The sequence below is a fragment of the Lycorma delicatula genome, chromosome 1 (genome assembly GCF_047948215.1).
Source record: "Lycorma delicatula isolate Av1 chromosome 1, ASM4794821v1, whole genome shotgun sequence".
Classification (NCBI taxonomy): Eukaryota; Metazoa; Arthropoda; class Insecta; order Hemiptera; family Fulgoridae; genus Lycorma; species Lycorma delicatula.
In genome coordinates, this window is record NC_134455.1 from 66977411 (window position 1) to 67049499 (window position 72089).

Consider the following 72089-nt stretch of genomic DNA (forward strand, 5'->3'; position numbering starts at 1 on the left):
ATAAAATCACAGTGACGTGTGACATCAATTATTCTACAGAATAAAGAAATTACATTGATAGCTAAAACCTATTATTTACGTTAATTTGAACATTAAAATTAAACTTATACTTTTATCGACTGAAATAGAAAAATTGATTTTCAATCCGTGTATATTCTTATATGTACATTCTAGAATTACACCCGTAATTAAATAAATCCATTTCAATATTTTTTTCTGAGTCTCACAGAATTTTTTTTCCAGAAAACAACAGTTTAATAATTTTTAAACGAAAATTGAATCACAAAAGAATGAAAGATGAAAAAAATTAAATGTTACTTTTTTATCTTACCACAACTTATATTATTACATTATTAAAACATATTGGAAAACAGCTTGAAGTCGTTCTATTACTTCAAAGAATTTTCACATAGAACTTTAAGAAAATTAGTTGAATTTCATATTCTTCATTTCAGGCAGCCGTAAATCATGCTTGGTAATACCGGGTGAGCAACTTAAGATCGTACGTAAAACTAAACCGTAGATGCAACATGTAACATTGATACGTAATTTATGTATCCTTTATTTTCACGCAATGAAAAGAAAGAATACATAAATTAAATTCTCTGTTTACTTCAGCAAATAAAAGTTTACATATTTTTACAAAAGACGTTCAAAATGAGTGAACTGCGCAGCGATGTTTTTTACTCGAGTTATCATATTTAGAATCATCTGACGCATAACATGTTAAAAATGTCGTCAATTTCTTGCTAAATGTTTACTTTCAGTTGCGAGGGATCTGATTAATAAAGCAATCCTTCTAATAATCCCAAAGGAAAAACATTAAACAAGACAAATCTGGAGAAAGGCCACCCCGCCATCTGTTGACTGTTTGTTCTTCTGTAAAAGCCACATGAACACATGCTAGTGAACGGTATGATGTGTCGCGTTACTCCGTGAAAAAGGGCGTTACTCGGTTTCACTATAATTAACTGAGCGCAGAATTCTTCGACAATTATACTGTATAATTCTATATACAATATACTTTGTATATAATATTATACTTCTGTTTCGATAATCCATTCCAAGCATATCAGTCCCCGTTCTACGATAACTAGGAACAGCACATTATACATTCATTGTAAGGTGGACGCTCAATATCTTGTGAAGATTTTTAGTCATCTAATACCTGATGAAATTAACATGCTCACATAAATAAAATTATCTCTCTCTGTACATGAAATACAGCATCAGGTCTATCTGCCCATCTACATTAAATAATTAAGATGTTTCAGGTATGTCTGTTATCTTAAGTTGTTACACGATACGGTTATAAATTTAAATGTAAAGAATCCTTTCGAGAAGATGTGTATTTTACATTATCCTACTGTGATAACTTACTTTTTTTTTCGGGTTGGCAGATATTTTTCATTGGATATCGATTATGCTCTCTTGAGTCGTAAAGTTAAGTCGCTTACTTCGTTTTGGGTTTAAAACGGACCCCATTTTAAACCATTTTTTAACAGAATTACGCATATGCTTCACTTTGTGGGGATGCTGCATTTGGAAATTTTTCAGTAAATGTTTGACTCGTTTCTTGAAAAGATCCAGATGTAGATAAACTTCCGCTATGGCAACCCTCTCATCGATCGAATGAGGAATTTAAAAAAACATAGCTGCCAAGAACGAAACTAAACTGCACTAAAGCATGAGCAGTTTTCAAGTGATAATAGACGAGAGTAGTAATATACACAACCAACAGTGGCGCTAGTAATAGCAGAGACGATAGCAGCGTTAAAGTTGACTCACTCAAATAATTGGAGCTCGAGCTAATTCTCTTCAGTTTAGGTTGTTCGCCTGGTAGTTACGTAACATTGTTTTTCTAAATTCCTTATTTTTATTAACATGCCGTTTGTATTTCTTGAAAACAGTTTTTTTCTAAATAGGGAATGATTATTTTGTAGGTCTAGCCATATTTAAATTATAAAAAATAAAACCATCTTCAAATAATGCAATAAAAAGAAAAAGACTGTTCAATTATTTTTTTTTAATTTGGACCTTTTGAATTCGGTCCCAAATTATATGTTTAATTACTAGTCTTGAGAATGTTGCGTAAAAATGTCAAAAATAATAAAAGGAGTTTTGAATAAGTAACTAATATTTTTTAAACTGATTAAATTAATTTAATTAATACAACTAGCTTTATTTGAAAGGAAAATACATATTTACACAAAATGAAATATTTATCTAGTACAATTTTTTTAATTCACGAGTTAATAAATTTTATAAATTAATTTTCCTCTAATTCAATTAAAACTGATCTTGAAACTTTTCTGCATCGAATTGTAGCCTATTGCTATTATTTTTTTTTTTTTTTTTAATATTATTTAATAATAATAAATTTATTAAAAACCAGTTAAAAATTTATGTTACTTTCAAATTTAAGTGTTTTATTGTATATAAATATAATGGTATACCATACCATACATCCTAGTACTGATTAATCAACATCAAAATAGTGTTGTGTTTATTGCAGTTAAAAATCATTTACTCGTATCTCCATTTATTAGTCACAAAAGTAGTGTAAAATCTAATAGAATAATAATTTACTAATTTTAAACATGTACAAAAAAAAATAATAATAATAAGTTCAAATATTTAGGCGAAAGGAAAAAATGTAATCTTTGTCTCAGAAAAGTGACGGAATCTATTTAATTAAACATTGATATCAAAATTTAATAAACTAATACGCTAATTAAAAGGGAAATCGTAAAAATATGAAATGAAAGGCAATAATATTTTTAAAAATTTCGCAAATACACTAGTAATTTTTTGTTGACACATATAAGTTTTATTGTGTTACTAATGCAACTTTTCACGCTTAATTCAAAAATGAAATCAGAACTTTTCCAAAATTCACACCTTTTGGGTGATAACATTTTTTAAGTATTACTTTTGCTGATTTTTTTCTCTAACAGAGGTTGGGGTATAAATGTAACATAATGAACGTATTATGAAACATAACATTACGTATTATTATGAGTTATACTCGTATAAGCATGAAGATTATTAATTTACTGTACGTTCTGAAATGTCAGCACAAAGCAGTTTTCTGAGTCATACAATTAATATAGTAGTATTATTTAAACGTTCGCTATCTATGATAGCAAACGTTTCCACGGGCGCTTCCACGGTTTCGGTCAGTTAGTTTGAAGGAATCATGTTAGGTTGGATGTAAAGATGTCCATTTGAGACCTACGTGAAGGCAAAATTTGATTTGTATTTTACTGATGCAAATGTTTGCCGAGGCATTTACATCGGTGTCATTCCGACCGAGACCTGATGACTGTGAGATGTAATCAGTTAGAGGGTCTAAAGACAACCTCCGGTAAAGCCCTTAAGGGCTTGGAACGGAAGGGATGGTGTGGCGACTGGTAACGTCACAAGGTGGGTGTCTTTCCCGCTACGGAGTTGGGAGTACCCGAATTTATCATCTGCTGTAAGACCAGTGGTTCACGGTGAACACTTATGTATTCCACATCCTCCAAAACGTCTAATTTAAGAAGAATGAATCGGAATATGAGATAGCTACCGAAGTTCGACATGAGAAGAAAGACGTTGTTTCTTTTGAAGCAGAATCCTTTTTCTCAAGGTGAATTAAACGACCTTAATTTGGATCTGAATTTGTTGAGAAACAAGTCGAGCTTGCGGGATCTAGACTGAAAGATTGGAATCTTCTCCAAACTGAAACTAAATCGGTTCTTTCGTAATCGTCAATAAGTGTTTAAAGACTTATATTCTGAAGAAAATATTTTTATGTATTGCAATATTATTTATGCTATGATGGATGCACTTCATTATGAACATTACTCTCCATAATGGAAACTGTTCATTGATTTTTTTTTTCAAATTAGTTTAATGGCTTTTCTGTTCCGTGATGGCAACAAATCTCCTTCTCTGGCATAGTTTATATAACTAATATGAAGAAACAAATGTCAACATGAAAATCCTGTTAGAAAAATTCAGTAAAACAAGTATATGTTGCAATTTAAAAGTTACCGCATTATTAATAGGTTTCCAGTTGGAATACACTAAATTTTGTTGCTTAGGATAGCAGAGACAAAACAAATAATTATATCGCGAAGGAATGACCAAAACGTGAAGCACTTACGCTGGGACAGAAAAAAACTTTGTACATCCTCAATTAATTTTAACTCGAAAATGATTCTTCTACTTCCACAATGAAACAGCCTTAAATTAGGGCTTTTCAAAAATTTTTTTTTAGGCAATGGTTAAAAATGATGCTTCATTTTATTATCTGAAAGAAAATTCTCTTCGTTTTGGTGACGCTAACATCAAGAAAGGAATTCTTTTGCGTCCGCAAATAAAAATATTGATTAGAGCCCGATAATTCGAGAACTGTTAAGCTGAGTCGAAGAGCTCATTTAAAAGTTTTATGCAAAACGGGTGAATTATTATAGCCGTGCAAACATGTAAGGAATTTTATGTCCCTTAAAATTCATTTCTTAGATTCACATCTGGATTTCTTTCTTTTGGTGAATACCGGAATTATATTCAAATCCGTATAAAAGCAAACTGCCTTTACTAGTATTTGAACCTTGGAACTCTCGACTTCAAAATCAGCTGATTTGCGATGACGAGTTAACCATTAAACCAGTTCGGGGGGGGGGGGTCTCCAATTTTTCTAGAGTACTCATGTCTTCTTTCACACACAAAGCTCAAGGAAAAAATATATTCACTTTACCATTTCTATAAAAAAAAAAGAAATAAATATAAAAACAAAACTTACTAATATTAAATGACCATACATTTTTATAAATCATAAAAATAACGTTTTCGTATTTATTCCTGCTAACGTCCTAGCTTAAAAAAAATTTATTTATTTATTTAATAAACATGGATACATCAGTAATAATAATGTACGAGTAATATAATAAAATTTGATATCGTAAACTACCAACGCTGTAGTAATTATGGTATAATTTTACAGTTAATAAGAAATACCAGACTACTTCCCAATTAGAGACCGATTTAAACTGCTACTGTAGTTCACGAAATGATTGTGAATCCTAATAATACCATGAAACTTCACGCGCAACGATGTACCGTGTAGAATTACGTCGATTGATGAGTTAGCTAGAATTACTCCTGTTAATCCTGCTACTGTAAATAGAATTAGAAATCTTGTTCTGGTATACTGACCGTAATGTTACAGTGGTTGGAAGGATTTATAACAAAAAATAATCGGCAGAATACGTCACCGTATCACTTTGAAGTAAATTTGTGAAAACACCCTTAAATATAAATAAATACATTTATATATTTTAGTTTTCTCTTCGAAGGTTTTGTTTTATCCCTATTACCATATTATTGATGGTAAGAAAACTTAAATAATTTACAACTATTCTAAAAAGAACAAATCCTATAATAAAGATCCAACAACAGTTAATATTACAATAACGTTAATAACTGATATTTATAGAGTAATTATAATTGATCTTTTCGATTACAAACTTGAATAACTCATGTTTAATAACGACTCGGACACATGAATGGAAAGGGAAACTCAAAAGTTTTGTATTACATTTGATTCGCAACGTCATCTTAAATGTGCTCAATGCCAGCTTCCAGTGTCACGCGACGCACATTGTGCCTGCAGTCCAATTTCTGCCATACACGTCGTAACACTGGACTATCCACTACTTCAATGGCCTCTGTGATTCGAACACAAAGATCCTGGATGATAGATGGTAAGAGTGGTCGACACAGGTGTTTTTTGACACAAACCCAGAGAAAAAAGTCACAGGATGTATGGTCGGGTGAACGTGGAGTCCAACGCAAAATTCATTATCGTCACAGCTAGACGCTCAATCGATCTCTTTGGTAGTTGCCTATTCACTTCATGTCCGACATTAAAGTGGAAATGGTGTTCCATCCTATTGAAAAATTAAACCTTGGATATCCTGTTCCAGTTATGGATTTCTATGGACTTAATACGAAACTCTCTCTCACATGCTCCATAGTTGTCCCGCTTACTTGTGGACAGCCGGTTGACTTTCGCTTACAGATGTAAACCCTTGCTTTAAAGTCAAAATACCACTTATATAAACTGGGCCCACTGGGTGCATCACCGCCAAACTTCCTTCTAAAATTTCGTTGCACAGTGATAAAAGACTGGAAAACGTGAAAATCTAGCACAAAAAATGCCTTCTGTCGTCGTTGGTAACCATTTTCTCTTTTATCGCTCAAGCGACAAAATCAATAAATACACGACAGTTGTACCAACTATTAATTTTTTGACTTTTTCTTTCCATTGATACTACTTACATGTATCTGATTGTTTTTAAACGTGAATTATTCAAGTTTGTAATCGGAAAGGTCATGTGTAATATCTGTCCGTACTAAAAAATGAATAGTAAATTAACTGCTAATCATTCAGTCTTCATTCATCACAGAAACGATTATTAACCTACTTTTCAATCGTTTCCAATCAAATGCATTTTTTTTAATAGTTAATAGAATGATTAACAGATAATTTGATTATTTTTTAATACTTAATACCTGGAGAATACTAAAGAGTAATTTTAGATGCTTATATGTATATACAAATACAGTATTTAAACAATTATAATTACACTAGTACGAGCGGAAAGAGATGAAATGAAATTTTATAATTTTCTTTTTGTAAATTATAAAAAAAGAACGATAATTTATTAAATTATTATTTGTAATAATTTTTTCATATTTATCATTAATAATTTTAAGATAGATAAATTTAATGTGTATATATATATTTTTTTTAAATGAAAAAATGATTGAAACATATGCCAACATCGTTTATTGTAATAAGAAAACATTTCGTAAAACATTATTGAAAAAATATTAAAATTTTAGACAGGGTCAATAAAAAACGTACTAAAGAAATCATAGAAACTATTTAGGTATATCTAGCTGTTTGATATGTATTAACCATGAGTGACCGTCTGATGATTTTGTCACTGTCGAATTCGTGGAAAACATAGCACCAATCAAAAATTATTCGCATTGAATTTAGGAAGCGTAAACATGACGCAGACACTATGAAATTTGCATTGCCGCGACATAGGAGGGGATTCGTTCCTTCAGCTCGTCTATAAATTTAGCGGAATCGAAATGAAGGTATCATTCACACAACTCTTCGACGTCTTGTTCAAATGTAAGTACAAACATTATTTACTATGATATTGTTAAAATATTTCTGTATAAAATTCATGCAAAAAGTATTTTTATTTTTATTTTTTATTTTTTTAATTTAACAGCTAACTCAATTTTAGTTACAATATTATAACAAATACGTAAGATTTCTGTACTCTAATTCATTTAATTCAATGTTCGATGAAATAGATGTGTATTTTTAAAATAGATATTCTCAGATTAACTTTTTATTATTAACTTCATTCGTTTGACTTGTTTATTATTTTTTTTTATCATTATTGTAATAAATAAAATAATTTTATATTATTATAATTGCAAGGTAGAGCTTTTGGGTAAAATAATTCTTTCACTCCCCTCCTTGTTAGTACAATTTCCCCCACCCTTAGATCTACAACACACTCACGCATGCGGCCAACAATCACACATACGCAATCACCTACCGCCACACTACTACAACTTAGTGTTAATAGTCTGTTGTCTCGATTCGAAAACTTCATTGTCAGACACGTTAATGCCGCTGTGTGTGGATCAACCGGTAACTTAACTGTCGATGATAAATATAAATTTTATTTGATTAATACTTACACTTATCTATTTTATCTAAAATACGTAACTATTTGATTAAATATTAGGTATATATCTTTTTTAATACGTTTATATATAAAGAAAAAATTATATTTTATTAAAATTTAATTTATAACTAACTTTAAAACTTAAAGTTCAGAAATTATAAATCTATAATTTGTTAGTAACAGGACCATGAACTCATTAATATAACCATTTTATCAGTAATCATAAATAAAATAAAATAATAATAATAATAATACCATTATACCTGGATAGTATAAAATAATTTATAATTATTTTTCTATTCTTTTACGTATTCAGGTCTATTTATATGATAATGCCACTTGACGCACGTTTATTGATAATTCTGGTAATGGCCATTTCATTGCCAAACGGTGTTATACCGCGGCCACAATATGATTCTGATGAAGATGTGGATATTTCAAAAGTACATCAACCAAAATATTCATTAGAAGAATTACGACCGATAGATGCAGCACGAGTATATCTTAACAATAAACAACTACACAGTGCTGTGATGAGTGTATTATATCAATTGTCAGAAGAAGATTTAAGAGCATTAGAAGAATTAGTGCCACCTGAAGAATTACTTCAAGGAGATATGCCGCCTGAGGATGCACCAGTTCCTCTTGAAGATCTTAATGTTACTCTGGCATCACTTAACTCATCCGAAACAGAATTACCTTTTCCTGAATTGCAAAAAGCCAACAGAGAAAGGTATGTGTAGTCATTTTTTTTATTATAATAATAATATTAGTGATTTAAAAATAATTAACTGTTAAATTAAAATATCTAACGATAGAAAATGTAAATATAAAAATAATAGTAAAACAAAACTTTTCTATCGTGTAAATGAAAATAACTTTGTAAAACAAAAATTAATGAAAATTTTTATTTTTTATGCAGACGATTTTAAGTTATATTTATTATTATAAAACCATAATCTTATATATAATTTTTGTTGTTAAACGTTAACATAAAAGCTAAAAGCTAAATTAATAACAAATCAGAATACAATGTATAATATAAATCTTGGAAAAATAATATTTGTGTGTGTGTGAGACAGAGAGTGTGTGTGTGAGAGAGAGAGAGAGTGTGTGAGAGAGAGAGAGAGAGGGAGTGTGTGTGTTTTATATATCTAATTAATAAGGGAAGAAGATAAAAATAAATATGACTTGGTATTTTCTCTCACGCTCTCTTTCTCTCTCTCTCTCTGATATTCATTATTTAAATTTTTACAAATTCTGGTTAAACAAAAATATTCTGAAAAATATATATGTGTGTGTGTGTGTGTGCGTGCGCGCGCGCGTGTGTAAAACCTATCTGTTTCTTTCTTTATGTAAACAAACTGGATTAAAATAAAATTGTCTAATTTTACAATTTAGTTGAGTGTGTTTAAATGAATTAACTTCTTAAAGGTCTATTTTGATGTATTTATACACTGAAAAAATATCTCGTATTAAAAACATTTAATAAAATAAGAAATTTTATAGATATAAATCTAATTTTTATATATATACTTAATGTAATAATTAAAATAATGATTAATATTAATTGTAAAGTTACTAAAATACTGTAAATTTGTTTATTATTTAAATATATGTTTAAATATTCTTTTTATTAGTTACACTACGATAGATGTAGCCTATTAAATTAAAACAAAAATTATAAATTAAGATAAAAACAAAACAGGTTTTTTTAATTTATTTTTTTAAATATCGTAATCAATAATTTTATGTAAACTCCTGTTTGAAATATAAAGTGTCTATTTCAAGAAAAAAAAATTATAACAAAAATATTAACTGAAAGATTGTTTGTTAATACTAATATATTCGATTTATATCCGTTATATTTTTAATAAATTAAAAATTATAATATTTTTTATAAAAAACTAGATAACAGAAGAACTGCTTACCGCATTACACAATATAATACTTAAGTCTAAAAAATATTACCATATTATATTTCTGTTTATATTTAAAATTAATTATCAAATAATCTAAATGAATCTAAGTGCAATTTATTTAAAACTTAAATGTTTCAGATAGAACGAGATTACTTCGTTGACAGATTTTTAAATAGTTGCACTAATTAGATAAATCTGTATCTTCTGTATACCTATCATGTGTTTTGTTAAATATATACACAAAAATATTTATCAATTAACATTTTCAAAATATTTATTTTATTTTTAACATCCATAATATAGGTTGTAACAAGATATTTTTTTCATTCATTAATTTTATAATAATGAATGATACTAATGATTTCCTCCTATTTTTACTAACACATAGTGGTGTAGTTCATTTTTAATATCCATTGATTAACATACCTAATAAATACATAACGTATTATGTATTATTTATATTCTGTCCTGAATAAAGCATTTATTTGTATAATATTAATTAGATAATTAATTTTTTAACGCGATCAGATCTTAAAGATGAAAATATTTATTCAAACCTTAGTTTTTCAAATTTATTTAAAAATATAAAATATATTATTATTTAGTTATTTCTGTTTATAATTTAATTAATTAACTTTATTATTAAAAGTTTAACTATTATTTTATTGATTACTTAAAAGTTATAGGAATTATCTCTGTACTTATAATTTTAATAAAGAAGAATAAAATAATCTAACATAGAATATTCAGTGGTAGACTATTAGCACTTTTATCTGAAAGGTTCTGAGTTCATATCCCTGTCAAGCTTTGGCAATTTTTTTTATCTACTATAAAATTTATTTCTCATCCCCTTCCCGTCTTAAAAAATATAAGGGTTGATATAACCGGGAGTTAATCTCTATTTACTGTCGTAAATAAGTAATAATTAAAATAATTCTTTATATATTATATTTAATTAAACAAATATTAAAAATTAATTTAGATTTTATTTTCATAATTTTCTGTTGATACATTTATATATACCCTTGGCGATTCCAGAGACGTAATTTTTGCCATTTCATTTTTCCTGACAGGTTTTAGTGGTAGTTTTACATTGCCTTCCCAATTGAAACCCTACCAGCAAAGCACCCTGGTATCCACAGTCTAGCATTCAAATCCATGTAAAAGCCTTTACGAAGATTGGAACCTTAAAACTCTTGACTTCGAAAATCGGCTGATTTTGCGATGACGAGTTTAATCTATGATTATAGAAACTTATAATTCTGTGTAGAAGAATATTTTAAACAACTTTGTCTTTAAATTATTAGTAATGTAATCTAAATTCATAAGCATTTAGCCGTATAATATTTTTTTTTTTTTTATTTGTATAGATACTAATATACTACATACTAGATATTAATTGTTTTTGATTAATAATAATTTAATAAATATATTTCTAAATTGAATATTATAATATTTAAATTAGCCAATATATATTAATTTAAAAGAATGTACTCTTATAACAATTATAGTTTTCCCATAATTATTTTTATTTGTTATAATTAAATACTGAATTTCAGTTTAATATGTATGTAGCCCACCGGTCTGGTCTAGTGGTTAACTCGTCGCAAATCAGTTGTTTAACAGCTGATTTTCGAAGGTGAAGGTTCTAAGGTTTAATTCCTAATAAAAGTTGTTGATTTTATACGGATTTGAATACTAGATAGTAGATAACAGTATACTTTGGTGGTTGGGGTTCAATTAAGTACACATCTCTGGAATGGTCGGCCAGAGTCTGTACAAGAATATAAGTCATTCATCCTCATTTTAATGGGCCATGGGAAAAGTTGATATTATTTACTTTACTTTTTCCTGTTTTGTTTAGCCTCCGGTAACTACCGTTTGATAATTCTTCAGAGGATGATATGTATGAGTGTAAATGAAGTGTAAGTCTTGTACATTCTCAGTTCGTCCATTCCTGAGATGTGTGGTTAATTGAAACCCAACCACCAAAGAACACCAGTATCCACGATCTAGTATTCTAATCCATGTAAAAATATCTGGCTTTACTAGGACTTGAACGCTGTAACTCTCGACTTCTAAATCAGCTGATTTGGGAAGACGCGTTAACCACTAGACCAACCCGGTGGGTTGATATTATTTACTAGTTCAACAGATTGCAACGTACACACTAGGGATAGTAATAAAAAATGTGTAAAATAGAAAAGAAATAATATCTTTCCGTTTTTTTTGTTTTTTTTTTTTTTAATTGTTAACAAAATAAATAAAAATATTAACTGTTAAAAGTAATAAATGATTTATAATTTTCTATTTAATTAAATACTGTTAGACAATTATATTTTATTTACAACAAAATTAAATAATTTAAAATTATTTAAACGTTAAAATCTTTCCTAATGCTAATTAATTTAAAATGTACACATTAATTTCAAAATTAAGCATATTATTAAAAGGAAATTATTACTTTTTAATCAATAAAAACGTAGTAGGTTCTTAATTGATTTATATTTACGTATATATATTTATATTTATATATATATATTTTTTTTAATGCAAACCTTACTCTTTTTTTCTCGATAATATCACCAGATAAGCTTAAAGATTGTGAGTGGGATATGGAAATGGAATTTTTCTGCGTATGAAAAATGCCAAGCCTGACCGGGATTCGAACCCGGGTCCTTTGGATGAAAGGCCGAGACCTACACTCGCGTCACGAAGATCGGCTGCCTTGCTCTTCACTGAATAACTAATTTTCACTAAATTTTGATGATTTTATATTTTTATTTTATAGAGGCGTTCTTCTGGTAATATTTTCCGGGATAATCCAAGAGGAAGATTTTTTTAATGAAGATTAACATTATTCCATAAACGAAAATTAATTAAACGTAAATTATACTTTTTTTTTTATGTAGATATTATTGATTAAGCAAAAAGTCAGAAGGATACTTGTTTTTTCTGATGTTAATCTCAATTTTTTCCTATGTAAACTCTAAAACATTAGTCGCAAAAACTTAGGGAAAAAATACAATATTTTTAGCATTTCAGAATTGTCATTCTGGGTGGTAGTTTCTTTATTTTATTTATCTGTATTATTCATTTTATTACTTTTATCACATGTTGACATTAATTTTTTTTTTATAAGGAGGTCTGAATTTTTTTATTTACAGCTCTACCAATTTTATAATTAAAAATACATTATAATGTGAAATAAATACAAAAAAATAAACAAATCACGTAAAAAATACTTTAAAGAACTATATAAAAAGTAAAATAATATATACTTTATCAATTTTTGTATAAACTAAAAAAAATTGAAGTCGGAAACTAAAAAAAATTGAAGTCGGTGGTAAATTAAGGATTATTAAGTAATTAACAGTCATTTTGAAATTTATCCTGACTTCAAGAAGCTGAGATTTTAAAAAGTATATTTTGTAACATTTTTTAAATCGACGTTTTCAGTTTATGTTTTTATTACAAATAAAAAAAAGAATGAAAATGATACTGAACATTATTAATACATGAAATAAAATAATTCGATATATTATTTTATTAATAAGAAATAGCATTATATATTAATATTAACAGTAATATGAACACTATTAAATTGGATGAGATAGGAGGAAATTTTAGAATTCTAGCGTACTAATCATTGGTTGTTTTTTTATTTTCTATATTTGTCTTTTAATAATTTTGCAATGTACTAAAAAAAATAAAATTCATGAGTCAGTTATTCTTTAACCGGAAATGATGTAAAAATTACAACTTCTTTATTACATTTCATCAAACTACACTATATAAAACAGTTTGATTTTTTTATTCAATGACTATAGGAATAAAAATAAATATTTTCAAAAAGTTATAAATTTTTTTATTTACTTTTAAGAAAAAAGAATAGAGTGTCAACATACTAATAAATTTATCGCTAATGAATCTTACTTTTGTTAAACAGCATCACGAATAGTATTTTATATATGTTGAAAATTGTTAAATATAAAATTTAACAATTATTTGCAAATTAATGCAATTTTTTTTTATGAAATATCTTTCAAAGTTAATTCTCACTCCTTTATTGGAATACAACAATACTTGATAACCAAATTTTTCTATTAATTACGATAACAAATGATGCTGTCATAACGATTTTAACGAATACAAAGAAATGTAACGGATTATGCAACAAAAAATTAACTTTTACAACAAAACATGATAAATGAATTAAAATCAAATTTTACAGTATATTTTAAATTAATGGAACTTCACTTGTAACGGAACGTTATCAATGTACAACCCATGAAACTGTGTGACTCTGCGTATTTGATATTCGGTAACATCGGACCTCGTGATAAAAGTACTATAATAAATATTAAATTAAAATAAAGAAAGTATACATTTTTGTAGAAATTGTAATAATAATAAAAAATTTCCGGAAACAAGAAATGTTTGCAAAAATAAACAAAAAAATGTTCAACCAAATTATAAATTTACTAATGGAGTCTAATGGGAGGTTAATTTCGTTATAATTTTATTTTTTTTTTAGGTGCGGGTCAAGACTTATGTACCTTAGTAAAAAAAAAAAAAAACATTTCATCGTTATAATCCTGATTCCTTTAACCCAGTTGTATTTATTTAATAAGGCATAGAATACGGACGACTAAATTAGATCTTATAATCAAAAAAGATGAAACTACACAAATTAGTTTTTTGGAAGTATTTCACATTATAAATTAAAAATGTACCCTCTCATTGGACTTTGAAAATATTTACATATTAGTTCTTTAATTAAGGGGATCTATAATTTTTAAATAATTTCTGAAAATGTGTTCAATAAATTTATGATAAAATCAAAAAAAAGATCTAGTAAGAACTGTTCTGAATTCTTCAATAAATAAAATCTATTTGAGACCTAGATTTATCTTCATTCAATTATTTTCATAAAGATTTATTACGTATTTAATTATATTTTTAGCTATTATCTATCATACTAACTTCACAGGCTATTTTTAGCCTTATAAATTTTATCTTAACACTCTGCTAGAAAATGAGTTTTCAAGAAGCTTTCAAATTTTATTATTTATCCAGTCTTCCTTTTCGTATACTCAACGTAACTTGTAGCGTTAAGTCTAGAGATTGATTACTAAGTCGTCGTCTTTCGTTTAGATTATAAATTTAAAATTACTTATTTTACTGATATAAAACATTCATTATTGTGTAATTAGCTATTTTTGTTTTTTAATAAATTTGTATTATTTTTTTATCGTTTTGGTTAGTCATCTCTGACGGGAAACCAGACCAGTAAATAAAGCAATCTTAATACTGGAAAGGAAATCTCTTTTATTCTTTTTATTTATAAATTTTAAATATGCTGATTATTAGAATTATTAAACGCCAATAGATTTAAATAGAATGCATTGAAATTTTTATATCCAATACTATTTATTATAGTAATCTACGGGAACCAATTTATTAATTACCGATTTTGACCGTTGCTATTTACCTTAATTCATATTTACCTTAAAGATGCTGTTCTTTAAGATCTCAGTTACTGCGAAACCATCAGTTTCTGATGGGAGGCGGATGATTCGTCTTGCGTAGATAAAAAATTGTCTGTGCAATCTAATAATGTTCAGACTAATATTATGATCTAAGGATTTTTGTTTGATATCCTTTTCGAATCTCTTTGTTAAGAAAAAATAGTTCAGTTACTTTTACCCTGGAGTCAATATTTTTTAAATCTTCGAAAAAACTTTTTTTTTTATATAAAAGTGTATATAAAAAAATCATTACTACTTTACGTGGTAAGAATTAACTCATGTTTTTTTTATTTATAATTCAGGATATTTACCTATGATAGAAAAGCATACAGAAATAAATAAAATTGTTAATTATTACCACAATTTTAACACCACAAAATTACTTGCAACAAGAAAACTATAACATTTTTTTATTAGGAAATTAATGTAATAAATATATATTTTAATTAATATTCATTTTTAAATAATGAAAAAATAAATAAAAGATTAATCGTACACCTTGCTTCTGTTTTTCTTCATTAAGAGAAAATTTACTCGAGTAAAAACCATTTTCTAGTCACAGTATGTTTTTTCAGATAGTAGTTAAAAAACAAGTATGATCTTACGTAAAATCAAAAAGATACAAATTATTAAACTGAAATAATTGTAATTTTATTAATTAAAATAAATTTGAACATTACTGAAAGATTTTATTTCATTTTACTGATGTGAACGTTAAAATCTTTTCAAGTAGTGAACAATAAGCAACACCTCACGATCCAGTGATTATGTATATAACTTGTAAGTGAAGGTGTATTCTTGTACAGACCCAGGTCGACGGTTCTTGAGACGTATGATTAATCGAACCCCAACCACCGAAGTTCACCGATATCCATGTCTACTGTTCAGATCCGCATAAAAGCAACTAACTTTAACTAAGATTTGAACCTTAGATTCTTCTACTTCAAAAATCAGCTGTTAAACAACTGATTTGCAACAATTTAACCACTTGACCAGCCCGGTGAACTTTAAAAATATAACGGTAAAACTCGTCCTTGATATATGAAATAACTTAATAGATCGATTAAAAAGTAGTGTTTTACATATATAAAACGGTTTTAAACAGCAATTAAAATCTAAACGGGTTTTTAAGATGAACGTTTAAACTTTTCTTTATTGTAATAACATGTCAATTATTTATAAATGGGTCGTTTATTGTTTACGAATCCGAAATATTTCGCTCTGTCACGGTTTTAAGTAAAAGTAAAGTAAAAGATTAATATAGGGAAACAGGTGCATAATTTTGACAGCACGAAGTATTAGTGGTTAAAATAGTTTTGTTACATTAGTTTTTTATACCCCAGCTCTTCTGAACTAGGCTTCAAGATTAACTCACCGGCTTGGTCTAGTGCTAAACCCGTCATCGCAAATCAGCTGATTTCGAAGTTGAGAATTCTAAAGTTCAAATCCTAGTAAAGGCAGTTACTTTTATACGGATTTGAATACTAGATCGTGAATATCGGTATTATTTTGTGGTTGGGGTTCAATTAACCACACATCTCAGAAATGGTTGACCTCAGACTGTACAACAATTCATTTACATTCATATAAATCACCCTCATTCATCCTTCATCCATCATCATTCATCCATTACGGTGGTTCTGGAGGCTTAACAGGAAAAGAAAAGACATCAATATTAGTAAATTTGAAAAAATTTCGAAATATTATTCAGTATGGTTAAAACCCCAATTACATTATAGAAAAAATTACCTACTACATTATTGGGGTAACCTTTATATAATAAATTGTGGTTTATAGAATATTGCCATTAGAAATCATATAATTTTAACTTGTTACTTGTTTCTTTTTCATTATAATAATTTTACTTATTCTTTCTACCATGATAATAATTACGATAGCTGAGTTGACCTATATATACTTTCTGTCTTTAGTAGAATATTAATTACTACAATAATTTATAGAAAGCCCTTTTAGATAAAAACAAAAAAAAAATATTATTACAGATAAAATATCATTTTCTTTTTTTTAATTTTCTCTAAAATTATATCCAATTAAAAAAAAAGAAAAAAGTTGCAGCTCAAAAATAAAAATATAATCCCCGGCATATATTTGAAATGTTGTAAAGCCTAATTTTGGAATAAGATTAAGATCAAATCCAACTATAGAGTTTCTTTAAAACTGTTCAAAATGATGTTCCAACTAACAAATAAACTTTCTTTAATATGTATTATAGATTTGTCCAATTTGGGAATATGCGGTTTTGACCGGATCTTTACGTTTTGACATCTAAGAAACCCCAAAAAAACCCAAAAACTGGATGGAAATTTTCTGGATATTCGTATGTGCGTATGCATGTTCGGTGTTATTTTACATCCTTATATCCTCTAAATTACCTTATATCTCCGGAATTACTCCACCGATTTTGACCAAACTTGGTCAGATTATTTCTATATACTGATGGCATAAAATTTTCAACTTAAAAGATCAAGGGGATGAGTCTGTAGGGCAAGGTCACCGTCAGAATCTTGAGATTTTGTCTAATTTAGGTCTTATTTTTCTTAGGCACGTTTGTTAACAATTAAAAAATAATAATATTTGAAAAGAAATGTTTTACAAAATCGCACCCCACACCAAACATTGCTTTAAATAAACTAGTGGTTAAGTGGGTATACGCGTAAATAGTACCCCCTCTTACTATAAGGATCGTTAGTGTAGTGCTGACTTATAACTGCTGTAGTTGCTTTCTAATCTACATCTTACATACATCAGACAGCGACATCAGAGGGCAGCGGTCGAATTAAATAAATGTATAATATTTAAAGGGTAAAAAAGTATTTAAAGTGGCCGTTAGTACCGTCACATCCGTGCGAAGGTAACACGGTATGCGCGCGCTCGCTTTAATTAGAATCATTGAATTAAATAAACAAAAAATATTATATTTAAATAAAATTATAAATATTTAAAATTAAGTTGTGTTTGTATGTGTGTGTAAATCGCGCATCAGAAAATAGCCGCGTGACGGGAAAGTCCTATTACTGTGCTGTCAGATTTTTGTTTTTTTTAATAAAAAAATTGGCCATTACTGATACAAGTAAATATTTAAATTTAAATTCGATTTAGATGTTTGCTTTGTGTTTTGTGTCACTAAATACACAACTTTAGAAATTAATAGTTGCTGATGCAGATTTTTGAGTAACATAGAAAATTCTAGCCTAGTAATAAATTAAGTCATTTAAAAATATATTAATATAAAAATATCTATTTGTTGAAACAAATTATTATTTTAAGTTTCCTGCATTTTTAATATAAAAAAATCATTACGCTCTACCGAGAATTTACACGGATGAATTAGCTTCATTAAAATGAAGGTTGAGTTTTACTCCATATTTAATACAATTTTCTTTTAAAAGAGAATAACGGTTTTGAATTTTATTAATCTAAAATAAGAATTAACCATTTTTTTCACCTTATTTATGGAAAACGTCCTTTAAATGTATTTGATTGAATTTTATTACATCTAATTAAACGATGTTTTCTGAAATTAATTGAGTCTAAATAAGAATTAAATGTAATTAAGTTGTTATAACTAAAAATAATCTTTTGTTCAGTTTTAGTGTAATAGTTGTTCAATAAAATATAATTGTACTTCTTCATTTCATAGGATGGAAAAAAACAACCATCACTAATCAAATGAAATTAAACTCAAAAAAATTAACAATTTTTTTTTTACCGACTTTTCAAAGAAAATACAATATTACTTTCGGTCGCACGGTGGGATTGGAAAGTAAAATTGAATTTTCTTTACAATTTGAGGTATGAGGATTACGAAAATACTATTTTCTTAAAATTCAATTTCCTTATATATGTTTTTATAAGCCTACCAATAAAATGTGTGGCTCAAAAATATCCAAAACTGCCCCATCAATTTCTTTTAAATTTAGATGTGGTGTAGTAATATATCTGAAGTTGTGCATGTAAAACTTTTATGAAGATTGATTGAGTCGTTCTTGAGTTACGCTCAATTATTAAAAAAAAGATTTTAATTTTATCGCTCAAAAATCTCCAAACTACTAAATAAATTTCATTGAGATTTGGATATGCTGTATTAGTATATATGACGTACATCTGAAAATTTGATGAAGATTTGTTGAGTCGTACGCTCAATTCAAGGTCGATAACAGACAAATTAACCTCAATTTGAGGTTATGTTGACTTTATATTGGTATATTTTTCATTGGAGTTACAGTGATGAGTGAGTTTAAATTTGATAGTCGTGTGCAGAGTTTATTCGTTAGTTTTAATTATTTCAACCAATTATGGTTATAATAATTCAATTTTCTTATAAACAAAAAATATATTTTAATGCTAAATTAAAAGAAATATATATACTAATTTCAGTTTTCTCGTTTAATTCATGCCTTGTGTATTTCTTGGGAAAAACTTATACAAAATAATTATATAAAAAAATATTACACAAAATAAAACACCGAAAAGTCGGTCTTCTTTCCCAGAACTGTTCAAGAATTATGTAATTTTAAAAAGTCAATCGATTATAACATATTATAATTTTGTAAATTTGTCTGTATTTTTAATTTAATGAATGTTATATATATTTCACATCAGTTAGAATTTAATGCACTGATAAAGTTTGTTATGAATGTATTTAAAATATTACATAAGTAAATTAAGAGACTTTAATTATCAATAAACAGTATTCGTGAATATCCAAGTACATAAGAAAAAAATTTAAAATATACTTACTGAATAAATATAAAAATATCGCGTTAATTGTAAAAGAAAAAATCCCAGGTTTTAATTAAAGGAAGAAGGTACATGTTTTCAATAACGATATTAAAATAGTTAACAGATAAATAACTTGACTAGACCACGTATATTATATACAAAATCAGTCATGTAATTAAAAATTTTGAAATTTGAGATGATTTTTATTCAGGGATTTTTTTTGCAATTGAAAACCTTTAAAACATAATTACAATTCATATTTCTATGTTAATACGTCATGTAAAACAAACTTTAACTTATACTTTATTATTTTTTTTAATGTTCATTTTTTCGAAATCAGAAAAAGTATTATTAGTAGAAAAATAGCATTAAAATCATTTTATTAGCGATTTAATGTTTTTTAAACTATAATTTTTGTTACTGAAATTTCTTTAGTTGTAAATAACCTGTAAAGAGTGTGAAATTTTGAACTTTGAAGTTAACTTATAACAATTTATTTAGGCTCTTACCAGGAATCGAACTCAGTACCTTTGATATAGCAGGAAATCACGCTTTAATCTGTGTCACTATTGCGATCAAAAGACTTACATATTCTATTTTATAAATTTCAGAATTTATAACAATTATAAAAACATTTTCCAGATTTTTAGTTGAAAAGAAAAATATAATATCAAAAATATCGGGGAAAATAATCATAACTTATGCTATTTATAGTTACAATGTACATGTATCTGTGAGATGTAAAACCTATAGACAAAAGACTACAACTACAACAAAAGACTAAAAATTAGTGGGAGTGCTGCTCCAGAAATTTTTTTGGACCTTTTCAAGGCCATAATTAAATTTTTCTGTAAAATAAAAGAACCGGAAAAAATGAATCAAATAGAATAGCTGGAAGCAGGATAATAATCTAATTGTACACCTTATCACATTCAAGAATATGGTACACGGTTTTTAAGACATTCTGCTTAAAACCCGTATTCGGTTTAACCGAATAAATAATAAAATGTCAATACAGATAATATTTTTTAGTATTATTAGATAATAACTGTACGCTTAAAAACACTATAGTTCAATGGTGCTTAATTTAAATTTCTATGTACACAGAAAGAAAGAAAAAATTAGTTTTTACTAATTACCCTCTACTTCGGCCTTCCGATGTGTTTTTGAACAGATTTGGCAATCAAAGAGCCCTTGCTTTTCACCATCTTCTGATCACCACTGAAAAAACAACTAAACCACTTTCATATTCTTTCCACCGACTAAATTAGAAAAGGGAACGAACAAGGAACGTTCCATACACACGCGGAGTAAAAAAAAACTAACTTCCACCAGCACGCCAGGGTCGGCACTGAGGGAGCGACAGTGCTCTCTCTCCCTCGCATGCAGCTTTCCATGCGCGCATACGCACAACAGCTAAAAACCACGCCGGAACTGTGAATCGCACAGTTCCATACAAAAGTTTTTGTATATTTTTCATAAACTGGGGGATGTCTACTGACATTAAGCTATCATGTATTGAATAAGTTTAAAGAAAAAAGAACTCATTATATTAAATGTTATCGATAATATCACGTGGAAATAGAGGGTACTGCAATTCTACAGTCCCTATACGCAAGCCGCCAGTGATACGAAGGAAAAATAGAAATGGTAGGCCTACGGTTAAGGCTTAGCCTATCAACTTTTCGTACGGGAATACAACCGTTTAACATCCTAAAAAACCAGCGTGTTTAATAAATATACATTCACATAATTAAGCTTTATTAAAAAAATAAATTGAATTATACAGGTAGATCGAAAGTTTTACTTGACTTAATTTTTAAAAATTCCATAAAAAAAAGTACAACTATATGTATAGCCAATTTATAACTACAGAATCTTTGAAAAGGTGTTTTATCATTGTTGTTCGCTGAACGCATTTCAAATATTCCAAGAATATTTAAAACTTTACTGACAAAGATCCTCTATCCTTGTTTTATAAAATAAAACATTTTTAAATTGTATTTTTAGATAATACCTCCTTTCAACGTACTGTAAAATCCAAATAATTAATTAGATACATTAAGTCATAAAATCTCAGATCAAAATTGCTGATATACTGTCGTTAATTAAAACTCAACTACTAAAATAGACATATAAATGCAATCTTAAAATAACTTATACGTTTAAGTTGATTTGAATTTCCTCTTATTGTATTACAAGCAGAAACCTTTTATCCAACGTATTGATGCCAGTTCTGTCTTATCTTAACGAATCAGAATAATTTTATTTAATTTTTCATAATTTAAAAAAATATTACTTTTTGTGTTTTATTTAAACGAAATTCTACATTCTAAACCGGTTAAGTAAATGTAGTCTTTATTGTTTATCAAAAGCCTCTTCTCTGATTTTATTATGGAAAGATAAAACTAATGATTATTTTAATACAATAATTTATAAATGTTCATGTGTAAATACGTATTATTATTAATTAAAATTTATAATTCATTGCGGGGAAAAAATAGTTCATTCATTGAGCTTTTGTGAATGTAGTAGAAGAAAATGTATTGATTGAATGAGTGAGTCATAAACAGTAAAGCATGTGCATTCAAAACACTGTACATAGTACGACTGTCTATCCCCTCCCACAACCAGTCATCAGTCTAGCTTTTATATCACGAGCCCCCCTTCCACCAACGCTTCTAGATCAAACTGTCTGGAAGTATGGGAAAGGACGAGTACACATATTGTTATACTCAGGCGCGTGACTTCTGTTGATTTATCATACAGATGGGAACATCTGTACAATATAAATTCTGCATGGCAAATAAAAAAGATCATTTAAAAGATAAAAATAATTTATCCATTATTAACCTATTACTAAAGCTTATTATTAAAAATAATATAAAAATAAATTCCATCGGTTTAATTTATATGTTTTGTTAGTAAATATTTTTCGGAATTTTTATTTTAAAATCATATATTTATTACTGTTTTTTAAAGTAAGTTCGGTTAACCGTTTAATCTTCCGGTTATTAAAATCCGTAACACAAAGGAAAAATTACATCCGGTTAAAATAAAATCCGCTGAATAATTTTTAATATATACATATATTAACATTCACATTATGTGTTTGAGTTTATACACTGTAAACATGTTTTCAAGATTATCAGGGTGTTAAATACGAAATTAATTTCCAATGTTACATAATTACAAAGATAAATTTATTCCTCTGCAAATCTAAGTTATTTGTATGCGTTACCTGCTGGCAAAGTCATGGTAACTAATTTTTTTAATATAAAGTAAGATATTTTGAAAGTGCGTTCACGAAATGTGTACTAGTTAATTCATTTTTATCTATTGCACTTTTAGAGAACAACAAGAATAAACACCAAGCCCGTCTCTGGTCATTAACCCGTTACTACCTGAAAAATATTTATATTTTACCTGAACAATTTTTTTTTTTTGTAATGGAAATCCCCGGTTGCCGGAAATCCTTTCCTTGTATGTCAATACTTATAATTTCAATATTTTTCATCAGTTTGTTGTACTTAAAGATGTTTGTATGACAAAACGATTGACATGGAGCCAATTTTTGAACAAAATCAAAGAAATTGATACTGGACAATAGGAAATTTACTTTTGGGAAAGTGATGAAAAGTAGTGAATCATTTTGGAAATGCCCGACTGATCAGCTGCGAAAACACCCCAATATATCTTTCAACTATTAAAAAATAATTGTTTAAATTTAAATCTTGAGTTAAGTTCTAAATATATAGATTTCGAATCCACTATCCAGAACTCATTATTGTCAATTTGGACTGAGGAGCAATTAATTGCTTATGTTTATTTTGAACATAATTAGTATAGAAAAATTCGGGACCTAAAATAACAAAATATAAAACTGTTGAAATTGAAACGAGGAAGTAGTTGAACTGTATATTTGGTTTACAATTTTTTGGAACCTTTTGAAGTATCTGATTGTTTTATTTCCGATTTAATAAGTAAAACAAGAAGACGAAAGATTAAAATAATATTCAGATTATTTGATGGATAATCCTCCAATTAAATCCCCCCCCCCCCTAATAAAATCGAAAAATGACAGTGTATCCACCAAACATATGGGCCGTTTTCGCAGCTAGTTTAGAAAGAACGGACTGCTGTGATTCGTTTTACTTACGACTTATGAAAGTCGTAAGTAAAACGACTTTATGTCGTTACGACTTATGTTTGGAGTGTCGCTTCATATGGAAGTGAAACTTGGACGATCGTAGTATCTGAGAAGAAAAGATTAGAAGCTTTTGAAATGTGGTGCTATAGGAGAATGTTAAAAATCAGATGGGTGTTTAAAGTGACAAATGAAGAGGTATTGCGGCAAATAGATGAAGAAAGAAGCATTTGGAAAAATATAGTTAAAAGAAGAGACAGACTTATAGGCCACATACTAAGGCATCCTGGAATAGTCGCTTTAATATTGGAAGGACAGGTAGAAGGAAAAAATTGTGTAGGCAGGCCACGTTTGGAATATATAAAACAAATTGTTAGGGATGTAGGATGTAGAGGGTATACTGAAATGAAACGACTAGCACTAGATAGGAAATCTTGGAGAGCTGCATCAAACCAGTCAAATGACTGAAGACAAAAAAAAAAACGACTTATGAAGGATTTTACAAATTCAACCAATGTTTAGATAATTTAAATATTATTTTTTAGCATTTTAAACAAATATTTATATGAACTGAAAAAAAGAATTCGTTAAAATTAAATATCCCGTAACCAGAAGTTTAAATGACTTCTTAAAAAAAAACAAAATAAGTAAATATCATAAAACTGGAAGTATTGTGATCGGGAGAAAATTTCGCTTTTAGATTTTAACGGAAATATCCATTTTGACCATCCCTGAATCTATTTTGAACAGTTTCGGCGTGATGTCTGTACGTACAACTAAAAAACGATTAGCCGTAGAATGTTGAAATTTTAGATTTAGAACTGTTGTAACATCTAGTTGTGCACCTCCTCTTTTGATTTCAATCGACTGGACTAAAAGTATCCAAAAAAGCCCAAAATCCAAAAAAGTTGGATATCGGACTTCTTCCTAACTACAGTAATAAGCCATCATTGAAAGCTTTTCAACGATATATCATAAGTGGTACTTATTTTCATTGGTTCCAGAGTTATAGCCCAATAAAGTTTTAATTAATGAGATATTTGGATTTTACAAGAGGAAGGCACATCGGTTCGAATGCGACTTTATTTCTTTTTTTTTTTAACTTTTTGTCTTTTTAATTTAAATATATTGATTTATTAATTTATTAACCTCTGATTGCAAAAAAATTACAATAAACAATAATTCAATAATAAAAAAATATTTACGGAAAAGTCGGTCTTCTTGCCCAGAACTGCCCAAAATTTTTTTAAGTATGTATATTTTTCCCGTAACCTATATAGAAAATGTTATTTTCATGTTTAAAAAATTGGATGCTTATGTTTTCTTGAACAAACCTATTACAGGGACCATCAGTTTTTACAATATTAATCTTTTTGAAATAAAAGATCAGTACATTTGATAAAAAATAAGGCTTGGACGGTCTTTAATATATATACGAAGTGCTTCCCAAGAGTACGGGGAATTTGAATTTCGCGCACGAACCTTAGCTGGTACGACCTCCTGCCGCTAGATGTGGCTCACAGTACTCTTTGTGAATCAGTGTTCCAACAGCTGTGACGGTGAAAGGCTGCATTGTTGACTTTGGTGCCGGTTGTGTAACGTTGTGTTTTGCTGCTTCGGCGAAGTTATAAATGGCAGATTTTAAAGAGCAAAGAACCTGCATCAAATTTTGCTTCATGCTTAAAAAAACTGGTGCAGTAACCCATCGCATGCTTGTGGAAGAATTTGGTGGCACTGCTACGAGTAAAAGTAAAATTTTTTTGTGGTACAAACGATTCAAAGATGGACGAACGACAGTCCATGACAATGAGCGTTCAGGAAGACCAACAAGCGCAACACCGGAAAAATCGCGAGAGGCTATTGTTGCAGATCGTAGACAAACAATCCATGATGTTTGTGCAATCGTACAAATGTCATATGGGTCCGTGCAACGCATCTTGTCGGACAATTTGAACATGAGACGCATTGCTGCAAAATTCGTACCGAGACTCTTGAACAGCGACCAGAAACAAAATCGCTTAGCTGTCTGTAGTGAATTGAAAAATTCAGCAAGAGATGACCCTAACTTCATCTCCAACATCATAACCGGTGATGAGATATGGGTTTACAAGTATGTTCCTGAAACTAAGCAGCAGTCGTCGCAGTGGAAGTCGCCAAGTTCACCGCGGCCAAAAAAAGCACGCCAAGTTCGCAGCAACGTGAAGTCCATGATGATTGTTTTTTTCGACATCAAAGGCATTATCCATAAGGAATTTATTCCTCTTAGTCAAACTGTCAATGGGATGTTCTATTGTGAAGTTTTGAAACGGTTACGTGAAAGCATTAGGCGCAAACGTTCAGATCTGTTGGGTAACAACAGCTGGGTTCTGCACCATAACAACAACGCACCCACGCACATATCACTAGCCGTTCCGAATTTCTTGGCTTCCAAAAAGACGGTAGTGATTCCCCACCCACCCTTTTCGCCTGACCTTGCCCCGTGCGTCTTTTTTCTCTTTCCGAATATAACATTTCAATTGAAAGGCCGTCATTTTAACACAATTGAGGAAATTCAGGAAGAAACGCAGAACGTGCTTCGAACACTTACACCTGCAAATTTCCAGGGATGAATGGAATCATGGGAAAAACGCTGGGATCACTGTATCAATGCCCAAAGGGATTACTTTGAAGGAGACAATGGAAATAAAAAGTTATGGTAAGCTATTTTATTTTGAAGGTAGAATTCCCCGAACTTTTGGGTAGCACCTCGTATGAGCGGAATAGTCCTCTGTTTCTTTAAAACCATTTAAATTTTTTTTCTCAATATAATTACCAGTGGGGTTTCTGTACTAAGTAAACAAGTATTCATGAAAATCACATTTTAAAATCGCCTATTTTTTAAAATAATTTTTTTATTATTATTCAAAATTTAATAACAAAAAAAAAGTTATAAAACCTCTAACTCGAGTAAATATTTGTTTAATTCAATAAAGATAGCTTGGAAAAATAAAAATGTTAAAAGTACTTAAAATGTGTTAAACTGTATTGTTAATTTCTTTTTATGTCCTTTTTTTAATTTTGTAACTCACTTGATTACAATTTTTACAATATCTTACCAGTAACTATTTCAATTTATTTGCAATTAATTACTGAAATAAAAATTAAGAGATATTAAACATAGCTTTAAAACCCAGACTTTTTTGTACAACTAATTTTTTTTTTTTTTTTTATTACATCAACTATTCAAAACATTCTTATGGTTATGATAAAGTACTAGAGATACAGAAGGCGTCAGTAAGAACTGGTTTCTGTGATTTTGTATTTATTTATTGTGTATTCAGTCCACGAGGTTAACAGAATGAAAATCTAATGTCTAAAGCTAAATATTACCTGCAATTTTTAGTAAACTTAGCGCGCATATGTTTTTAAGTTTCGTAACGGGAAGCTACATCTTTATCTTAGAAGCATAAGTCATGGCTCATCAAAGGATAACAGCATTGGATGCTGTTATATTTTCCAACAACTGTGCCATTTTAGAAGTAACTTGTCATTCATGTTAAATTTCTTGTAAGCATTAAAGTTGAATGACCTAAAAAATAGTAGATCGAATCCTGCATTTGATGATACTGTAAAAAAAAAAATATTTAAACAATAAAAGACTTCAAAGAAAATTAAATACTATTAATAAATTAGGGAGACAGAAATCACTAATTTTTTTTTTGTATTCGTTATAATAAATGATAAAATACATTGCGTATAATTATAAATTTTACATGTAATTATATGAATAGTAATTGTCAACAACCACTTTTGCAACCTTTATGCACCTGTTCTGTTAAATCTGTAACTCATAAAACCTTTCATATATATAAAAACGCTCGTACACACAACTACACCCCGTGTATACGGGAGAGAAAACTTAATGTATATTGTAACCAGGAGAAAGCAGCGTGATGTAGACGTACGTAAGTGTACGGATTTGTAAAACAGGTACATATTTTATATCTAAAACTCACAAATCACACATATATATATATATATATATATATCTGTGTATGTGTGTGTATTAACTTTCAAACAACGAATAAATATGAACTGTATAATTTTAGCACGTGTCAAATTTTTCACACATTTCATTATAAATTATTTTCATCAATAAACATTGTATATCATTGTTTTGAATTATTTCAGTATTTTTTTTATATACCATTACTCTTGTTTTTTGTCTTTAAACCTTACTTTTCTAGTCTTTTTTCTTTCTGAGGTTAGGCAAATTGAATTTGACAGAATTTTTACTGACGGATACCCTTCCGGTAATATTTTAAATAAATGATGCAAAGTTTTTATCCTTTGAAAAAAGATATCATGCGGTATTAACTGATCAGGAATCATGGGTATTAACCAACTATCACCTCGGTATTTATTTCCTAAAGCATATGCGGCCCGTAGTGACATGAACGGTTCACTATTAGCTTTAGTTATTTGTACATTGTAACGAATGGTAAACGAAAAGGAGTTACAATGCACTTCACTTTACGCACATCAGAAGTTATAGGTGGATTTTTGAATTGTACAGGGGTTATGTAACAAGGAATGATGTCTGCAGAAATGTAGGCCAGTGAAGGGTAACGTACCCAATATGATCTACTATACAGCACAACGGAATTGGTTATCATCTGTTTTGTAATCAGATATTACAAGAAACATTCACTCTAATGGATGGTTAGTTAGATCTTTATTTATATTTTAGAAGACTGACATGTTAAAAATCTTCATAAAAATTACTAAAAAAGTGTTTTTTTTTATAAAGAAGAAAAAAATGAATTATGATACACTTATCAATTCCTTCTTATATTAAATTAATATTTTAATTTTAGCATATTCATTACATCCTACATTTTTAATTATTTGTTATTTTATTTTAATCCTTACCTTCTCCTAGATTTTTTACCCTAGTAATACAGTTTCTTCCGTTGGAAAATTAATCGACTATGGTTGATTAACTAACAGACTTATCAATTTATTTCTTATTCACGAAAAATTTTATCAAACGGTTATATTTATCTAATTAAATGATAGTTTAATAATATCAATTTATTATTTTAAATTATCTTAAAATTAATAATAAAGTTTATTTATAGATGATAAGATACATAATTTATTCATTCACATGATCTGTTATATTCGATACAAGTAGTTTTAAAAAAATTCTTCTGATTTCTAAATATATGTTTAATATTACCTATTAGCAAATTTCTTTTCTGCTTAAAGGTTGAACTTACTTTAAGTATTTCTCTAACTTGTCGAAGTTTTGTAACTTTATTTCCTAAGTAAAAATATATTCTGATTTGTGAGTTCTGGTATGCAATATTATCTTAATATTTACGTAATTAATAATCTTTCTTCTTTTCATATTTTTTTTTTTTTTATTAAATTAAATTTATCAAGAATTAATCATCATTTCTTAAATTAAATTTTTAATTTCAGTTAACAAAAAAGAAGAGGAAATATGCTAATTAATTTAAGTAGTCTACCTATTTAAATATTAAATACTTAATTTTTTTTTATTTCTTGCAAATGTGTACATTTCAATCTGTTCAAGAAAGTAAACAATTATCAACACCTCCCATGGCCCAGTGAAATGAGGATGATATGTATGACAAGTAAAATAGGCATAGTCTTGTACGATTCAGGCCGACCATTCCACTTTTTAATTGAACCCCAACCACAAATGTAGTTATAGCTTTAGAAGGGAAAGTATTGTAATCTGTCAAATTGAGCATATGCAGTTTTCCCAGTTCTTGACGTTTTGGCACCTAAGAAACCCAAGGTACTTGTGTATGTTCGGTTTCGCTCTCTAAATTGCCTTATATCTCCAGAACTAATGGACCGATTTTGACCAAACTTGGTCAGATTACTTCTATATGTGAGGCATTGATGCCATTAAATGTTCAACATAAAAGGTCAAGAAGGTGAAGCTGCAGAGCAAGGTCACTCTCAGTATCTCAAAATTTCGCCTAATTAAGGTAATAATTTTATTAGGCACATTTTTTAACAATTAAAAAATAATTTTTGGAAAATCGAACCCCTATCACAATAACGTTCTAAACTACTACTATGTTCTGACATCACGGGTGAGCGGTAGACTTAAATAAATTAATATTTAATGTGTAAAAACGTAACCCGATCTGACTAGGTATCGAACTCGATCGTCCGGTTGACTAGGTACCTGGTGAGTTAAGCCTCGCGGCTACACCAGTCTGCCGACCGTGCAAGCAAAATTTGTTTCATGTAAGTTGTGAAATTGCATTAGTTTAATTAGTGCCGACGGTTGCCGCTAGTACTGACAAACCCACGCGAATTAAATACGGTGTGTGTGTGCGCGCGCGCGCTGTGGTTAGAATCATTGAATTAAATAAGCGAAAAAATATTATATTAAAATAAATATTATATTTTATGATAAAAATTTTTAATTAAGTCGTGTATATGTGTGTGTAAGCCGTGCATCAGAAACAACCCACAGATGTAGGACGTTCCCGGAACGCGGCTGTGGCCGCGTGACAGTTGTAAGTTTTACAACTGTGTTGTCAGCCTTTATTCTTCTATTGGAACATTTCATATAATATATATTTAAAAAAATAATAAAATCAAATTAAATTTAAAACAAATGTTACCACTTCTCCATCCATGAATCTAATTGACTAATGATATTTTACTTATATTCTATTGGATTTTTCAATTTTGGAGAAACATTTCTATGTAGCCGATTCATGAAAAATAGTTCTCCTTGTATTTAGTAGTATATTCTTCAAAGGTTATTCTCAGCCTAACGGACCTTTCTAGAAGTGTCTAAGGCTATATTAATAGTCTCTTTCTATGTTTACCGATGAGTTATTCAATCGACAAAAATAAATAAAAGATAGAAATCTATTTATGAAATTTAATAGCTCATTTCATAACAAAATAGTAAAAGAATCGAGAATGGTTTTATTTCCAATAACTACTATTGTTTACTAGTTAGTATAATTTTATCTAATTTGTACCTAACTTGTTTTTACGCTTATATGAGAAGTATGAAAAGAAATATTCCAAAACTATGACTTTGTTACTAATCTTCATTTATTGCTGTAACATAGTTCAGCAATTTTTAAGCAAACGGTCGGTCCTGCAATTTTCGAAATTTTTTTAAGATAATTCCTGCTTCAGTTTGAAATAGACGCTTTTTCTTTAAATTACGAATACAGGAACATTCGTTCGGATAAGATGAGTAAAAATCGATAATATTAAGAACAAAATTTATTACATCAACGAATAAAAAGATATTCGGAAGTAAAACAATGTAAATAAATATTTTGACTCTTTACAGATGATATGTATTTTAATTTTTACATTAAAATGACTTTCAGTTGCCTTGTGTTTTGAGCAGTAGTCCATAATTACAACACTAAAATCTGTGAGTTTGTTATTACGTGGTCGTTACCAATGTTTTTCTCTCTGCAGCAGTTGTATTAAAATATTGTATTTCAAATACCGTTTCATCCTTGGTATACTAATAATATATATACATTTTTTTTAAATTAAAAATAATGGCAGAAATAAAAAGCCCTGGATTTAAAATCACCCAAATTTGGCGAGGAAAATTAGAAAATATTAGTGATTTGGCTGTTAAAAAAATTACTTATTTATATTTTCTTGCATTTCAAATTGATGAAAATTCAGGTTGGATTGAAAGGTAATGGTAAAGGACATATTTCTTTAATTTTGCCTTTTGATTTTTTTTTTTTTTAAATTTAATTAATGAAATAAAATTAGAAATCTTTACTATGAAAAAGGATGGTGCGTAGGTTTGTTTGTTTGATTTATATGCTCACATTTTTATTATAGCTGCTCGGGCGGCTGCGCGCAGCGGACGATTCATTCATTTGAACGATTTATACTTCTCGAACGATTGATTCATTCGAACGATTTATACATCTTTATACTAACTATCTAACATTATATTTGTGTTTTGGGGATAAAAAAGGAAAACAATGGAGTTGGAGCTGTGTTAAAAAATCACAACTCAAGAAACGGCTAAAAATGTTCAGGATTTTGAAGCTTTTCGTTGAAAAAATGTTTGTTGTTAGTAAGCTAAATTCATAAAGTTTTCAACGTTATTTAGTTACAGTTGGAAAAAACATTTAACAAAATCATGTGTAATGAAACATAAACCATCGAACATTTTTGCGGCGGGCCATAGGCCTGCCTTTTTTCTTGTGTTAATAGAAAACTGATTGGAAAACTCATAGGTAAAGATAGAATGTGATTATAAAAAATCCCTTTCGGCACGCCGGAAGGTGGAGGTAAATTTTACCGGTGCTAAGTAGGGGATAAAAAATATTTCCACCTTAAAGTTAAGAAAAACTTTGAATTTACTCAATTCGACAATGATTGTATGTGAAAAAAGGTTCACATATTTAGCATACGACAAGCCCCATCTTTTTACAATTCCAGCAAATCTTTGGTCATCCCTTGTCTTAAGGATTGGTCATATCAATAATTGTTTCAGGGAAACGTTTTAGGTTTATATATAACGTATATATATATATATATATATATATATATATATATCCCCTCCTCTATGAATCATGAGACCTTGCCGTTGGTGAGGGAGCTTGAGTGCTCAGGGAAGGTGCAACCATATCGGAGAGGTATCTGTTGAGAGCCAGACTAAGGAATGATTCCTGAAAGAGGGTAGCAGCTCTTTCAGTAGTTGTTATGGGTGTGAGTCAGAATGACTTAAACGGCCATATCAACATCACTCAGTCCTCTGAGTACTGCGCAGCTGAAAGCAATGGAAAACTACAGCTGCTTTTTTTCCAAGAAAATGTGGCTCTCTGCATTTTCATATAGCAATGATGGAGGCGCCTTCCTTGGTAAAATATTCTGGAGGTAAACTAGTCCCCCGTTCGGATCTCCGGGTGGGGACTACTAAGGAAGGGGTCACCAGAAAATTAAAAAATAACATTCTACGACACGGAGCGTGGAATGTTAGAAGTTTAAAAAAGGTTGGTAGGCTAGAAAATTTAAAAAGGGAAATGGATAGGATAGGTGTGGATATAGTAGGAATTAGTGAGGTTCGGTGGGAAGAGGAAGGCAACTTTTGGTAAGGTGATTTAAGAATTATTAACTCAGCTTCAAATAATGGGCAGGCAGGAGTAGGTTTCATAATGAACAAGAAGATAGGGAAGAGAGTAAAGTATTTCAAAACGGAGCGATAGAATCATTGTAATAAGGATAAAATCAAAACTTAAACTGACAACAATTGTTAACATCTATATGCCTATAAGTGCCCAAGATAATGATGAGGTAAAGTGTGTATATGAAGAAATTTACGAAGCAATTAAACACATAAAAGGAGATGAAAATTTAATAATAGTTGGAGATCGGAATGCAAGCATTGGAAAAGGCAAGGAAGGAAATATAGTGGGTGAATACGGGCTGGGCAAAAGGAATGAAAGATGGGACCGACTTATAGAGTTTTGCACGAAGTATAATTTAGTAATTGCCAACACCCAATTTAAAAATCATAATAGAAGAATATACACTTGGAAAAAGCCAGGCGATACTGCAAGGTATCAGATAGATTATATCATGGTTAAGCAAAGATTTAGAAATCAACTCGTTGACTGCAAAACTTACCCTGGAGCAGACATTGATAGCAACCATAATTTGGTGATAATGAAATGTAGATTGGGGTTTAAAAACCTGAAGAAAAGGTGTCAGATGAATCGGTGGAATTTAGAGAAGCTTGAGGAAGAGGAGGTAAAGAAGATTTTTGAGGAGGACATCGCAAGAGGTCTGAGTAAAAAAGATAAGGTAAAGGAAATTCTTAAATCAGCAGAAGCAAACTTAGGCGGAATAAAGAGAACTGGTAGAAAACCTTGGGTTTCAGACGATATATTGCAGCTGATGGATGAACGTAGAAAATATAAGAATGCTAGTGATGAAGAAAGTAAAAGGAACTATCGGCAATTAAGAAATGCTATAAACAGGAAGTGCAAACTGGCGAAAGAAGAGTGGATTAAAGAATAGTGTTCAGAAGTGGAAAGAGAAATGAACATTGGTAAAATAGACGGAGCATACAGGAAAGTTAAGGAAAATTTTGGGGTACATAAATTAAAATCTAATAATGTGTTAAACAAAGATGGTTCACCGATATATAATACGAAAGGTAAAGTCAATAGATGGGTGGAATATATTGAAGAGTTATACAGAGGAAATGAATTTGAAAATGGTGTTATAGAAGAAAAAGAAGAAGTTGAGGAGGATGAAATGGGAGAAACAATATTGAGATCTGAATTTAAGAGAGCATTAAAAGATTTAAATGGCAGAAAGGCTCCTGGAATAGACGGAATACCTGTAGAATTACTGTGCAGTGCAGGTGAGGAGGCGATTGATAGATTATACAAACTGGTGTGTAATATTTATGAAAAAGGGAAATTTCCGTCAGACTTCAAAAAAAGTGTTATAGTCATGATACCAAAGAAAGCAGGGGCAGATAAATGTGAAGAATACAGAAGAATTACTTTAACTAGTCATGCATCAAAAATGTTAACTAGAATTCTATACAGAAGAATTGAGAGGAGAGTGGAAGAAGTGTTAGGAGAAGACCAATTAGGTTTCAGGAAAAGTATAGCGACAAGGGAAGCAATTTTAGGCCTCAGATTAATAGTAGAAGGAAGATTAAAGAAAAACAAACCAACATACTTGGGTTTTATAGACCCAGAAAAGGCATTCGATAACGTAGAGTGGAATAAAATGTTCAGCATTTTAAAAAAATTAGGGTTCAAATACAGAGATAGAAGAACAATTGCTAACATGTACAGGAACCAAACAGCAGCAGTAATAATTGAAGAACATAAGAAATAAGCCGTAATAAGAAAGGGAGTCCGACAAGGATGTTCCCTATCTTCGTTACTTTTTAATCTTTACATGGATCTAGCAGTTAATGATGTTAAAGAACAATTTAGATTCGGAGTAACAGTACAACGTGAAAAGATAAAGATGCTACGATTTGCTGATGATATAGTAATTCTAGCCGAGAGTAAAAAGGATTTAGAAGAAACAATGAACGACATAGATGAAGTCCTATGCAAGAACTATCGCATGAAAATAAACAAGAACAAAACAAAAGTAATGAAATGTAGTAGAAATACCAAAGATGGACCACTGAATGTGAAAATAGGAGTAGAAATGATTATGGAGGTAGATGAATTTTGTTATTTGGGAAGTAGAATTACTAAAGATGGACGAAGCAGGAGCGATATAAAATGCCAAATAGCACAGGCGAAACGAGCCTTCAGTAAGAAATATAATTTGTTTACATCAAAAATTAATTTAAATGTCAGGAAAAGATTTTTGAACGTATATGTTTGGAGTGTCGCTTTATATGGAAGTGAAACTTGGACGATCGTAGTATCTGAGAAGAAAAGATTAGAAGCTTTTGAAATGTGGTGCTATAGGAGAATGTTAAAAATGAGATGGGTGGTTAAAGTGACAAATGAAGAGGTATTGCGGCAAATAGATGAAGAAAGAAGCATTTGGAAAAATATAGTTAAAAGAAGAGACAGACTTATAGGCCACATACTAAGGCATCCTAGAATAGTCGCTTTAATATTGGAAGGACAGGTAGAAGGGAAAAATTGTGTAGGCAGGCCACGTTTGGAATATGTAAAACAAATTGTTAGGGATGTAGGATGTAGAGGGTATACTGAAATGAAACGACTAGCACTAGATAGTGAATCTTGGAGAGCTGCATCAAACCAGTCAAATGACTGAAGACAAAAAAATATATATATAAACTTTTGGGCTGACGGTGGTTTTGGGGTCTGAGAGATGTGAAACGCGAAGATATGTCGAAGTCCAATCATGTTACCCATTACAGTAGATAGATTTCTTATGAAATCTACCTAAAAAATGTATTAACCTATACTTTGGACTAATAATCATTCATTTTAATATAGATTTTTCTAATACTGTATTACCTGGACACAATTTTATATCATATATACAAATTAGAAAATTTCGGCTTATGCTTTTAAGCTTGAACCATTTCATATATGACATTATACATATATATATTCTAAGGATCGTCCAGACGTTTATTGGAAATTCAATAATTTTTGATACTATACCATTATTTAGACGTAGTTAAATTGTTTAGTATATGCAAATGCTTGCTTCTACGTACGTATGTTTTTGTAAAGAACAAAATTGTGCGAAGTTACTATCTTTTTTTACACTTAGTAATTCGTAAAGCTTTCCTAAATTATATTAATAGAATTTACAATTTTTTTTCCTTTAAGATAAGTTTATTATGCTATTTTATAACATCCTTAGTTTAATTGTTTATAAGCTAATAACAAAATCATAGATTTCAAGCTAGAGCAAACCTTATGTAGTTTCACATGGTAACAATAAAGGGAACAACTCAAAACTGTCATCTACAAGCAAAATTCGTTAAATTATAAAATAAAAATATATTAAATTTTTATCGCAGGATCAAATAAACTTTAAAAAGATTATTTTTTTATGCGTAAATAATACTTTGTCGCGTCTGTGCTAAATAAGTAAGCACTAAATTTAAATATGTATATGTAACATTGTGAAATATTTAAATAAATGTTTTAGTTTTTAATTGTTAACCGATTAATGAGTTAAATAAAAAAATAAAAAATATTATTACAGTTATTAAGAAAGGTTTTGATGAAATTAATTTTTTTAGATTTAAAAATAAATAAATTTAGCCATAAGTCCTGTTCGACACTTAGCGATTCTAGTTCCTTGGAATTTTCCTGGCAGGTTTTACGGGTGGGTTTGCGATTTCAGTGTGGTAAATTGAAATCCAACCACCAACGAACACCGGTATCCACAGTCTGGTATACAAATCCATAGCCTTTACAAGGACTTGGCACCTTAGAATTCTCGACTTCGAAAATCATCTGATTTTGCGATGACGAGTTTAACCACTAGACTAATCCGGTGGTTTAGATTTTTAGATTTGTTTCTGTTTATAATAATTTATAACTATTGTTTAATATTTTAAGTTTTATATTACTTGAGTAATTATAGGCATTTAAAAATAAATGCAATAACGAGAATGTGACTATATGCAAAAATTAACTTCTCTATATAGAAGATCAATACGTTTTGAAACGTATTCATAACAGGTAATCGAAGGTAATAATTTTACATCTCATCCTGTTTATTTTAAACACGTATCAAAGTAAAAATCTGTACTATTATTTTATTAAATAATTTATATTTATTTTCATACAGATAAAATATTTTACGGTACTTTTATATAATATAATTTTAAATGTAAATGTATAACATTTAAATAAAGTAATGAAAGGAATACGTGTATGTAAACAATCGTCATGAGTCTAGATGATTGTAAAGGAGGGGGAGCGTCTACTAGACTCGTTGTACACTAGACAAGTCTATCTTACGCTACGTCAGGGGGCCGCGCCGTCTAGACATCTACTAGTGATCGTTGTCCTTGTACAAGTCGGTAGTGGTAGCGTCGTAGACGACGCCACCAGACAGTTTTGTTTTGTATTCTACGCCCCGTGGAAATGAGAACAATTTTTCAGTTCACTTGAAATAAAAATAAATAAGGCTTTTTTATGACGTCATTATCACAATACCTTGAGACATTCTAAGAATTGTAGTACTAAGTAATTGTAATAATTTTTATACTGGTGCAGTTTTTTCATTTTTGTTCTTTTAACAAAATTGTCTTTTACTTTTTTCTCTCTTTTATTTTCAGTCTCTATTTGGTACTAATGGGTTATCTCTTACTTGCTCACATGTTTAACATACGTAAAAAATATATATATTTTTTTTTTTACATTTTTTAAAATTAACATGGTATATTTTACTTATTTACTAATGTTAAAATCTAATTGTGTTGGGTAAAATAGTTTGGTATTGATTTATAATTAACAAAACTATTTTTCTTATGTTTTCAGCTCTGACATAGACCAGGTGGAAAGGTATGATGTTGCTTGCTTCAACTGAATGAGTGTGCGTGTGTGTTTTTTTTGTAATTGTTTTTTTTATTTTTTAGAGATTTTGGCATGATTTTTTTCCTACAAACATGATTTTTTAAGTTTCTTGAAACTTAAAAATAAAATTAACCAATAACATGAATTTCTTTAGCATGTTATACTACTTAGTATTTTGTCAATTTTGGTATAATTTAACCCATCAACTGTCGTACATCATTATTCCTTCATTACTGTACAGAATTATCTTTCATTCCTTCCGACACAGTCATGAATTTTTTAACATGTTACATTTATAAACACAATATTCTTATACTATATGGAAATTATGTTTAATATTTAATAATAGATAATTATGTGATAATTAGTGATAATAGATAATTATACATACCAGACTTTAATAAGTAGTCTAGTACAAAATTAAAAAAAAAATTTAAACTCATTTGTTTACTTTTCTGACCAACATAATTATGTAAAATCCATGTCAAGTAAAAAAAAAGAAACCCATTCTTTTGACGTGCTTTTGAAAAAAGCACATCAAAAATATTTTTATTTTACTCAAGTTTTTCATATATTTGCTCAGTTACATTTTTAAGAACATTTCTAGTGGTTAATTCATAAAATTTTTATGGTATTCTATCATCTTTTTCTCTTAATTATTGTACCAAAAAACCAGTTTAATTTCGTGCAATCATATTTGTTAACAGGGGAAATACTTATATTTTTGTTTTTTTAAATTTTCATTAATGTTCTTTCTTTTTATTTTTTACTCAACTTATATTACAGTAGTTTAGTTCCTTAGTTTAATATTACACAATCAAATAAGAATATTCATAAATTGTAACATATATCTATTTATTTATTGATGAATCCACAGAAGCTTACAAAAAGAAACCATGGAATGCCGCATCCTATTAATCTGTTGGATTAAATTATATTTTCATTCAGTTTTATTTTAAACAGATATAACAATATTATAATTAGAGAAAAACATAAGAGTAATTACCTATTTTACTATAATTATTGTTCAGCCAACAAAACTTTAAATTTTCAAAGATATTTGAAAAAAACAGTAATAATATTTTTATTTTTTTTAACAGATTATATTACATTTCTGGATAAAAATTATACTTTTAATTTTTTGCTTGAACTGTAAAAATTTTAGGGAGGGCAACATAAGTTTTAATTTTAATTTTTTATTTTTACCAAACTTCCAAAAAAAAGTCAAAAGAAAAGGTAAGTATGTCTGAATTTCAAAACAATGTTACTCACCTATTGATAAAAGTTGATATTTTTTACTGACCTTGTATTTTCATAGTGATGTAAAACATTCTAAAGCATCACACCAGGGCAAGAAATTTGAACATCAACTGTTGTTTTGATTTGACTGTCCCATAAAATTATTTAACCCGTTAATCTAATCCTTTTAAAATACTGTCTAGAATAATCCCATGATTGGACATGAGCTAGAACACTTGCCATTAAAGAACTTAGAGATATTAATTTACTGGCAAATCTCTCTTTATTTTTAATTTTCTACTTACATTATTACTCTGCTTCCAAAGTAGAAAGAGTGTTTATCTTCTTCTTATTGCAAGTAGGAGAGGACAGTGTTATGTAAAACTTATATTTACTTTTGGTACTGTCAGATAACTTGTTACTGGTTCTTGCCTAATTGTAAGTTGCAGACTGAATGTTTCTAAATGTTGCCGTATTCATAATTTCCACATTCCAGCCTTCATCTTCACAAGCAATTCTCATGATGTGCTTTTTTAAATGCAGTTTTTAGCTTAAATGAGCATAATCTGTGTTTAACTAATAATGTAGTGTTTTTTTCAACGTGGAATGTGACTAGGATTGTGCTTATGTAATTGCATGCTAAAATACAAATTAACACAAAAAAATGTATATAGCAAACTCTACTTTTCATTAATTTATTTCTTTTTTATTTTATTCTTTAGGTTTATTCACGATTACTTAGCATCTGTATCTGTAATGCTATCCTATTCTAGTAATTATTTTTTGCCTGTTTGCTTATTTTACTGCACCATTTCAACTGAAATTTTTTATTTAATTGCATCTTTTTGTAATAAGTAAACGTGCTTTTTATATTTTATTATAATTTAAATTACATTAAGAAACAATAAAAAAAATTGGGCCAATTTTTTTATCTTTCTTAGTTTTTCATTCTTTATGTATCATCTGATAAGGCACAATAAGGCACATCAATTCATATGAGTATCTAAAAAAACCTCATTCAAACTTCTAAATCTTTATTAAAATTAATTATTCACCACTGACATAAAAAAAAAAATTTAAATATAAATACAGTTAGTTTTATGTTCATGACATTTAGCTGTGATATTAATTTTAAATATACACTTCTGCAATTACAAATTGAACCAAATTTATTATGGTAAATATAACGCATGAAATTTGATTCATTTATCATTGAAAAACTTTATATTTTTAAATTAAAAAATGTTGATTGACTTCAAAATTACATCTTAATTGTTGATGTTTTTTTTTTTTAATTCTTTAAAATATATTCTAATTTTATAATGTCATAAGTATTTCTACACTTTCCTATGAAAATATATTTTCTATTTAACAATATTATTATATATTAATATATTTTCTTTAATTTTCATGTTTCTTGAATAGTATTTTATTTTATATCAAGAAGTAGCTGATAATTGGTAAAATAGTTTACCATTTTTTTTATTTTCTTAACATTATTTATGAGTATCTAGTAGTGTGCATTATATTTTATACTTTTTTTTAACATCTCAACTTTTCCATTTAATTTTTCAATAAATTTACTATATAGATTTAAATTGAGCTTCTAACAAATGAGTATACAGGCTATATTTACTTAATACATTGAATTTTTTGTTATTATATATCTAAAATTTTATAGAAAATGATGTTTGGTTTTACACGTACATCAATTATGTAATAATCCAATGATACTGAATATAGTTATTAAATTAAATGCACCATTTAGGATAATAAGGTAAGATGTTTGTCTATATAATTAATTTAAATCACTTTTGACTTATACTAATGAATATTTTGACACAAAATAATATTACCTTTTACATAACTGAAAATATGCTTTCAGACGTTTCCAGAACTTCAAAACTATAAACCAGTCTGTTCATCATTGGTATTCCAGATAATACTGTTATTAATAATGCTATACCTTAATGACTAGGAAATTCATCTTGTATGTTGTCAAATTGTATATTTATTCTGTATCAGTTTATTCATCTTCTTACATTATAAACGCAACTGAAAATAAGAAATTTACATATATATTAAATCATACATAAAAGAATAAAACCAATACTGATTACATAAATCTATAATTTCATCATAAAATTGGTTTCCTATCTTCTTTAAGATAATGTCTTTAAAATAGTGACATCTGCAATATCACTGCTCAAGAAACTGGATAACTGTCCTGAAAGGATCTTCGAAATCATATTTCCAGTTAAAGTATTTAGAACATGGATTGAGTTTGCTTTTATTTTATTTAAGAATAAATATCATTTCTTCATGTAGTTATATGATTTAAACAGAATTTATCTAATATATAAAGTTAATATTATTATTCCTATGAAAAGCTTATTATTTAAATAATCATAGATGTAACATATTTAGAATATTTATGTATACAATCCAGAATAATTTTTCTCTTTAACTATACCATGGAAGTGTTTGAATACTAATATTAGTTATTTAGAATGGATAAGTGTCTTGCTATACAGAAATAGTTGCCTGATAATTCTTGATTAAATTTGTATAAAAATAATTTATAGAACATAATTTTATAAAAATTATGACATTTATAAAACATAATTTTAAGATTAATTGATTTTTTAATGGCTGAACTAAAATAAATATTCATGGCTGAACTTTTCTTTAGATCGCAAGATATATCAATGTCATAACCTATTTTATGAAAATTTATTACACATGTATTAAAAGAAAAAGGTCACATAGTTCCTTCATAGCAAAGAATCAATCTTACCTTGCATTAGTAAATAGAACTGCTAATAATAATGTGCTTCTCAATTCAACCCCACAGTTGATTGTAAATTAAACCACCCTAATTAGTCTCATAAGATACAGATGTAGTCTCATAACTCAAACGCTAGTACTCCTAAACATAAGTTTATTCTGACAACAAATATACATATTAAAAGTAAATGGTGTAAAGCCACTAGTTAAAGAAGTTTTATTTATTAAACTAATTCCCTAAGGTAACCAAAGTAAAGTAACTCTATGAACACCTGCACTTGGTTTGATACCTACACACAATAATATGGTATTTCAAATTGCATTGCTCCAGGAAGAATTACACACTAGATGATAAAATTTGAGACTGACTGGATAGTTATATTTTATCTGGTTTATCATACCCAAGTTCCATGCATGTCATCTCATTCATATGCACTCTAAAATGTAGTTTATCATCATAATCTATTCCAGAATTTAAAGTATTTACTTTTATGATCTACTTCTCTAAATAATATTAATAATAAGAAGATATCATTAATGAATTTCTTCAAACACAAAACAATTTACAAAAAACAGTTAAAATTATCATGTGGCTAGATTTCTCTGGCATATATTCAAGAAAGAAAATGTTTGTACTTAAAAACTAAGACAAACAATTCTTACCAGATGTTATGTGTTAAAGGGAAAATTCATCTGTAAAATATAATGTGCACATTATTTAACAGTCTGCAGACTAAGCATTAGACACAGACAGATTATACAAGTGATTTCATTTTCATTTTTTTTTCTGTTTTACTTATGTTCCTTTTCATCTTAGAAAGAAGTATTCAAAAATAACAAAACAAAATTTATTATAGCATTTAGTTCCAATTTTAATTTTATTGTTTGAATTAAGTTTTGTAATCTATTATCTACGATCTGCTACTACAAACTATTTCAATCTCCCTCTAAATAACTATTTCTGATGATATACAGTCTTAACAGTTCAAATATCAATATATTGTATCATTTTTTAAAACTAGTCGAATGAAAAATCCATTACAATTGTTATTAATATTGATTATCATCTCCAAATACATTTTTATCTGACTTATATCCTACTTAGTGGATTAGCTCATTCAGCACAATATGAATGATTTCTTTATTGGGTGAATTTTATTTATAGTCATTATAGTCATTAATCACTAATCATTTCTAAGTCAAATAATAAAACCGCATTCAACTTGATTAAGTTTGGTGATCTATGAAAACCAGTTTAAACATGTATTAAAAAACTGTCTTTTATCCTTACTTCATATCATTCAATTTCAAGTGTATTACTCTATGATTCATTAGTAGAGTTGTGTAAACATCAGGTTGTTTTAGATTTAAATTCACTTATCTGGCAAAAAATGTTTTTTTTTTTTTTTTTAATAAAATTACAACTGTTACAAATGATTCTGTTCATTTTTTAATATTAATAAAAATAGAGTAATCCTCTTAAGATATTTTTTATTTTCTTAAATATGAAATGCAGATAAATTTTTAAGAATTTCCTTTAAAATTTACTTAATTATATTACATCAAAGGAACTGCTTTTACTCTCACTCAGTATTATTTTTGTATTATACCCAACCCTGTTTTAGGAATTATTTATCAAAACAAAATTTAAAAAGAATTTTTAGATTATAGAAGAAAGCCATTAGGTATATAAAAGAATAAGGAAATATGAATTAAACCTATAAAAGATCTTCATTATTTATTTATGAAGCAATAATCAATTATTGACAGTCTGGTTTTTATTCTAGATTAGTCATAATTCAACACTAAGAATGAACAAGTACATTTTTTAGAGATTATAAAAAAACATTTTTTTGAAGTTAGAGAAAAACAATATTTGCCAAAATTCACGGTAAAATTACCTCATCATAATGTGATGACAAAAATATAATAAAAAGGATAAAATAGGTTTTAATTGGGCAATTTTTTTACTCCAGTGGTGAATTCCTTTCCCTTTCCAATATTCTAATTATAAGTAAGTTACAATGAAGTAATATGTAATATAGTTGTTCATCAAGGATTAGATTAACTTCTATTTTTGACCCACCATGTAGTAGTACTAGTTTACCAAGGACTGGTGCTAAAAGAAAATTATGTAAATAAGTATCAGTTATAAATAACTATAACTAAAATTATACATTCCATTTTCTTTTACTTTCCAATAAATATTAAAAATAGTATTTATTATCTTTCAGAAATAAGGAATTGAGGCTTAATTCAATAAAAACACAAATTTTGAGTTATTTGGGACTTCTCGGAAGGGAACCAGTTGTTAATTCCACTACCCCAAACAGTCATCAACGTGAAGTTATGCGAGAAATGTATGAAAATATGAAAAAATTACCACAGTGGCCGCCATCTGATATATACACTGAGAAAGTTCAGAGCTTTTACCCTTCCTGTAAGTATTATACAAACGATCTTCAACTTTAATATTAAGAAATAACTCAGTTTTGCAAATTTATAAATTGTTTATTTATTTCATTTTTATAACCAGCTTTAGCAAAATGATAATAAGTATAACGCCTGCATTCAATTGTTCATTATAAATGATTCTGTTTTATGTTTAACCACAATAATAGAAGGTATGAAAATACAACACAATAGTTAAAAATAGTAATTTAATATAATTATGTAATTATTTTTATTCATTACATTTAATCATGTAACCAAGATATAAAAAATAATTTATGATGATTTCTGAAAGTTATAAAAATAACTTAAATTAAAAGATATTTATAAAAAATATAACTAATAGGAACCAAAAACAGCTCAGTATTATAAACAAAAATGAACAGCATTATGCAATTAGACACTGTGAGTTTTGAACTTACGATTGTTGAATATTTATGTTTTTAAAAAAATATTTTAAGCTGGTAATAAATAAAAAGTTTATAAAACTGAGTACTGTTCATTTTATGGGAAGAAAATAAACTGCATTTAATTTTTTTTTAATTTTTTTTTTTTCATATAACATACTCTATTATGGTTAGAAAAATTCCAACTTATTATTATAAGATCAAACCTGCAAAGATCAAACCTGTAAAAATGTATTTCTACAAAATAAATATTTTTTTTAATTTTTGCTAATATATAGTTTCTTGAATAATTACAGCTGAATTCTAATAGCTGCTTACTGAAGTTAGAATAATCCTTGTTTATTAACAAGAGACTGTAAAGAATACTTCATTGATGATCTATTTATCAATCAATGGTAATCTATTTTTTTGCTTAAACATTTCAGTTAAGTAATAATTTTTATAATTTAAAACTTTATACCTTATTATTATGTTGTTGTTGTTTAACTGTATTATTCTTTGTTTATTTCAAATTAATAGATATCAAATTCAGTTTTGGAATTATCTCCAGTTTAGGTAATCCCTGCTACAAAAGTGTGTTTTAAAATTTTATCAAAGATTACTTTGGTACTAGTTTCTTCCATCTTTTAAGTTAAATTTTCAAATATTATGTTCAAATATGTAAATGTAGAATTATTATTTTTTTAATATTATTAGTTATTGTTTTATTAATCCAAAGCAAATTATTTAAAAATACTGAAAAATATAAATAGTAATAAACAAAAAACAATGACCTAACCACCAAACACAGTAACATATATAAAATACCTAAAAAAAACTAATACCAATAGTTGACTTTTGCACAATACCACATCATCAGTCGGTACATACGAGTAATTCTATAATTACATCAGCAAATAAAAAAAACAAAAAAGAAATAAAAACTTAAAAATTTAGAAAACAAACATTAACCAAAATTTTTTTTTATCCATTGATTTCCCTGCCCCTTGGAGCTGGATTCATGACTAAACATAAGCTCAGCTTCACAGAGTGCCATCACCTCAAACTACCTATCAAGGGCACAAGGCCCCCATCCAAGCAACCCAGACTCGGTCTTCCTTGCTTGCCATGCTTCATCAAATGAGTGGATTTTGAAACTATTCCCCTCACCAAGACTCAGTCTTAATACCTCATTTCTAACGAGGAACCCCAAAGGTATCCCTCGCTGGGACTACGGTCTTACTTTACCCCCAACAGCATTGCAAGAGAGCCCCTACCCAATCATCAAAGATGAGACCCCAGAGTCTCCCACCTCTCCTGGATGAGGCTGACCCTTGCAGATACCACAGCACAGCTGTGTACATATTCATGGTGCTGGCACAGGTGGAGCCACTTTACATCTTCAATCTCCGGCTGCATGTACATGCGAACTACATGACAGAGAGCAAGGCTGCTGTGTGCCGTTCCTCCTCATGTGGCTGGTCATACTGCCGGCAAATCAATGACCGATCTGGACCAAGACAAAATTTGGCCCTATACCCTGCACCCCAACACCGAAAGCAGTCATCTGAGGCACATCGAGTCACCCGGCAGGCCACCCAGCCAATGTGGATATGCCCATTGGAGAGTAGTTTCTCTGCAAGAAGAGGTGGCACAGCCAAAGTGATCACCTGTGTTGACCCGTAGGCCAGCCGCATAGATAGAATTTCCACAGACACTGATTCCCCAATGACCTTACAAAGTTCTGTCATGAACTCACCCCTCATTGTAAGTATGTCTAAGTCCTTGACGACAATACGAGTCCTTCTGCTACCCTTCCCAGTTAATGCTGCAGTGGTGCCCTCAACCTTCCTACAGTGTCTCTGCTGAGTTGTTTTGTAATACCACCGTCAGCATGCATCCAAAGATGCAAGTCTTCTCCTGACTCTGTCTTGTGAATAGAACTCCCATCTCCCCTGGCAACACCACACCCTTTATGGAGCGGAGGAGGTCTGCATAGGTCTTCCCTTATGCCTTTAAATTTGTAGCCTTTAATTTGACCCTCACCACACAATTTGTAACAACATAACTCCATTGCCATTACTGAAATGATGTAAATTTAAAATGTCACACAACTACCTAATTGTTAGTATTTGTATGACACTTTAAATAGTAATGCAATAAATGAATTATTTGGAAATGAAATACCAAATAAACTATATTATCTAAACAATTATCCTTTTTGTATAATTTTAATAATGAATTGCATTACAAAAAATGAGTAAGAATAGTAGGAATAAAAGGTGTTGAACAGTTTAATTTTTTTTCGCAATAGTAATTAAAAGATCACTAACTTCCTAGTGTTCTTTCTCAAAATCCATAATATATGATTAAATCTAATCTAAACATACAATAATAAAAAGTATAAATTTATAAGTTAGTATGCTTACATATTATCATAAAAAAACTGGAGATATTTGGCCAGAAGTGAGAAAACTATTACAATCAAATCTTTGAACCAATTAAGAACGTTCATAATTGTATATCAGGTAATGCTATCTTATGATTATGTAATTGTATATTACTTTTTTCAGCAGAGAATTCCAATCCCTGTTGGCCCTTAGCTGTTAAAAATATATCTCATATTTTAAAACTCCAAAAAGAATGAAAGTTAATAAAATCTTAAAACTATTTTCGAAAGGAGTTTTTTGTTTTTCCCTTTTTTTTGTAGGTCTGTAGAAGTTTTATTAATTTTTACAAATCCTCTCTGACTTAGAAGAGTTCTAGAAGGAGCAATTATTTTTTATCAATATGATTTCAAATAAATGTTTCCCATTTGCTACAAAATGATAAACAAATTTTTTGTAAAGTTTTCTCCAATCTATTATAATACACAATGCAATGTTACAGTCATAAAAAAATATAAACATAATTAATTAACATCTTATTTTATAAATTTTATTTTACAAGGTGAACTTCCTCGTAATACTGATGAAGAATTATGGAGCCATAGTGAACCAATGCATCTTCTCTTTAATTTGAATTATCCAACATCATTACAAGGAACTGCTGTTAATATTGTAGCAGCAAAATTACGTCTTTATAAATTCTCTCAAGTAAGAATTAAAGAACACAATAATAATATCAGAAAGTAGAAATAATTTGATAAAATTAGAATTTAACAATCTAGAAATATTTTAAAATAGTGATAAGAGTTTTAAATTAAAGGGATTCTTATTTCTTGTAAATTACACATAATTAATAATACAGTTTATATTGAGGTGTCAGTTTCCATATGTAGTGTAAAATTTTCATAATAATTTATTATCTTGTAATAAATTATCAATTGTAAAATCAGATATTAATTCCAGTTCATACAGTTTAGTAAGTATTTATTCCCAAATTTATTACAACATTTCTCGATTAACACATTCAGGGACAAGTACAAGGTGAGAGAGATAGAGATAGTGTGAAAGGAAAAATGAATGAGTGAGTGAAATAAATATTTTATTTAAGAGATAAAATACAGATGATCTGGGTACTCTCTTACAATCTATAACATTTAAGAAATATTTATAAGAATATAAAGGTCACACAGTACAGTTTGGTTTAACAATAACACCACTCTTGATGTCAGGTTTCATTTTGTATTTCTAGTCTGTTTTAGAAACATGTATAATATTACAAAACTGTAAGAAAAAGTACAAAAGACTGTATAGCTGAATCCAGCCTCAACATCTAATGAAACAACTCATATAATTATTACAAACAATAAAATTTAAAAATAATTTTTATATTTCCTTTTGCATTCTTTTCCTTTATGTTTACACAGATTTAATTTTTTTTTCTACATGTTATTGTATTTATAATTTATAAATACTTCACTGAAAACAAATAGATAATCATATATTTTTTAATGTGTTTCTTAACATTTTAGTATAGGCATAAAATCATAACGTCAGTACAGAGACAGATTAATTTTTTTAAATTCATATTGCTTTCTGACATTATTATGATTTATTAAAAAAAAAGGTTAAAAAAAATTAGATTTTATTAATAAAATAAATTAATTATTGAAAATAAGTTAGATAATTAAAAAAGATACATGTATGATGTGTAGTCCATGTTACAGTGATCCAGTGGAGGAAATAGTATTCCATAACAATTATCTAATGTTATGAGGAGCCAACATTGAACTTCTTCAATAACAATTTTAATTATTTATTTATTTATTTTTATTTTTTGCTTAATAATCTACTATTTATATTATGGTGAACATAATTATACTGACAGGCTGAAAACATTACTTACAAAACATCAGTTTAAAAAAAATAAAACAACTTCGTTGTAACTGTGGTTATTGCTAAATTACTCAATCAGTAACTGTCATTCTTAAGTAATAATATCAGTTATTTTCACAAACAGTAAAATATAGAAAAATATGCACATATATATGTTTTAATTAATTTTAGTACATTGTATATATAACCCCATTGTCACTCAATATAGACTGAGACATGTTACTAATAACTACTGGTTGGATTTAATAGGTGCTCTTGATTATATAAGCAGAATTAAAATGGACTATGCATATAGTTTGCATACTGTGTTTTCTTGCACACTTTATTTACATTAATGTAAATGTAAATTAATGTATTTACTTAAAATATTATACTTTAAATTTACTGAAAATTATTTATGGCTGAGTAGGTACACTTCATTGACTACTGAGTATTTTCAGTATTTTAGTTTTATAGTTTAAATTTATATTCTAATTGAAAATAAATGATTATTTTTGTTTATTATATACCATACATATTTTATTAATGCATATTTATACATATTAATACATATTTTATTAGGTAATTTTAATTCTTAAATATTGAGGAACAAAATTATTTTTAGATTAGTGAGATTTGTCGAGTTGTGGACATCGTTATGATTAGACGTGTTGTGTACCGCACCGCGCTTTTTAGAGTTTTATATTGGTTTTTTGGTTTATATTTCGGATACGGCATAAAGGAACTTAAGTGATAAGGATAACAGACAAGTATAGTGAGTTTTTTGGATTTCGGACACAGACTAAAAAAGTTATTAAGTTTTTTTCAGTTTTATTAGTGAGCTGTGGATATTGTGTTTTTACCTTCTAAAACTGAAGATTTATAATAAGTGAATGCGTTTCTACGTTTTTAGTGCATCGTAGTGTTCACGGACGTTACTTTAAGTACGATCAAGTGAGCAAAAACTACTTTTTTAATAAGTTTTTATAGTGAATTGAGGTTAGAATTATTCAATTCTTAGCGAAATTTTTCTAAGACATTACACAGGCTCATACAGGCGTGTATATTGTAGTAAACAAGGACTTGTAATTTTTCTATCGTACGAGTAGAAATTTTTTCTAAGTCCTCAGAGCTGTATTATTAGGTGAATTATATTTCTGCTAATATCTCGAGAACTACCAACTCGATTTCCTTCGTACCTGGACACAAATTCGTCCCAGAACTTTCCTTACCCCCCGACTTCCCCCCAAACAAATTGTTTGACCCCATTTTCGATCACATACATTTTCCTTACCCCCCAAATATTTTTTAGGGCACCCCTCCGAGTGGGTTTCATAGAACTTGGGACGGCCCCCTGAGTACAGTACTGTATCATGCGAAGACGTGGGTCACTCCCTACGGAAGGGACATCCGCCCAAAGCAGCAGCAGCATGACAAAACCGGCGACGGTCAAGAAAGTCAAATTAAAAGGGAAGAAGAGACTCCGGCAAGGATCTTCCGAGGAGGAAGAAGAGTTACCCGACACAGTGAGCAGTCTAACATATCAATTGGGTCTGATACTGGTATCATTGAAACAACATATAGGCCCAGGTTTGAATAAATATATTGCGACCCATGAACAAGACCTAAGGCGAGTAAACGAGGGACTGAACACGCTTTCTGAGTTGTCCTCTCCAGACAATAAGACTTCCCAAGTTACCCAAACGGATCCTATTGCGGGTGAACATTACATGGAGCACATTTTGACCAGCGATTTGAGTGGTGAAGAACTTATTGAGCTCCTCCCAAAAAGGTGGCCCAACTCACTTAGGGGCAAACTAAAGTTGGTCACGGACCTTCCATCTGAAGTCAAAGACACTTGCACTCTTAGAGATTTAAAGAGAGTAGGTGAGCAGGATATGGGTAACAAGCTCGCATCTGGTGACATCATAAAATACGAAATAACTCTAATAGGAGATCAAACTGTTGAAGAAAAGAAAAATAAATTTAGGATACATTATGACTCAGGAGCCCCTGAAAGGGAAACCCTTTCTTGTTTATTGAAGGCGTTCAAAAATATAGCTATACAGTAACCAAATGCAGCGTACATTCTGCCTTCGGGCAGTATGGGAAATTTCGCCAAGAAGATCATATCCTATATCTTCAAAGCAAGGGAAGCACCTGTATATGTGTTAACTCTTCAAGGGGATGGTGGGACCAGGCACATCGGCAGTAATCAAATCCCGATAAAGAAGGCTACTCCACCGGCGGAGCAAAGCCGAACAGTGATTGTCAGAGCAGAAGGTAAAACGTACGCGGAGCTCCTCCGATCCACGAAGGGCGCCGTCATAAGCGAGGAGGCAAATAATGTCATTTCATTGCGAAAGGGGCGCAACGAGGAGCTACATGTCAGGATACAAGGAGCTGAGAAAGCGGAACAATTTACATCTATCCTGAGGGACAAGGCTGCCGACCTTCACGTTGATATAAAGAGCGAGCTGGAATGAGAACTGTTGTGCACATCCGAGATGTCGAACACGACACAACAGAGCAAGAGGTCATGGCCGCCATTATAAATCGTGTGGGCTCTAGCGGGATGTCAAGATAACATACATGAGGAAGGGCTTCGGAGAGACACAAAACGTCATGGTCATGACCTCTTATAGAGCGGCATGCAAGCTGGTCGAGGAGAGAATAAGAATCGGATGGATTAGCTGCAGCGCATACATCCGGGAAGATGAAGATAGGTGCTACCGTTGTTGGGGCACAGGCCATAGGAGGCACGAATGCAAGGGCCCAGATAGGCTCGACCTGTATTTCAACTGCGGTAGCGGAGGTCACAAGATAGCGGATTGCCTGGAACCTAAGCAATGCCTCGATTATAATAGCGGTGAACACAGGACTGGAGCATGGCAATATAAGGAAAAAATCGCATGATTAGGACCACGTTAGCGAATGCCAATAGGGGTATTCTCGCTCACGACTTAATCAGTCGTGTTGTTGCAGACAAGAACCTAGACCTCCTTGTGGTCACCGAACTCAATAAATATGAAGTGCCAAACTTGGATGGACTGTTGATATGTCGGGAGATGTTGCCATTATGGACGTAAGTCATAGTATACAATGGAGTTTCAAGTTTAGAGGTGGGGGCGTGGTAGCTGTTGAGACCGAAACAACTCTATTCGTGTGTGTATACATTTCGCCCACCATTGCGATCGCGGACTTTACCAACTTCATCGACACTTTACAAGGTGTGATTATCAATTCAACCAAGAGGATCATAATGTTGGGTGACTTTAATAGCAAGATGGTGGCGGCTGGCAGTCGACACACCAACAGGAGGGGACAGATCCTTGCTGATCTCCTGGAAACTGCCGGCTGCATCTGCATTAATGACGACACGCCCACGTACGTAGCGAGAGGTCATCGGTCGGTGCTTGACCTCACCATCCTGGACTGTAGGTGGAGGAGGAATCAGTTCCAGTGGATGGTTCTCTCAGAAGATATAGCGAGCGACCACCGCGCCTCTATCTTGGATCTGAAAGATGTGGATTTCAGACGAGAAGTGCACTCCCCCCCAGCAAGATTCTCATCAGAAAAAATAGAGCAAATCGTCAACAGGACTGCAAGTAGACTGTCTGATAGACATCAACAATCACCTGAGGCTTTATCTAATATAATAAAGCAGCAAATGGACAGAATGGCAGCTAACAACACAAGGAGGCGCTCCGTATATTGGTGGACTGCTGAAATCGAAGCCATGAGACAAGAGCTCCAGTCCCTTAGAGGAAAGAAACAACGTATTCTTAGAAATGACAGAGAAGGGTACCAGGAAATAGCCAATAGATACCTCGTGGCAAGAAGAACGCTCAATTAGGCTATTAAGAGACTTAAAAGGGATTGCTGGATCAGGCTCTGCGAAGAGCTTGACAGCAATCCCTGGAGCCAGGCATATCGTATTGTGACCAAAAAGTTCGGGAGACGTATGCCTATTCTCAATAAGACCAGTGTTGCAAGGGAGGTAGCCAGGTTGTTCCCGCATACAGTGCCTGATATCGTGAGATCCATACCTTGCGACAATAGAAGATTCACCATGGAAGAGCTACAACTTGCGGCGAGGAGTTTGGCAACCAAAAAGAGCCCTGGCCCGGACAAGATTCCCGCGGCAGTGATCAAGGGGCTGGTTCAGAAGGCTCCCTGGGAGATGCTCGAGATTGCCAGCCACGGCATGGAGAACGGAGACTTCCCCGACTGCTGGGAGGAGGCCAGAGTGGCATTCCTACCTAAAGGTACCTCTATGGAGGAAGATATAACCTATCTTCCTCCTTCATGTTAAGGAGGCTCAGACCCCTTAGCCTCCTTAACATGATGGGGAAGCTAGTAGAAAAGATGCTGGCTGGCCGCATCATCAAAGAACTAGAAGAGGGTGCCGGAATCAGTCCTAACCAGTACGGGTTTATGCGGGGGCGATCCACCGTGCAGGCCATCTGCCGAATTTCGGGATAGGCCGACGAAGTGAAGAGAGGCACTTGGCGAACTAGGAGAATTCCACTGATGCTGTCACTAGACATAAAAAACGCGTTCGGAGCTATTGGTTGGGGTCACATTAATGACGCAATTGCGTCTAGGGGCCTCAGCCCATGCCTATGTAGACAAATTGAATGTTACTTGTCCAACAGAGGATGTCTGGTAGAAGCACAGGAAGAAACAGTACATTTTCAAATGCACGGTGGATTTCCGCAGGGCTCTGTTTTGGGGCCGTTGTGGCTGGTGATTATAGATGAACTTCTTCAGAAGGAGTTTCCTGTCGGCGTCCAGGTCCTGGCTTATGCAGATAACCTTGCAGGCCTCGTAGAGGGAAGGACGGCCTTGGTGGTGCGGGAGAGGGTGTATGCGGCCATCGACTCTAAACAGGAGTGGTTGAGGTCCAGGGGTCTGCAACTGTCTATGGAAAAATGCCTTTACGTATTGCCTAATGTATTGCCTTTACGGGTAGAAGAGTGCTAGAACCGTTCAATATTTCCATCAACGGTCATGTTATAGAAGAAGCGAATAACATCAAGTACTTAGGAGTTATCCTCCAGAAAAACGGTAGATACACCGAGCACATAGACAATGTATGCAACAAGGCTGATAAAAAGGATGATAAAAAGTCTAAACATCATTATGTCATCGCAGAATGCCCCTAGGGCCTCAAAGCGCCGTTTACTGGCAACCACCATCGTGTCTTCACTTATGTATGCCGTTCCGGCCTGGTGGCACTCTATCGCCATCAGGTGCAACAAGGAGAGACTAGCGAAGACACACAGGCGTGTGCTCCTAGGTGACAGGTATAACTCCAGAGACAACAATTGAATACATGCTAAGAAGCGAGTTAAACTGGAATAATATTGCTAGTTTTGTTAGACAAGTCATACTACAGAAATACTTCGATGAGAGAAGACCAGGTGTTGACTAGAATAGGACTGGGTGGACAGCCTTGCTGGTGCGGTCCAACATGCTGCGCTGTGGCGCTGTGTTGGCACTGATGGACTCATCAGTGCCACCAAGGACTCCATGGGCAACAGTCACGTAACAGCACACTGAATACCGAAAAGATCCAGCACACGTCATGACACACTAGATATAGCGTGGTGTCCAAAAGGGCAATAATAATAAAGAACTCTCAAAAAGAGCTAATCGGTAGGCCGACCTGCCATGCCGGTATATAGCCAGTAGGTGGGGAGGCCTAGTTGAGTTTAAAGACACTCCCCTGGGTGGTGTAATACCAACAAGTCGGTTCGACCCAGGGGAGCTGTGAGAAAAAAAAAAGGTTAGTGAGATTAAATTGTGTATGTAAAACAGGTTTTTTATGTTTTTAATTAATTTCATTATTGAAATACCAATTTCTTTAATTCAGTGTTAATTGTATCTTAACAGCAGAATATGATACACTAATTATATATCAATTTTAACACTTGTTACAAGTTGCTTAATTATTTCTTGAAAAGCAATTTTATGGTGAGCATGATTTTATCAGAGGTTAATAAAAATTACTGGCAACAATTGTAAGTATAACATACTTACATAAATAAAAGTCAGATGTTTTTCAAATTTTGGTCATCGCCTCTTTACATATGAGAATAAAATAGCAAATGCAGTAAACAATTTAGAAATAAATAATAGTTACAATAAACTTAAATATTTATAAAAAAATATTACAAATACAAAACATAAATACACACTTATAAATGAACAGATACATTTTGAGAATGATGAATTGTTAAATTAAAACACCTTTCTTAATAGCGTCTTGGTTTAATCAATTATAATTCAGTTAATCATTACAAGTATTACTTTTAATTAATGATGAAGGCAATGCATTAGCTTCAGTATTTAAATCAATCATGATGAATCAACAGATCAGAAAATACTTTTTGAATTTAAATTGGTAAATTTACATTGAACTGACAAAATCTTAATAAATGCATCAAATTAATAAATTTAGTTATGAAGATTTTTGGTATAAAATGTCATTAATTTAATGCTTTTTCTGAATTTAGGGAAATGTGACTGTTGCAATTTCTGAAACCTGTCCACCATCTCCACCAGTATTAGAAGAAACAGTCAAGAAGCATCCATTTCATTTCCCAACAAACCCAGCTGCAGCAATTACTGTTGACGATAAAATGGTCCGTGTCTCAATCTACTGGTACACGCGATCTCTGAAGAAACACAGAGGTAATGCAGTTGTTACTTAATCTAGTAGTTTTTATCATTTTGAAAAGCATATTATTTCATTTTCAGTTAAATTATCTTATTAAATATTATTAACAATTTTTAGAGTCATACTCTATTCGGTGTGACTAAGAAGAATAGGTTATAGAAAAAACATTTAGCAACTTTCAAGTTATTACCCTTGTAACATGTAGATGCTCAATTTTTCAAAGATTTATTTTGATTGTTCTCATTTTAGATTTATTTTAAAGATAACCAATCCTTTAGTCATAAAGCATTAATAGATACTACTGATGTAATAAATTAGTTAGTTTACTTTAACTCATACATAAGCTCTACTTTCATAGCATTCATAAGCTCTACTTGAATTAAAAATATTCTGCACTTTTAAAATTTAAATCAAAATGAATTATCAACATTGCTGGTTAGATTATTATCTAACCATATACATTTGCCAAATATTAAATTTATAATGTAGAAGAAAGCTTAAGGTTACTTGTAAATATTCTATCCCAGTATCTAGATATGATATTAAATTTGGGGGAAGGATAGAATTAAATATAATAAGACACATTTTGCTTAAAAATATTATCTTAATTATTAATCTGGTGGGTTAATCAATCAACTGTACAAACTTATAAATTAAATACACTACATTTCACTTAGAACTCTGACAATACATATTCAACATATTGTTATCTAGGATGGGTAGACCAGTTAATTTCTTAGTATGTAAGAGAATTCTGTATGATGTATGTATGAATGTGTACTCTCATCTGAGGAAGCTTAGAGAATGCTAAGTGAAACTTAGTGTATTTAATTTATAAGGTTTTAGTAGTTGATTGGTTAACCCAAGGGATTAATAAAGAAAATATTATTAAGTAAAATACATCTTGTTATTTTATGTAGTGAAATTAACACCAAATATGCACATTACTATTATACAATAAAATATACAATACAGGGATCATTTAATTAATTATGTATATAATTACTATTTAATTTTTCTTACGTAATCGTTTTATCACCAATGTTATCATTTTATTCTAGGGTTATTTTATTATTTATACTCATTGAACAGACTGACAAAATGTGATAACAGTTTAAAGCTATTAAAAATTACAAATTACTCGCTTTCAGATTAATAGAATTTGCTTCCAAATGAGCTTTCAGAGAAATTAGTTCCTTTTTCAGAGGATTTCCAGTATCAAATTGTTAATGGGAAAATAAAATTTAATAATGCATATTAAACCAACATGATTAAAACCAATATAATAAATTGGATGTACAGATCAAGTGATACATTCAAGTCAATATAAAACAACAAAATTAATTTTTGCAAATCACCATACACAAACAATGCACATCTGCAACGACATTTTCCATAACATGCAAATTTTATACCAAGAAAATAAAAACCAAGATCTCAACACACTTAAACATTTTGATATTTATTAAAGCATTATATTTGAATAATATAATAATTTAAGAAATAAAAAAAAGTTTTCCCAGTCTTTTTAAGATGGAAGTCTTAACAAAATTAAATAATGTTAAATGAAAACTAAATATGTTACTTATCCTTGTAGTTATATTTATGAATGTGCAATCTTTTCTTAAAAGAACAGGCACTTATTCTTAATTAATAACAATAAGCACCCTTACCAAACCAGGCAGTGAAACTAATTTCATATTACTCAACACAATTCTTCAGTTTATGAAAGCTTTCATAAACCTTGTTCAAATATTCTTCACTCTTTATCTGTTAATAGAAGTCAATGGTTTAGACGTAATCAAAGTAAATACAGATAAACTTTGCACATATCAAGGGCATCCCAGTTAAGTAAACCTGGATTTAGGAGTTTAAAATTTACAAAAATAGTCATGAAATTTATTATAATAAATAATCTAACTAAATTTGAACACAAGAAAGTTCATAGTTCCATTTTTTTTTTTTTAGTGAAGAGGAAGCTGTTGGATAGTCAAATGATATCTGTTTATGGAGAAGAATGGACAGAATGGAATGTTCGTGGTGCTGTCAAAGCTTGGAGGGAATCTAACAGAAATTTTGGTCTAGCTGTTGTAGTTGAAGATGAAGATGGAAACTTATTACCAGCTCATAAATACTTCAGCGCTATGAACTGCTCTAAAGAGGCATGTGAGTAATAAAATGGCATGAAAAAATGCACAGCATCTCATTTATGCACGCAAAACTATTTAAGTTTTATAAAAAAATATTGAAATTTCCTTTTTTATACAAAAATTTATATTTTAAAAAGACGTTATCATAAAATTACAAAATACTAAAATTAGAACTACTGAAAGACTAACATTAATTGTATTAAATTAATGTCATAATAAAATATAATTAATAAAAATTTTTTCTGAAATATAACTTCAATTAGCCTTAAATTACTCTCATTTAGGTTCTAATAATAATACTAATTACTATATATTTGGGTACAGTTGTATGTATAAAAACTTCCAAAACCTAAAAATGTTATATCTATAAAGTTTAATAATATCTGCTTTTCTGTAAATAGACCCTTCTGTTAATCATTTAACAAGTTTTTATTGCCAATTTTTTCTTAACTGATTATAAAGGATTTCTATTATGATAATATTACCCAAAAGCTACCTCAGCCACTGGTTTAGATGTTTTTGTTTGAACCTGATTTGGGAAGAGAATCATTTTTGGACATTTCTATGACACAGAGGGTGATAACCTATTGAACTCAACAAAAAAAAAGAAAAAACCAGCTGCTAAAGATAATCACATATGACATCAGACTGACAGCTGGCTCAATCCATGTGATTTTATTTTAATTTTTTTGAAGATTAGAATAACTGTGTAGTATTTATATGTTTCTTGTTTTATAGAAAAGATATTTCTTTTTCTTGAATTTAATTTCTATTAAGTTTTTTTAATTTTTTTTTTTAAATTGAGGCAAAATAAATGTTATCTGTATCAAAGTTTACATATGACTGATTTCACTATTTATATATTATTAACGTTAAATTACTATCTAGCTTACATTCAGGCTAATATAACTTGCATCATGTACTTAGTTTAATAATCATTTTAAATTTCATATTAACATCCATACTGTAAATATTTTAAACACCAAGTTTCATAATTTGAGTAAATATAATGTAGTAAAAGAAGTAAATACTTATAAATGTTAACATATAACATATTTTAGTCTATTTTTGTAAATATTAGAGGAAGTGAGGGTTAAGCTAGTGGTGAGAGTGCATATATAACTTCTCTCTGTATATTTTGTTCTACACTAAAAGTGGAGAAAATTTTATAAATTAATTTACTTTCTATTTACAAATTTAAGTTATTTTTTCTATGTTAGATTTATAAACTGTATTTTCGTAAATTTTGGATTTTTTGGCATAAAAATAATTAAAATACATTTAATTCTTTCCTGCTGAAATATTCATTATGCATAAATATTGTACAATTAACCTTATTTATGATGTACAATGAGAAAAAGAAATTTGTATGGTAAACAAATTCTAAACATTGTTTTATATGCAGTATAAAGAAATTCTATACATTAATAAAATTTTATATATTCTGTAAATACAAGAATATTTTAAATGCTAGTACTTACATAGAAAATTACATATGTACTTACATATCTACTTCAAATAAATAATATAAGTCCTGTATTTGAACTAGGTAATGTATTACAGGATGATTGGAGTAGCATTGGATGATAGTTATTAACACTACTTTTATTCTTTTTTCAAGTAGATGTTTAAAAATAAAATACTTTAAAGCTGTTGTAAGTAAAATTCAAATTTTTCTGTGCAGCCACGGCGAGACCGATCCCGGGATTTCTCATTGATGCAGCAACGTTATTGGCAATGGAAAACAACAATAATCAAACCGAAACACAAGCCAGCACCTTCAATTTTAATTCACTTTTGTTCCCCATGATTGATTTATGTACAGTTGAACTACCGGAATCAGATATTGCAGAAGCTGTATTTTATCATAATGCAAGGTATGCTATCGAGCAACACCTAGCAAATGCATCCAAAGATCCTCAAAATGTTACAGTTCATGACACTCAAGTTGAAAATGAAAATGAAACTGAAAAACATCATATAAGACACCAGAGTCACCATCATCAAATAACAGTCAATCAGGCAAACCAAGGCTCTGCAACAAATATAGATGATGCAATATCACGAAGCAGACAACCTCAGCAACATATTGAAACAATTCGTCAGGACACAGGTGATAGCATTGAAGAGATAACATGGGCTGATGATATCGATGGCCACCAACTGCGAAAACATATCATTGTTCAGAAGGTAATAAAAAAAGCATCCAAAGATCATCAAGATGATAATGAGTGGTAAATTAAAAATATATTTATTCAATTATAAAAAATTTTTTAAAATATACATCATTCTATAACAATTAAATTAATATCACTTATATTTAATTTAATATTTATTAAATTGTTTTTAAAAATACTATTTTAATATTTCATTTTTCATACCCCAATTAAAATAGTTTCATACTTAAATTAGATTTTATTGCATGAATAATCAACTATATTTAATATTTTTAAAAATACTATAAAGTAATAACCCGTGTTTAATACATACCCAATATATACATATTCTTTTTTTTAAATACATGGAAAATAATATCTAATTATTTTGAAAACAGGTGTGATAATTTTCCTGCTATGATTGTATCCTGCTCAAAATAATACTGGATATTACAATAAAAAAATAAAAACTTATACTATTCTACGTAAAAAGCAAATATAATTAAAATATTTCAACATAATTCTCAAATAACTAAAAAAATTGAAATCAAAATGAACTAATAGTAGTAATATGGTAATTTATTATTTTTATTGTGAATCTACAAATGGTATAGCTTTCCCATTTAGATGCATTGTATATCTAAGTACATACTTAATTTTTAAATATAGAGCAGTATTACATCAAAATAATGAAATCATTTACTGTTTTTAAGACTTTTAGAATTGTTTTTAATGGAAAGAAAATAATTTTAATTTGAATTATTTATACCTAATCTAGAAGGCCTCAGAGGTATGTAATCAATGGAGATATGTGAAAAATCACATTTAAGAAATTTTATACTATAAAATAAATTTTTCTAGTATTTTAAAATAAATGAATTTTAATTTAAGTTTTAAAAATTATGATATACTACTGAACAATTGTTTGTAGGGTTGTTGCTGCAAAAAGATTGTTATATAAGCAATGAAACTGAATGCTCACTATAAAATTGAATTTATAACAAAAAGAATTAAGATTTAAAATTATTTACATCTAACTGTAAGAATGAGTTTATTACAAAAATTAAAAGTAATTATCTTTATGAAAAAGAAAAAGAAACAAATTTTTAAGACAACTTGAACAGAAAAGAATAAAATAATTTTTTAAATAAAACAATAATTTACTGAAAATATAATGAAAAAGGTACAAAATATTGTTAATTAATAATTGAAGGTTTAAAATTTGAATATAAGTTCAACAAATAGGCAAAAAAAAGGTTGAAATCTTAAGAATGTTAATTTTCAAAAGATTACATGATATTACATTTTTTTATTTTTTTATTTCTAAATCCTCTGAAAATTACATTTTATTTTTAATTCAAAACAGCAATTTATTTTATAATGTTCTTAAACACAATTATGAAAGAAACAATTTTGATTTTATGGGTAAAAAAAATTTTTTTTTTTCTTTTAGATGTGAACTGACAAACAAAAACTTAGATTATTGAACAACAGGATTTCCATTTCTCCCAAAAAATAATAAAATAACTTACTTCTTTTAAGTTAGCATAGTAATGAAAGTAAATCATCATGTTAAGAAAATTGATATACAATTATAAATAAATTAAATAGATGCAAAAAGAAATTAATATTTTTTTTTTTAATGTGTTGGTTTATCATTTTTCTTAAATATGTATAATTCCTGCTGAGTAATGACAATGTGTCTAATAAGAAAAAATTAATTAGTTATCAAAAACCAGTTATTTCTTAAGGACAACATTCTCAATTTGAGACTAGCTTAGTCCCAATATCACAATCATTCAATTATGTGATATGACCTCACAGACATCTATACAGACAAAATTAATATGAAGCATATATTAATTTTGAACATTTATATCATGGCTGCAATATTTGTAAAATATTTGCAGATATATTTTTATTAAAATATTATATAATTCTTTTTAAAAAAATAGTTTACAACTTGTGGTCCAGGCACTCTCATTTAACAAAAAAAGCAGTTCAGAATAGAAACTATTAGTTTATAAAGGATATACAATACTTATCAGTCAGATTTGTAATAGGCAACTGCATGAATTAAGAATGACACATAATGTTAAAAAAAATTTATTACATTTTTTTATAAATCTAATAAATAATGATTTAAATGGAAAAATATTTGTTAGCAGTTTGTAATGCTTATGTAAGTTTTGTAAATTAACTTTGATTTTTTTAATAGAAAGTAAGCAATCTTTTATAGTGACTTACTCCTCACCATTTTGATTGTCTGTAGAATAAATAAGTAAACCACCAATGAAAATTTCAAGCAACTTAAAATTTTAACTTTACTCATGACTTTACTCACTTTGCTTTACTCATGATTACAAGCAAGAATCAATATTATTAATTAAAGATTTAAAGACATTTAAGCAATTTGTTGTTTTTTAATAGATAACAAGTTTACTAATTTAACGTATTATAATGATTACATGTAAAAATTAGTAAATACTCCCTGTACCATAATAAAGAAATAATTTAAGACTGAAAATAATGTAATACTTAGAAATAGACAACACATCCTAATTCGGCCACAGATTCTGTTATAAACTTTTGTGCGCTACTAATACTTTATTAAACTTACTCTAATATAGAAAAGTAGTACTAATCTGACAATTAAATAAACTCTCTTATTAATAAAACTTCTTTTTTACTTAGTTAATAATGGACATAGTTTTAAGAACATAGATCGACTGTAAAAGTAAAGCTTTATAAAGTACGATATTGCTAAACACATTAGCATGCATTAAAATAATAATTTTTGTATGGTATAATATATTTATGTAAATAAGTTATGTATAGGAAACTAATGATTATTACTATTAATTTTTAGTTATGATAGTTTCTGTTATGAAATAGTATTAATTTGTAGAATTACAGTAATCATTAATAATTTTCATTATTTGTAGCTTTTCTTTTTGCTTTTTGTGAATTATTAAAATACTAAACAATTGCTCTCCTAATTTAGTCAATGATAATTGAATTTTATTAAGGTAATATTGCCTTACAAAAAGCTAATTTTACATCATATGTAAATAGATATTACATATTTTAATGATTTAATATAGTTCACGCCAAGCAATTGTGTATGTGAGGAATGTTATCAATTCATACTAGAAACCAAATGAAAATCTTTGCTCCAGTACTAGCTGAGATCATATTGCAAGTGAAAAGCCAATATAACCAAGACTAAATAATTTTCAGATTTACTTATCAGAATACTTTAAACATGAAGGTCATGTGTGAACATAAATGTTTGGTACAACCTATAATATACAAGATCAAAAAATGTATATGTAATCATAAGTTAAAATACATCATTATTAAATAGAAGTAAAACTGTGGTATATGGAGACTGATTTTTAACTGCATATCTAATATGTCATCATCATTTTTTATGAATTTATGATGTACATGGATTTAATAGTAACTTTTTTTTAGAAATAATTTCTTATAAAAACCATTATCAAAAAATAATATTGAAAAAATTATTATCTATAAAAACAATAATAAAAAAAAGTAATGTAAAAAATGAAATATAATAATGTTATTTATACTACCTCTTGGGTTATTTTATCGATACCAAATATTATTTAGTTATTTATATTAGTGGTAATTTTGCAAATAAATATATTATTTTTATCAAAATAAATAAAAATGCATGCGAAACTATTGTTAGGAAGTAGTTTTTTTTAACTTTTAACATAAAGAAATTGTTTACCAATTTAAGTAAATTAAAATGTAAATATTTAATAATTTTTATTAATATTATTACATTCTACTGTATTATTTTAATTTTTTAATAAATAATTTTCATATATGTTCATAAATTTATTCTTATTGAGATTCCTACATTATTTATTTATACTATACTAAATTTATTTAATTTGAGAAAAAACTGAAATGTTCTTCTAATACTAAAAATTAGAAACAAATTTTCTCATAATTCTTTAATTTAAATTTTTTATATGTTTTTATCAACATTTAAAACATAAAAACTACCAAGTAGCTTCAGATTTTATGGAGTTAGATTTAATATTGAGCTTCTTAACATCTTATTAGTTCACAGTTAATTATGACAGTTTGTTTAGGTATGCCAATTTGTTACTATTGGCTACTTGATGACCTTACACCTTTGAAAGAATGTGATGTATCTTCCATAATAATTACAGTATTTAAAAAATTCACCAATCCATTTTGATTATTTTATAAAATTTTGCTGCTGTTGTAATCTTAAAAAGATGAATCATAATGATACTACTGTTGATGAAAATTGTTTAGTTTTTCATAATCAATTTTTGATTATTATATTTCATTATGAGGGGCATCCCATACTTTTATTATGAATGGTATTAAATTTGAAGTAATTGTGATGTAGTAAATAAGAGATTGTGATAACAGTAATTTGTTTTTTATGCTCATTAAACATCAAGTTAATTGTCTTTTTTAAACAATGATTATTTTACCCTTGTAAAGAATTCTATAGTTCATTGTAGCTAATCTAATTAAATTTTAAATTATTGTGATATTTTAGAAATTTTTTTCTTCCTATGTGTTTTTTAATAAAAACAATTTAAAACACGATTTTATTTCTTTTTATTTTTTACTGATGATTTTATAAAAAATGTAACTAAAAACATTTTTAATGCTAAATATTTTCATCACCAAAATTTTTATAGTATCATCCAAGATGATCATAATATAAAATTTTAACCTTTTAGCCTATCAAGAAATGGGTTAAAGTTCAATTACAAAATTTTCATCATAGTGACAGGTAGGTAAAGTTAAATAAAAAATAATTAATTATGGGAGGATACAAATCCTGATAGTAACTACCACATTGAAAAAACTGTAAAATGATTAGATAGAAAAAAAATTTTTAGATAATTAAATGAGCGTGTTTTTATCTAAATATGTATTTTGAAAAAAAATTGTTTAATAGATAAGTTCTTTAAAGGTTTTAAAATGCATATAAAATGAAAAATTAAATTACATTGGAAAACTATTTATTCTTAATTACCATGAAAATAATGGTAATCACCATCTCTTTCAAGTGAGGTTTTACAGATTTAAGAAATTTTTATATTTTGTGATTATTAAATTCTATATCAATTTGCTGATTTTCATGGCAGAGCGGTAGCATCTAGACCTTTCATTCAGAGATCCCAGGTTCAAATGCTGGTCAGGCATAGCATTTTTCATACACTACAAAATTTCCATTTTATATTCCCATGCACAAACTTCAAGATTATTTGGTGAACTAATCATCCAAAAAAAAATTACATCAAGGAACCAATGGAGATTTTTAAGGGTTAGTTGGTCATCTGATCTATTGATTCTTGTAAAATAAGAGTGTATAAGAAAATAAAAAAATTGTGCACAATTCTTGACCATAATCTAGTTTTTAATCTATTTTTCTTTTTAGTACTTTTATTTAGAGCCGCATCAATTAAAGTCATTACCAACTTATCAGTGTAATGTAACTGTACCAGTAAATTTGTAGTCTTGAACAAACTCAGGTCAACTACTCCTGAGACGTGGTTAATTGAAACCCAACCACCACGGAACACTGGTATGCACAATCTAGTAATCAAATCCCAATAAAAGTTTATTAGGATTTGAACTTGAGAACTTCCAACTTCAAAATCAACTGATTTACGATGATGAATTCACCGCTAGTCCAATCCAGTGGGTTATTTTGGGACACTTGGGTTTGTTAAACGTCAGGAGATGCAACATGGAAGGTACAACTTCTCTGTTACGTTGTGTGTTTAATCGTCGACATGCAAAAATTCCTTGTCATGAAATTCCTCAACTATTTTGTCATCAGTGCGGTTCAGAAAGTCTTTGCACACAACTACTCTCTTAGAGGTATTTAGCGTACCATGCGGTGTAGCCTCAATATCTATGACTCCAATCTTCTTTGCTTTGAGTAGCTGTGACGATTGTAGGTCATTGACGGTTACAATAAACAGTTCTGTAGCAGTCTTTCTTGCCTCCTTTACAGGTTTCCTGAAGCTTAGATGGTGCTTCAAGCTATCACAGAAGGAGTTAAAACTCCTTCTCTCTTTATCACCAAATATATTGGCATTGCTTCACTACCCTTTGATCGAAACTTAGTTTGATCTGTCTTTACAATACACCGAACTCAACACTCTTCCTTTCCTTCTCTTGCAAAGACAAAGGCTTTCCTGGATGAGGGTTTTTTTGGACTCTCAGCCGCAAAAATTGTGGAAGTTAATGTTTCCTTAAAAAGGTGATGTCAGTCATGATATCACAAGGTGAGGCCGGAGAGGTGGTTGGGTATGCCCTGGATCACTGATCCTGTGGCTGATTGGGTTCTCCCAGTCAGCTGCCTTCCACAGATTTAACCCAGGCCATAGAGTCAGGTGCTGACCTGACCCCCCTGCCTAACCAGTAAGGGTTCCGATACCCTTACCCATGGGACAATCCCTGCCAAGGAAGAAATAATTGACTCATGCCAAACGGCACAAGATTTCAGCAGAGTAAGCTCACATCAGCTCTCCCCCAATGCAGTTTCCTCTACTGGGAGGTAAGCACTCCCTGTCCTGCACACCACTCAACATGATAAAATCAGGAGCAAATTCAAGAAGCACAACTGTGACCAGCTCGGACATCTCAGGACCACCAATCCCATACTCCACAGGAAAGCTTCTGAGCAATATCATTACCCCATTGGTCGACATAAGTGAAATTACAGAAATACCATATTGTTAGCTGCCTATGACGTTCGGATGTGTGCGTTGTATGTTAGCCACACAAACATGGGGTTAGATTTTGTTCAGGACTATATATATTTTTTATGCATAGTATTTCATTTGTAATTAAAAAAGATAATAAATTTTCAATTTAGCTTCAGATAAAATCAGTACATTTCATAAATTAATTACATTTTATATAAAGCAGGAAAAAATATTCATAATGTGTCATTTGCAGTATGAATGATTCAGCTAAGTATATCGTAATCTTGAATTGTCTTCATTCAAATAATTTTTCTTTTCACTAAATACACACTAATGTTTATTATACATATTTAGTTAAAATTTTAATAATAAATTTAAATTAATTTTCATAAAGAAGATATATTTCTTAGTGGAGAGATAAATCTGTTATCTGTTGTTATGGTGATATCAACATAACATGAATCCTCCTTTTCTGAATTGTAAATGTATATACAGAAATTTTGTGAGGTTAGAAAATTTTGTTGTATTTTAATTGATATGAAAAAATGGATTTAAAATTAAAAGACAGAAAACTTGATGAAGAATTTGATAACTTTCTCATGAAAGTTGAAAATATCTGTAAGTATTATAAATTGTAAATAGTAAAACAACATAACAATAACTGAGTTGTATTTTTAAAAAACATTCTCTTTTTGTATTATTATTTATTAAAAAAAATTAACTTCAAAATCATGCTTTTAGTGAAGCTTGTTTTTTTAACATAATAGTATAATAAATAATAAATTCAAAAAAGTAACTCTTAGAACAGCATCTGAAATCATGATTAACCTTGTGCAAATATGAATTAACAAACCAACTCACTTTATGAACATAATGATATGCTTAGGCAAGCTATGACAATCCTTTCTTCATCACTCTGTAAAAGTGTTGAAGAAATAAAATCATAGTTGTAAAATCAATTTCTGGAAGCATACTTTATGTATTTGTAGAGAAATTTTTTAAACTTATTTTTATAATAATAAAATTGTTTGCTATCCATTTAAGTCTTGTAATTCTTATAATGAAGTATTTTAATGTAATCTACCAATCCACTGATTGTTTTATAAATTATTACACTTACTTAATGACACCATCGGAAAACCTTTTACATGAATGTGTATCTATTTCAGTCTATTGCTTTTATACGCTCTATTTTTTGTCATTTATAGAATTAGTACAAATAGAATAATCCTAGAAATGTTAATTTTATTTTGATGAATAGATGACAAAAATGTCAATGGCATTTACTGGAATCAAACCATGAACAAAATTTAGGTAAAAAAAAAATAGCTGTTAAAAAAAGTGAACAATACTGTATATACCATCATTATTCTTACCAACAAATTAGAAAAATTTTTTATCTATTTATTTTTTAAAACCAAATCACACGGCGTGGTGATGATGCACAAGTAGATTAAAAAAAGATCTTATTCAAGCAATAAATCTATTAAAACATACTACAATTATATGATCAATTTGACCACTACCATCACAAAATTTAACATTGATATATACTAAAGTACAATCTAATAAAGCAAATTAATTTATTAAGGAAAGGAGTTCTCCATTTGAATAGAATATGTTACCTCTTTATAGACATTTTTAATGATCATTTGAATGAGTTTTAATCTATACAGCCTTTAATTCTGTTTGGAAATTTTGTGTTAACTTAGTGATAATGCGATGACAAACTAGTGTACATTTTTATCATTCGACCTAGCAATTTTTATTTAAACATTAGTACTAGTAATTTAAGTCCCTCATGAGCTGTAAAATATATTCAATGTTTGTCGTAATGAAATAAAATTTAATATTTAAGAAATGTGAATAAATAAGTGTGATACAGACAAACTAAAACAGAATGATGTGATGTTAAAATCTGAACTAATAAGAAGTACAGAGTTATAAATTAATATAAAAGTAGATTCAAATGAAAATTAATTAATAAATTTGAAAAAAGGAATAATTAATAAGAGGAGAGGAAATTTTACAAAGAAAGATTACTATTTGTTGAAAAACTTTGTTAAAATCTAAAAGAAGCTCCAAGACCATAAACATCAAAATAAGAAAAACTTATGAAAGATGAAGCTATAAGTTAATATATATTAATATCAGAGTTATATTAAAAATCAATGTTAAGGTTGGAAGAAAGAGCTAATAGGACTAACTGTACAGAAGAAAGAAATTATCATTTGAGGTTTTTTAAAATGAGAAAAATTGATAATATTAGAAGAGCCTTCATTCTGAGATCAGAGTTTGATAGAGCTTAAACTGAAAAAGATATGATTAGTGAGGAATAAATGATATTTTAAGCCAATATTTAGCAGATAGTAAGATTGAATTAGTATGTCAAATTTATGAAAATACAAAAATACCCATATAGTACGTAAAAAATGTAATTGTCACCATACCAAAGGAAGAAAGAATAGATATGTGTGAGAATAATTTAATTGTACCACTTACATAGCACATGTAGATTTTGAGAAAGCATTTAATAATGTAGACCAGAACAGTTTTTTTTTTAATTTGGAAGAAAAGTTGGACTGAATATAAGAAAAGAAGAGTTATATGCAATCTGTACAAAATTAGATTCCAGTCATATGAGTGTATGAAGAAAGTCAAGTCTGATTAAGAAAGAAGTGAGAGGAACAAGGTACTCTATTTAACTTGCATAAAATTCATTAATAATATTGTTACTTTGGAAAAAATAAAAAATAATGATATTAAATAATATTATATTTTAATAATATAGATTACCACTTAATTTTTTTCTTTTTGAAAAATGTTGAATGTTATGGATTTATGGTAGCAGAAATATTTAATCTGAAAACAAATAAGAATAAATTAAGGGTTCCATAACACTTGGGACATCTGAGGCAGAAGTATTATTGGAACTGTGATATTGTATGAGCTGGTTACAGAACCTTAATGTGGGTACTAACATCAAGTAAGTGTAATTAGTAAACACCAAGAAATATTCAATAACAGTAAATTCTACTTCCTGCTTGGATTAGGGTGAAGGTAAAAGCCACTAGCCACTAGGTAAACTAGAAACTAGCTTTCTTGGTTAAAATATGGAAACTCTGAGAGAAGAGTACTTGGTCCTCCAGGTTGAAAGTGTTGATGATGTTAATAGTGCTATACCACAAAAATAATAAACATTATGAATTCAAGAATTAAACCATCAGCAAGGGCACTTTACAAAGGAAGCCAAGATCTATCCAGGGTTTAAAGCTAAAGAGAAGAAGAAGACAATGATAACATGTGAAAAAAATATGGTTAATCAGAAATTAAATACAATAAAACACAGTATACGAAAAGTGGGAGAATTTTGCAACCTATAGAGTAAAATTACAAAGGATGGATGAAATAAGAAAAAATCAAAATCAGATCAAGGTTTTCTTATGACTCTCTTTGATTTGTTCTAGTAAATACTGCAGCAGTTCCTTTTTTCCATGGAATAGTATACCTACTCATTATTAACATAACTATATAATGTGTCAGTAATTATGTACTTATCTGAAAGAAACATTCATCTATTCAGAGATGTTTAGTATACTAATCTTGTGTCAGAGTGCCTTCAGATAGTTATCTTTCCTGTCTATTCTACGACAATTAATTCAGTAATTAGTTCACCACATATTAGGCATTATTTTTAAATTACTATTAGTAATCACCATCTTTTATATGAATTTTAAATTAAGACTCTTAAGAATTTAAAACACTTGCTGGAATTTTATAAGAGCTGATCAGTTACTCTAGGCTTCTGCCTGACTATCACTTCTTAGTAAATAAAGCAGTTATTTCAAAAGTGCTACTATTTATAATTCAAAGCCTACTAATAATTTTAATTAGCTACATTAAAGAATGAAAAATAACTGAAAAACAAATTTATATTATGATAATTTTAATAAATTAAATTAGTATTGTGTTTCAAAAAATTTCTAGCATCAAAGTAGTTTATAATACATGCTTTATGACATAGCCCTCAAATATAGTCCTTTTTTTGTTATTGCAAAATCTAAATTTAATGACAATATAATTTCCCCTTCTTTTGTGAGATGCATAGAAGACCACTTTTAGTTGAAGTCTTTTATGTTGTAGTTAATGTAAAAACATTTTAGTCTACTTAACATAAGTATATAAAACTATATAAGAAATAGGTAATGCTTCCAGTTTTACTCCAGTAAATAACTTAAAATAAAATAAAATTTCACTGTTGATTTGTGAATAAAGTACATTGAATAAAATTATTAAATTAAAGTTTGTCTATATAAAATATTTCCATAAAAAATACAAATATATCAAAAGTTAGCTAATTTAATAATGTGGTATAAAATAGAGAAATAAAGTAGTTAAAAAAAAATAAAAAGTTATGGACTGTAGAAATAAAAAGAATAAAAATACAGCTTCAGAAGCTTGTATAGTTGCATTATTACAGATAAACTTCAACATAAAATCAGTAAATTGACGCTAATTTAAAAAAAAACATTTAATTGTCAAATAAAAAATACATAAAATGTGCATCTTGATTCCACAAATGTCATCAATAATATGAAACCTAGTGTTATTAATAACAACAATCACAATTTTTTTCTGCTATGTAGAATAAAAAAATACACACAGATAAATGACTTTTTTATGCACTAATAAAATAGCATAATGGAAGGAGTGGGCAAAAATCATTAAAAAAAATATATAATCTAAATTTTATGAAGTAATACAATGTTAAATGACTTAAAATATACATGACTAATTTACTGTTTGTACAAATTAAATACTGTAATGACACTGATAAAATTTTAAAGATAAATAATTAAAAAATCATTTTATATATCCCTAACAGGGAACTTTTATTTTACAGATATTTATTACATTAAAACAGTAACATGTCTGTTTCCTTTATAATTTTTATTCTGTAACTTATGACTAATGTTCTGACAAGCTTGACACTGACTATAACATAAATCTATTTTTAACCTTGTATTTCTCAAAGGTGATGTGACTACCAAAAGTACTAGAAAGAATGTTATATATTTTTTTCAGGAAAAACTCTGA

General features: G+C 29.1%; 1 protein-coding gene across 1 annotated transcript; it reads left to right on the forward strand.

The window, feature by feature from the left end:
• The first annotated feature begins 7120 nt into the window (after positions 1 to 7120).
• On the forward strand, positions 7121 to 60481 carry LOC142318121 (uncharacterized). Its single transcript, XM_075354662.1, has 8 exons — positions 7121 to 7195; positions 8083 to 8499; positions 38104 to 38127; positions 44400 to 44605; positions 47952 to 48097; positions 55783 to 55960; positions 57915 to 58112; positions 59781 to 60481. Coding segments are annotated over exons 1-8 (1725 nt in total). The 5' UTR covers positions 7121 to 7193; the 3' UTR covers positions 60335 to 60481.
• The last annotated feature ends 11608 nt before the right edge of the window (positions 60482 to 72089 follow it).

Bases quoted from the DNA above. Each gene is read 5' to 3' on its own strand.
- LOC142318121 (XM_075354662.1), top strand. The intron at 38,128-44,399 runs GTATGATGTTGC...ATTATCTTTCAG, and splicing joins GACATAGACCAGGTGGAAAG to AAATAAGGAATTGAGGCTTA. The intron at 44,606-47,951 runs GTAAGTATTATA...TTATTTTACAAG, and splicing joins TCAGAGCTTTTACCCTTCCT to GTGAACTTCCTCGTAATACT.